Raw genomic sequence first — 72,089 nt, 5'->3', positions numbered from 1 at the left:
CTGTAGCTGGGGCTTAGAAAGTAAGAAATAAAACGTTTCCTGAAGGCAGCCCAAGTCATCCAAGAATCAGGTGGACGAGATTCATTCGTTGATTTCCACCAACTCCTAGCATCACCCTGAATAAAGAAACCTACGGTGTTTGCCCACTCATTTAGAGGACACTTCATAGCCTCTAAAATATCCTCCATTTTCTCTAACCATTGCTTAGCCTCCTCACTATTCCCCACAGATTTCAATTCAGTAACTCTATGACTTCTAGTAATTTCTAAATATGTCCGATTCGGTCTATGACCCGGAAGAGCATTCATTAAAGCATTAGTAAACTGCTAGATTCCCCCCATTATAGAAGTACGAGTTCATCGAGGCACATTCCCACCAGGATTAGCCATGATTCTGAAAAAGACAACGAGATTTAGAAAAATAAAAATTTACCAAATTGATGGAAAGAAACCCTAACCATGCTCTGATACCAATCTGACACGCCCCGACCATGATATTCCCTGAATACCAAGATAGACACGTGTTGGCCGACACCCAAGGGTGACGAAAGCCATTAATTGATTACAAGAGTAATGATTAGGAGAAAATATTCATGAATAAACATTAGAATTTAAGAGTAATAAACAAAGTTTAAAGAAGTGTCTAGAGTGCACAGAACACAAACTAATTCAAGATTTACAAAAAGGAAAGATCATTACAAGATATCACACAAGTGGGTGATAGATTGCTACTGGTAGGGGAATGCCTCGTACGTTGAGTCGTAGTCCTTGTTTCTAAGACCTGAATGGGGGCGCAAAATAAAGGTGAGTGGACCAAATTCATATATACAATAATAATAAAACAGTTATCAATGTACTAACCCCCACAGTTTATATAATGAAAACTACTAGTATAATAAGTGATGGATTTAATAAAAATCCTAGCATGCCAAAATATCTCAAAAGTCAAATCGCGGAATAATGTCGGAGAAATCAAAACAGTAAACGTCTAATAAATCGTCTCGTAAGCGCGGTGTGCTGCTAGAAATATCACTGAATAAATATAACTCCCGCCCAATGCTTGCTCCGTGGTCTCTGCGCCCGTAGCCAGAGATTACGAACTCCCGGCCCAATGGTTGCTCCATGTCCCTCAGCCCGTAGCTAGGGATTATTTCTCCCGGCCTATCTGCCAACACCAGATCCTCGCCCCAGGATGCATAGTGTCCTTTAGGTACGCACAAATAGTTACGTCTCTCATAAATAACCACTTCATAGTATAAAGTCATTCATCGTCTATACTATAAAGATGGGTTTCTAAAACATGTCCTAGCATCCTATTGTAATCCATCGGTTAGTCTACCAGTTCATGGTTTTTATAGAAAATACGATATATTAAAATATAGCTCAATATAGGCCAACAAATTAATTCCTCACCAAAAACACGAGACGAAAATCAATATCTTCAGTAAACAGGCTTAACATAAATCAAATCATAAACTCGTAGACATGCTAATCATTTATGCAATTAAATTATAAAATCATGTAATTTTAGAAGGGGTTCACTTACAAATATTCTTTACTAGAAAAGTTGTGCGGATAAGAATTAGGAATTTCCTCACTAGCAACTTCACCTAAGCACAAAAATGTAATAAATAAACAAAAGGATTTTCTAAAAGATTTGGGCTTGAACTAAATAAATTAAGAGATTTGGGTTAAATGGGTTAGGGTCTAATGGGTTTTAGAATCCTAAGGTTTTTGGGTTAAAAAGGCTTTAGGGTGAAGAAATGTGGTTTGGGCTTAAGCCCAAACACACACACACACACACACACGGGCTGCACAACACACACACCACACAAAGGCCGACCTTAAGGCCTCATAAAAGGGCTAGGCTTTAAGCCCTAATTAAAAGGAAATGGCCCAAGGCCCTTTGGGTCTTTAAAAACAAAATAAATAAATAAAAAAGGGATGCGAGCTGGGGTACTGGGTTGGCCCAAAACGGCTAAGGCCCGTGGGTGCTAATTGGCCTAAAAGGCCTGAGTTTGCCAAAGAAGAAGGCTGGAGCTGCTACAGCTCCGGTCACCTAAAAACGAGGGTTCTAGACCCCGATCTAAGTACGAACATGAAGAGCAAGATGAGGGGAAGAGATTGCTACCCTTAAATAACCGTGACACGGCCGGAGGTGACCTGAAATTCCCTTGAAGCTCACGGGTTCGTCGGAAAAATGGGTGTGCTTCCCCCGCGCCGTTCTCGTCTTCAAAACCTTGGAAAAACAATATAAATCTCATCACACAACTTCCAACAACATCAATGGCGAATTAAAAAGGGATCCTACCTTACCTAACGAGAGAAATAGGGAAAATCTCGCCGCAAAGTTTCTCTGGGTTCTTTCGTGTCCCACAGCAACGAAAGAGAAGGAGAGATGATAGGGTAATGATGGTGAAAGTGGTGCAGGTACAGGGTTGGTAATGGGTGTGGCTCATGGGAGAATGAGAGGGAGAGAGATGAGAAAGAGAGAGCTACGGGAAAGCTGAGAGACTGAAAGAGAGAGGTCTTAGGTTTGGGGGGACAAAAAGAGAGAAAAGGGAAGTGAGTTAGATTGTTGCCACGTGGCAGTTTGGGGTAAAAATAACATATAACACCAATAATTGGGGGTGGTTGTAACAATCTACCCCTTTAAAATAATTTCGTCCTCGAAATTGCGAAGTTACACAAAAAGAAAGGGATATTGATTCTTCATTGATTCTTCTGTTTCCCAAGTAGCTAGCTTCTTCAACTGCATGGTTCCTCCACAATACTTTTACCAAAGGAATAACTTTATTCTGCAACACTTTATTCTGTCTGTCAAGGATAGCCACTGGTTATTCTACATAGCTAGCATCCGGATTTACTTCCAATGGCTCTATCTGGATGATATGAGAGGGATTCGGTACATATTTCCGAAGCATGGAAACATGGAAAAAGTTATGGATCTGTGAAAACTCCGGTGGTAGCTACAACCTATAAGCAACTGCACCAATTCTCTCAATAATCTGATAGGGACCTACGAATCGAGGACTCAGCTTTCCGCGCTTACCAAAACGAACAACACCCTTCCAGGGAGACAACTCAAGAATACAAAGTCGCCCACTGTATACTCACGATCCTTGGAGTGTTTGTCTGTAATGCTTTTCTGTCGGTCTTGTGCTGCTTTCAAATTCGCCTTAATCAGTTGGATATTACCGTTGGTGGTATCCACAATATCTGGTCCTACCAATGGTAATATCCAACTGATTAAGGCGATTTTGAAAGCAGCACAAGACCGACAGAAAAACATTGCAGACAAACACTCTAATAATCGTGAGTACATAATGGGCGACTTTGTATTCTTGAAGTTGTCTCCCTGGAATGGTGTTGTTCATTTTGGTAAGTGAGGAAAGCTGAGTCCTCGATTCATAGGTCCCTATCAGATTATTGAGAGAATTGGTGCAGTTGCTTATAGGTTGGAGCTATCACTGGAGTTGTCACAGATCCATAACGTTTTCCATGTTTCCATGCTTCGGAAATATGTACCAGATCCCTCTCATATCATCCAGATAGAGTCATTGGAAGTAAATCTGGATGCTAGCTATGTAGAAGAACTAGTGGCTATTCTTGACAAACAGAATAAAGTAATGCGGAACAAAGTTATTCCTTTGGTAAAAGTACTGTGGAAGAACCATGCAGTCGAAGAAGCTACTTGGGAAATAGAGGAATCAATGCGGAATCAATATCCCTTTCTTTTTGTGTAACTTCGCAATTTTGAGGACAAAATTAAGGGGGGTATATTGTTACAACCACCCCCAATTATTGGTGTTATATGTTATTTTTACCCCTAACTGCCACATGGCAACAATCTAACTCACTTCCATTTTCTCTCTTTATGTCCCCCCCAAACCCGAGACCTCTCTCTTTCAGTCTCTTAGCTCTCCCGTAACTCTCTCTCTTATCTCTCTCCCTCTCATTCTCCCATGAGCCATACCCATTACCAACCCCGTACCTACACCACCTTCACCATCATTACCCTATCATCTCTCCCTCTCTTTCGTTGTTGCAGGACACGAAAGAACCCAGAGAAATTCTCCGGTGGGATTTTCCTTATTTCTCTGGTTAGGTAAGGTATGGTCCCTTTTTAATCCGCCATTGATGTTGTTGGAAGTTGTGTGATAAGATTTATATTGTTTTTCCAAGGTTTTGAAGACGGGAACGGCGCGGGGGAAGCACACCCATTTTTCCGGCGAACCCGTGAGCTTCGAGGGAATTTCCGGTCACTTCTGGCCGTGTCACGGTTATTTGAGGGTAGCAATCTCTTCCCCTCATCTTGCTATTCATGTTCGTACTTAGATCAGGGTCTAGAACCCTCGTTTTCAAGTGACCAGAGCTGTAGCAGCTCCAACCTTCTTCTTCGGCAAACCCAGGCCTTTCAGGCCGATTAGCACCCACGGGCCTTAGCCGTTTTGGGCCAACCCAATACCCCAGCTTGCATCCTTTTTGTTTTTATTTATTTTGTTTTTAAAGACCCAAAGGGCCTTGGGCCATTTCCTTTTAATTAGGGCCTAAAGCCCAGCCCTTTTATGAGGCCTTAGGGCCTACCTTTGTGTTGTGTGTGTGTTGTGCAGCCCATGTGTGTGTGTGTGCGCGCGCGCGTGTGTATTTAGTGTGTGTGTGTGTGTGTGCGTGTGTGTATATGCATGTCATGCATGCATGTGTGTGCTCTTATGTTGTGTGGTGTGTGTGTGTGTGTGTGTGTGTGCGCGCGCGTGTGTGTGTTTGGGCTTAAGCCCAAACCACATTTCTTCACCCTAAAGCCTTTTTAACCCAAAAACCTTAGGATTCTAAAACCCATTAGACCCTAACCCATTCAACCCAAATCCCTTAATTTATTTAGTTCAAGCCTAAATCTTTTAGAAAATAATTTTTTATATTTATTACATTTTTGTGCTTAGGTGAAGTTGCTAGTGAGGAAATTCCTAATCTTTATCTGCACAACTCTTCTACTAAGGAATATTTGTGAGTGGACCACTTCTAAAATTACATGATTTTATAATTTAATTGCATAAATGATTAGCATGCCTACGAGTTTATGATTTAATTTATGTTAAGCCTGCTTACTGAAGATATTGATTTTCGTCTCATATTTTTGGTGAGGAATTAATTTGTTGGCCTATATTGAGCTATATTTTAATATATCGTATTTTTTATAAAAACCATGAACTGATAGACTATCCGATGGATTATGATAGGATGATAGGACATATTTTAGAAACCCCTCTTTATAGTATAGACGATGGATGACTTTATACTATGAAGTGGTTATTTATGAGAGGCGTAACTATTTGTGCATACCTAGAGGACACTATGCTGCCTGGGGCGAGGATCTGGTGTTGGCAGATAGGCCGGGAGAAATAATCCCTAGCTACAGGCTGAGGGACACGGAGCAGGCATTGGGCCGGGAGTTGGTAATCTCTAGCTACGGGCGCAGAGACCACAAAGCAGGCATTGGGCCGGGAGTTATATTTATTCAGTCATATTTCTAGCAACACACCGCGCTTACGAGACGATCTATTAGATATTTACTATTTTGATTTCTGCGACGTTATTCCGTGATATGACTTTTGAGATATTTTGGCATGCTAGGATTTTTATTAAATCCATCACTTATTATGCTAGTAGTTTTCATTATATAAACTGTGGGGTTAGTACATTGATAACTGTTTTATTATTATTGTATATATGAATTTGGTCCACTCACCTTTGTTTTGCGCCTCCATTCAGGTCTTAAAAACGAGGACTACGACTCGATGTACGAGGTATTCCCCTACCAGTAGCAATCTATCACCCACTTGTATGATATCTTATAATGATCTTTCTTTTTTGTAAATCTTGAATTAGTTTGTGTTTTGTGCAATCTAGATACTTCCTTAAACTTTGTTTATTACTCTTAAATTTTAATGTTTATTCATGAATATTTTCTCCTAATCATTACTCTTATAATCAATTAATGACTTTTGTCACCCTTGGGTGTCGGTCAGTACGTGTCTATCCTGGTATTCGGAAAATATGAGGGTCGGGGCTTGTCAGTTAATCGCAGAAGACGCAGCAGAGATGTTTGCGGGAGGAGTGCTCGGGGCGAAAAACGATGAAAGCCGAGGTATGCAAGAGAGGAAAGCGGAAGGTCTTGCGCCGACGATTGTAAGATCGAGATAAAACGGTCGAAACCAAATTTGAGGGCTTTGACAAAACGTTGAGATATCTGGGTTTCCAAGGATCGGCTCCTCCTCTAAATATGGAGGCCCCAAACAAAATTCCTAGAACAACAAAAACCAAGGTTTCCTCTGTGGGTATGTTGTGAGAGAAGGAATGCAAGGTTAGAGAGCGAGGGAGGGCGAGATCGAGAGCAACAGAATAAAGAGATTTGTGAGAGAGTTTGCGAAGCAGAAAAGTGAAAGCTAAAGCAAACAACACAGTTAGAAAAAGAGAACCCAACGATGATCAACACGTAGATCAAATGGGCACTCCTTTTGGTTACAGAAACGAACTTTTGAATATTTTAGGAAGAGGCTGGACAAACCTGATTGAGTAAGTGATAATAAATTCCACAAGCAGTGAACAAAAAGACTGAATGTAAATTAAAGATGATTGTACTTAAGTTGGTAAGTTTGACATTATCACCTTGGGGGAAATCTTGCAAATCAAACCATTACAAAAACTAGAAAGCAATTGGGAAGCCAATCAGTTTTTAATCACTAGACATCCCAGCGACGCACAAACATAAATGGTAGATGGTACTGGCATTCAACACTGATCATAATCTAGTACACATAAATATAGTTTCAAATGGAAGTAGTACACATAAATATTAGTTTCACATGGAAATATGTCTTAGGTCCTGGAATCCAAAGCCAAGATGGTGCTGAGATTCATGGGGTACATGTACTTTTCATCCCCTGTCAAAATATTCTCAACGATCAGTCTGTTCCCCTTTTCGGACGGATGAAATGCATCCCAGAAAGCATATAGGTCGCGGTTCGGGCACAAATTGGAAGCTCTTGTGCACAGCCCCAAGCCATTGTAAGGTCCTTGCCCACAGCATGCAACCTTTGATGTAGTAAATCCTGGATAACAAAAATTAAACAAGCAACTTTATGTCACCAACACACAAAAAATGCATAGTAAGAGACAAAATGATTGGCGGGGTTGAAAATAAGCGTAGATTAGGAGATTCTTGAATAGGTTAATCTTTCGAACAAAACTTAATCCATGATCATAATATTAGGTCATGAACATAAAATTGATATAAACGTATATTGTACAATTAATTTACCAAATGCTTGAGGGTTCCTGATGAAGTCATTGCGGGTCTCCTGTACGTTGGCAGCAACAAAGACATCAGAACCGAGTTGGCTGTTGACTGATCTCAGCATCTGAATGAGTTGTGGGTTGTACAGAGCCGACGCTCGTTGCAGCTCCGCTGCGCATTCTCCATTCCTGCTTCTCATGGCCAATTCAGCAGGCACGCAGCCCATCGGTCCTGTCCCCGTCACCAAAACCCTTCGTGCTCCAAGATCATACATTTTCTGTAAGTTATGACACAAAGAATGATCAAACAACACATAATTAAAAGTCATTAACATGTGACATTGTCGCTTAGCTAGCAAGTTACTTTCGAACTTAGCCAAATTAGGAGTTGGTTACCAAGAGAATTTTTCGGAGCTCGGAAATGAGGTATTTGACATAGTCTGGCAGAGAAAACTGGCGAGATCTTGCGGAGAAAGGCACTAGGTAGTAGTTGTTGACAAAATCGTTGCCACCGACGGTGAGGAGGACGAGTGCTTGATTTACGAGCTGTTTGGTCCGTTGAGGTCCGATTTGGGCAGACAACCTTTGCTGGTATTGTTGGAAGTTTAGCAATTGCAATGGCATTCTGATTATATTTGCCTGAAAATTTCACACATATCCATCTATTACTATAACAACAACAACAAAGTCTTTTCCCACTAAGTGAGATCGGCTATATGAATCCTAGAATGTTATTGCGCTCAATTCTGTGTCACGCATGTCCATCCATTACCAGTTCAAAAAAATTTGTTGGTTGACAACTTTACCAAGGTAAAATTAATTTACTAGCATGTAGCACTTTTGTGCCCATAATGGGCACTAAAGTGCCAATCCCTCGCATGATCCTCTATTTGGTTTAAAAGAAAACTTACAAACTGAACCCCAGTGTCATTAAGAATTCCAATGCCAGCAGAGGCAAAGTTTGCACCAACTAGTAGCTTTTGCCCTGTGAGCTGTGGACTCAAGTATGGCAATGTAGGTTCTGCACCAAGCTTCTGACCTATACACACACACGCACGCACACACACATATTAGGTCAATTAAGTACATGCGAATAATGAGAAAAAACCCGAAAAATCGGTAAGAAAAAGAGAATGGAAGAAAGCCTAACTGATATAGTCAGGAATGGTGAGGCCATTGGAGAAACGGCCGGTGGGTCGACGGGTGGGATAGTCAATGCCGTAAGGAGGAGAGTCGGCACGAGCACTGGTGGCTAAGTAGTTATTGTTGCCATTGTCGACCAGTGAGTCTCCAAACACAAAAAAGGCACGAGCCTCAGCCCCACAACTCAACATTCCCAACGCCATGACCACACCAAAAATGGCCAATGAGCTAGCCATGGAATTGGCTTTTGACTTGTTGGGAGTAACCTAACGAAGAAAATAGAAAGGAGTTTGGACTAGATCTTTTCTTATGATTGGACAGAGATCACAGTGTTTGTGAGGAAATTTGAATTGATGAGAGGGGGGTTATATAGAGGTAGGGGTGTTTGACAATTGGAGCAAAATCTTAGGCCCACTTGTACAAAAGCAAAGCTATATTGTAGTTTGTGTTCAGGACAATGCCTTGTATGGTTGGCAATGCAAAAGAAAAATAAAAGCTAAGTTTGAAATTTCTGCTTCCTGTTCTAGTGATCAATTGAAGTGGCTTTTCGACCAAGATTTCGTAAATTTGGCCAGTATTATTTTGGCTTTAGGTTAATCTACTACCAAGTCAACTCAGAAATGAGAAAAATTTGGTGTAATTGTCAGTTGGGTCAGGCTCGTCAAAGTATGCCCTTGAATTGGAGAGAGACTACTACACGATCTGTTACTATAAAGATATTCAAAACCATCAATGCATTAGTGCGTACGTATAGAAAGTTAAAAATTCATTACAAAGCGTTATTGATTTAGAATCTACCATAGTAGCTGGTGTAGACAAGTCATGCTCCTACAACTAAGGGTAAATACACACTATTATATCCATAGCCTGACCAGTGTTTTCGACACGACCATATACCTGATGACACAACAGATTTTCTAGAAAAGCTAGAGGACGCTTGCATCAAATCTATCAGATGTATAATAGTTAAAACAACTTCAATTAAACTTGCATATACGCTATTCAAGTTTGTTCTCTAGCTCACCTTCAACCCCATTTTTACAGTTTTTGCTTTTCAAACCTTGTGTGCTAAAGGTCTAGTAGTGTTGGAAGGGATCAAATTAACCTCCTGCAGATAAATTGTTAAAGCTAATTGAAAATATGAGGAGTAATTCAACCTCTTATAACTCCTTACAATAAGGTTTCTCCTTTCACAGATGTGAGACTCTTTACATTCAAATCCTCACACGCCCTTTCAAGCCAAACACGTGAACAACAGGAATTGGTTGATGTGGAGCATGTGTGGCCGTTAGGCTTCACACGTGTAACAACCTACTCTGATACCTGAAGGAAAGTTGGGGTTCCACCTTAAACCAATTGGCAATGTTGGGAGTAGCCCAACTTCTTATAAGCTCTTGCAAGGTTTCTCTTTTCACCGACGTGAGACTATTTTACCTCCACATCCTCACATGCTCCCTTGCATGTGGCAACATTTTCAAGCCAAATGCTTGGCAACACGAATTGAGTAACGTGGAGTAAGTGTGGTATTTGGGCTTTACACGTGGGCCAACATGTTCTAGTACTAGGAAGAAAGTTGGAATTCCACCATAAAATCAATTTGACAATATAAAAAGTAACTCAACCTTTTATAAACCCTTGCAAAATTTCTAGTCTTACCGATGATAAAACATCAAATTAATATGACAGCAATTTCACATACAAGTAAACGGGACAGGTGGTGGTCAATTATTTGTGAAGAAATTTCCACGCTCTTGAATGACATTTCTTCTTAAAACTTTGCTTGTGACAATTACCATGCCAACTTCGCTATATATAAATGATAATTCAAATTTGGTGCCAGTAAATTAATGATTATGGCTATTGGCTTTTAGTCCTTTCCCAAAAGAAGTAGACCTTATGGTACGTACCCTTCTTAGCCATTGGTGCGTTACTTAAGGCTTAGTGGGTAGTCTAAAAACAAAATAGGCTTCTCCTCAAAGATAGCTTGCTTACTTAATGCTTGCGCTAAGGATTGACCATGCATCCTTGGTTATAATTTAATTAGAAGCCATAGAATATAAGAAGCACCTATGAATATAACTTAACAGATTTAACTTTTTCACTCCCAGCAGTTTTGCTAACCTATAAAAACTGGGCATGTGACCAAAACTAATTGTTACCATATAAATGGGTCAATTATTTAGTCAACATAGTTCGTAGATATTTGATTGCAAAACCAACTACTCTCACAGCTCCTAAATCCTCTGCTAATCATTCCCAATTTCAAATCATTATGGCCCTGAAAAAGTTGTTTAGAATAATTATTGGTGATTGGAATGTGATTGAAACCCTAGATTCAATACAAAAGTATAGCTGCAAGCCTACGTGCTTTAACATAATTTCTCTACAAAGGAAATTGAGGTTTTATCATAAAATCAGTTAGCAATATAAAGATTGAGAATAGTCCAACTCTCTAGCTATAAGGACATGCAAGCTTTAGTAAACTTCTGATATAAGATTTCTTCACATTCTCACACACCCTCTCACATGTGATGAATGTTCAAGTCTAACATGTAGGCATCACAGATTGGAGGACGTAAAGCACTTGTGTCGTTGGGCTTTACACGGTTCCACCAAAATACTATTAGTATTATGGGGAGTAGTCAAACTTTTTATATGTCCTTATAAGGTTTGGTCCTTTCTTGATGTAGGAGTTTTGCCTTTCACTGCATCCAGTTGAGTTGAGAAGGCGAAGAATTTGCATGAAGCAATATTTATTTCTCGTTCTTGTCATGCATATGTCACGGTGTATTGTACGTTTCTCTTGCCGAGAAGATACTTTATAACACAAACGCGTTCTACTACTTCTTAGAATTGTATTTGGGGCCCCAGAATTTACTCGTCAAAATTATTGGTAAGTCCAGAGCAACATGCATGAAATAATAGTCGAGCTGAGGGAGCCTTCATAATCCCAACTACTACACAACAACATCGTTCGTACGAAATAACTTTGCTGGGAACGGTTCAACTAACAAAAAGAAAAGCCTTAGCTTTCCCGAGGGTTGCAAGTTTTATTCAACTCTTTTTCTCTCAACCAACTTTTGAGGCTCTTTAATTTCCCCCAGTGCATGGCGCTCGAAACTCATGCCGGCCCTTGAAAGGAAACTTGCAGCGCAATTAAGAACAAAAAAAGATCAAAAGTGACAAGCACATTGAACTTAAGGTAAATACATTGAACTTAATTATAGGTTTCTTTTGTAGCAAGCACCGAGCGATATTGAAGGGGGGAAAAATCGAACATACAACATTGATGTATAGGTATATAACATACGCTCTTTAGCCCTAGTTTGGAGAAGGTATAGGTTATAAGCCATAATGTTAGAGAACATAAGCTAAATACAATGAACCTAATTGCACTTTAGTCTTCTTTTGTTACAAGCATCAAGCGATAATATGGAAGGGGAAATGTCGAACACACATCGATGTATAGGTAAATGTTCTTTAAGGGAAGGATCCTATACTTTTCAAAAAATGAGGATTAGTTGTCAAACCCACTCCACGTTGAACTTCAACTATCCAAATCGCCTATTTTGTAAGTCTCGATTTATAGATCATCCTTGCAAAAATTCAATTTAATCCAAAATCATTTGCCTATTTAATTATCACGATGAAATTTCATTGCTTCTCATGTTCGTTAATTTCTTTGAACTCAATTAGATGTCTCAAATATTTCTGGTTTGACTAATAATTTGCAAGAATGATATAAGAGGTGCAACTTGAAAAATAGATGGTTTAGATTGTTGAAGTTCGATATGGTGTGAGCCTTACAACTCACCCCATTATTAAAAAAAAATAAAGATCCCCTTAAAGCCTCCTACATATACTAATACATATTATATGGTGTGTAACACATTTGGAGGCCAAGTTAATGGAGGTGAAGAGATGCGTTCATATCAGACGTCAGGCTGACATCTGCCCTATACCAAATTTATTTCAGTGTTCATACGTCCATACTCCATAGCTGTGGAGTCGTCCCTTAATAAGTTTGTGATATTTAGAGAGTGATGCTATACTTCTTATATATTTTGTTGATTTATATCGTTTGATCTTTTTTATGTTATTTAATCTGACGGTTGAAAATTAAAAAGAATGTATGAGAGGTAAGAAACGATGTGTGAATACCATTACTCTACTTAAAATATCGTCCGTGATGTACCATTATACTAAATTATAACATGTGTACTTGTTCTTAACATTTGTTAAGTTTATTAGGGTTTGCTCCCAATAACAGGTTGTTTCTCAACCGATCTATTTTTTCAGGTAAAAATTTAATTTCTCTGCGACTGGCTTGATTGTTTCCTAAAATCAAGTTAGAAATCTAAGCCAAAAAACAGTTAGAAAAATTGAATAAAATTGAGCCTTAAAAAACGATAGCTATGGACTTCTTTAGGTGTGTTGAGCAGAAGATTTAGTACCAGTTTAGTACTGTTTAAATTTTTTAAAAGAGGGAATGAAAAAAAAGTTGGGCTCAATATTTTCCATCACAGCTGTGATTTCACAATTTAGGCCTATTGGGCAGTCATATAGTGCTTCACTTTAACATGTCGGCCCTTTAGTTTTGGGCCTTGAATGTTTGAGACTGTTGGAGTAAATCTGTTTTCGTCCTTAGAACTTGAGGTATTTGTTTTGTTTTTGTCGACTAGAAACTTTACTCTCGACAATTTATCGGGCGCGGGGGGAGGAGGTTTGAACTTAGAATCTATTTCAAATATTCAAAAGAGAATTTTTTGGGGGGAGGAGGAGGTTTGAACTTAGAATCTATTTCAAATATTCAAAAGAGAATTTTTATTAGACTAATAGTCAGTTGGTCATCTAAGATGAGACATGGTTGGTAACAAAATACGATGTTTGAATTTAAGGCTTACGACAAGAGAGTGAAGGAATAAAACAAAGACGAAGCTAATTAAGCTTGAAATTATTAAATACACACAAACCAATGAAAACAAAATTACAGTATTACACTAGCGTTTTCCAGGACATAAGGAAAATAATACTAAATGAGCAATACTAACGAAGACAAATTGAGGAAATTATGATAATCTTAAGTTAAAAAACAATCACACCCCTTGTAGTTCTAGTTATTTAACTAGTACGTACTTCTAGGTCTTAGTGTCCAAGGCCAAAATAGTGCTGAGGTTCATTGGATTCATGTACTTGTTGGACCCGGTAAGGATTTGCTGTACAATAATTCTGTTTGCCTTCTCAGAAGGATGGAAAGGATCCCAAAAAGCGTACAAATCTCTGTTTGGGCACAAGTTGGAGGCAAATGTGCAGAGTCCAATCCCATTGTAGGGTCCTTGGCCACAGCAAGCTATCTTTGAAGTAACAAATCCTGCAAAACAAACACCAGAAAACATTAATCTCGAGAGGGGGAGTCGGAACCCTAAACCCCAAACACATGCTAGACCTTGTGTGCAGATATGAATGCTCTCAACCAACTAAGTTATGAGCTCCTTCAAAGTTTTAGACATGCGGACCATAATGTTGTTAGATGTTATGCAACTTATTAAATCTACGCACCATAAGCTTGAGGATCGGAGACAAAATCCATGTGCATTTCATATGCATTTGCAGCAACAAATGCATCTGAGCCAAATTGGCTATTCAGGCTGTTGATCATATCGACTAGTTGTGGGTTGAACAAGGAGGCCGCTCGCTGCAGCTCCACTGCGCATTCGCCGTTTGTGCTGTGCTGAGCCAACTCTGCAGGAACACACCCTAGTGGCCCTGTGCCTGTCACCAAAACCTTACGAGCTCCTAATTCATACAGCCTCTGCATTTGAAAATATGAAGTAAAAACATCATATTGTAGAAAGCATGTAGAGTTTGAAACATATTGACCTAGCCAGTGACATAACAAGGAATTATTCATGTAAATTAGTGAAGGCAAAAATGTTCGAAAGTATGTAAGACAAGAGGAGGGACTTGTTATCTTACTTCTTTGGTCTATTTCTTAAGGGGTGTGATATCCACACACCCCATTTTACTTCTCACACACCCTTCTAATTTTCGACCGTCGGATCGGATAAATTGAAGAAGATCAACGGATATAAATTAATAAGGGTGTGTGAGAAGTAATTTGAGGTGTGTGGATAGCACACCCCTTTCTTAATAGTTTAAGTTAGCGCATTTAGAGTCTATTTGTCTAGCATGATATTAGAGCTCTAGGTTAGAGTTCAAAACCTCGAAACTTATTCCCCCACTTATTTGTTAATTTGTTAGGTGTGGTGTCGAACTATACTATCCTTGATGAAATGTGTTAACTTGGATTGTTAACAAGTAAACAACTTCTTTAAGCTAACGATGGTTTGTCTAATAAAAGTGAACATTCTGATGTATATTATTATTTTGTTCCCAGCAAGAGACTTGAATGCAGGCTGATAGTCGTCATAAGTGCTTTTGGGCAAAATACATTAATGAAAATGTCATATTGCTTGCTGATCACACCAACCAAACCAAACCTGTCCTCCAAATCTTCTGAATACTCCATGCTTACCCAATGGTCACATCACCCATTACTCCTCTTATCTATCCTAATTAACTTTCTTGTGACCATTTCTCTAGGTACATTCATATGGGAGTCATGTCTTTTATGTCACCAAATTAGTCACATCCCTTTAAATTTCTTATCAGAATTTAAGATTAAAACATGAAAATCACATACATTATTATTAAATCTTAATATCACATCCCATAGTGAGTGACTGTATTTTTAAATTACTTGGTAGTTGGAGAACATTTCTTATGCATACCATGTTACTTAAATAATGAAAAGGATAAGATGCTAAAGTAATAATAGCGAGTGCATAGTGCAACTATTAGCAGTAACAAAAACAATGACGGAAACATAATTGACGTACACTTTATAAAAGTCGTCATTGACATATATAGTTACCTCCAGAACTTTGCGGTACTCGGAGATAAGGTAGACAACATAGTCCGGGAGAGAGAATTGGCGAGATCTAGCAGAGAAGGGCAACAAGTAGTAGTTGTTGACAAAATCATTGCCTCCGAGGGTAATCAGATAAAGTGCTTCGTTGACAAGTCGTTGAGCCTGCTCAGGTCCAACTAAAGCACTCACTCTGGTCTGGTATTGCTGAAAGTATTCCAACTGTTTGTAGATTCGGATTATGTTGAGCTGCAAAATGTAGCATTTTTGGACATTGCTTAGATTAGAAGGTCTGCTTTTTAATTGTTTATGGTAATTTAAAAGTAAAAACGCAAAAAATAAAATGTAATTTGCATACTTTAATAGTTTAATCGTACAATATTACCATCAATTATATATAAAGAGTGGACTACTCCTTCTCTTACCAGAAACTTACCTCACACTTAGGATTACACTACGGCGGTATCCCAAATTAACCATGAACAGTCATGTACAAGATTTAACATTCTGCATGATAGTGTCATTAGTTTGGGATACCGTCATTGTGGTGGGCGCATGCTAGATAGAGACAACTAATATAATATGTTTAAAGAGGACGTACAAATTGGATTCCAGTGTCGTTGAGAATTCCAATCCCGGCAGAAGCAAAGTTGGCACCAACAAGTAGGATTTGTCCAGTGAGTTGTGGGCTCAAGTAGGGCAACGTGGGTTCTGAGCCAATTTGCTCACCTGAAAATATGAAAATAATGCAAAAATATGTTACAACAAATATATAATCACTAAGCTATAGCCAAATAAAATGTAACAAAAGACATATAATACAAAATGCACGTAAGAACCGTACTGATAAGATCTGGTATGTTAAGGCCATTCGAGAAACGACCGGTGGGTCGGTGAGTAGGATAATCTATGCCGTAAGGGTAGGAGTCGGCCCTGGCAGTGGTGGCCAAGTAGTCGTTGTTTCCGCTGTCCACCAACGAATCTCCAAACACGAAAAAAGCCCGTGCCTCTGCTTGACGGCCAGCACAAGCAGCAAGCAGACCTAGAACAACCCAAGAAACAAAAATGGTATGCATGGTGAAATAATTGCTCTAAGAAATCCCAGAACAGCTAACTCAAACGTGTACTTCGTTGTGTAAGCTCTGAACTCAAATTTATTCTACTTGGAAGTGAGTGAGCTTATTGCTTTATATACTCCTGCTTCAATTTGTTTGGCACCATATTAATGGCGTGCTCTACCTCCAGCGGATTAGAATCCAGGAGGACCACCATTTTAAACATGCAAATCTCTGGTAGCTCCGGTAGGTTAAATTAAATATTGGAGAATTATTTGAGCAGCCACTAGCATGTAGTAGTTATTCACTATTTAAGTACGATCTATATATAAAGTGCTACGTACACGACTTACTTTGCATTGCTTTCATTGTTAGGTTGGCTATTTTAGCATAGGTAACAATTTTAGCATGCAAATTACTGCAAATCAGATTAAAATTTTGGAATTTAGGTTGGTTTTTTTTTTTTTTACCTTTGAGTCAATTCCTGCTTGCTAGTTTTCCACCTATTTGTTACTGCTTCAATAAATTAGATTTTTCAGGAATTGCGAAGGTGCTACAATAAGTGACGGATTCAGGATTTAAGATTCGAATTTGGGTGCTTCTAGTGTTAAATATCCAAGTTTTTTAGATAGAAACATAGTGCGAGCTCGCAAAACAAATTTCAGTTTATTCACCGAGACATTTCGTTGAACACTTGATGACTAATATCAAGAAATTTATCTAGTTTTGTCCATGTAACCTGTCGAGATGTGTATAGCAAATATTACATCAAACACTAAGTAGGTACAAAGGAACTTGTACAAAACATTCAAAGGGTCATCGGAAGACCTTCACATGTATATTATTTGAACTTCGGATGGTCTTAAGACCACCTAAGTACTAGTGTGCATCCTCCTCTAAGTACAGTTTCCTATGTCATAAAATAAAATTCTGCAGCATATATAATGAGGATATCATTTTTTATCAAGCAATAATTGTAGTACGCCTTCAGTATTCTGTCATCCTGGAAGCTGTTGTATCATAAGCGAATTGCAAAGAAAATTTTGCGTGCAAGCAACGATATGTGTTTCCTCTTTTATTGTCATTACGTGACTATATATCTCGCTTTTTTTTATCTCTTGTCACGTAAGAGAGTTTTATCATAAGCCAACTGAAAAGCAGTCTTGGATGCAACCAATGATATATATATATATTTTTTTTATCTCTCTCATCACGTGACTAGTTATATCATGCTCTTTGTAACTCTCTATTCATGTGACCTATACGGTGATCCCCCAATCTAAGAGGAAATAACAATATTGAACTTCATTTTCTTCTTTATCATTCTGCAGTTTTGCTTTTATTGGTTTAAAAGCTGGACTCTTATAATAAGGTCAATGTCATAGCCATCTGACCTCCCTCATATCCTGCAACACCCTAATTAGTACGTTCATAAATATAGAACTTAAGGACGTCCATCACTCTCTAAATCTATTTATTTATCTAAGTATGTCTTGGCAGGTTTATATATCGCTATGTTAATGTAATTAGTTTTAGCAGCTAAATGAGTCAGCCCTATCTCATCCCAACTATTCGGGGGAAGTTTGATGCAGTTTTAAGCTTTGCCTTACATAGGAACATGATTCATATATTGGTTATAAGAGGGGGCAGAGAAAAGACGTAAAACAGATAAATAAGCCATGTGACCTAAATAAATAAGGTGGGGTTTGATCTATCTACTTCCAAGAGGTGCTTCATATATCATCGTAATGTACATTAAACTAACTGTGAAAATTTTAGGTATATGATCCCTTTTTTAAGACAAATAGAGGAACTCTCTGAAGCACACTAACAACACAACATTTGCAACGAGTTATGTGGAATTAGATTACCAAACAATGGGAAGATGTCCCTTTACAAAGAAAATGATTTGGGATTATTCAACACATCACATCTGATTAAGATTTGTGGAATAAGAGCCAGTTATTTCATCGTTCGACACAATTAAGACCTTGCTAGATTGTTAGTGATCAAGTTTTTTCAGAAGTCAAATGTGAAGATTGATGCTGATGGAATATAAATGTTGTTTACATGTATCTCTTAGCAGTAACATCAACAGTTCAACATGCATGTACTAGTTTGTCGTTTAAGTGTCACTTAACAGTCGCAGCAAAAGGAGCAACCATTTTGTTTTTTAAGTGCAAAGCAAAGCTGCAAATTGTAAAAGCACTTATCTGTCATCAGCTTCTTCAGAACTCACACACAATCCTTTGGTCGACTGAAACCTCCTCTTACGAATGTGCTTCATTACTGCTTAATGAAAACTCAGATCATAGGCTAGAGCCGTAGTAGAGATTATATCTGCAGCCATGCAAACTTGAGTTCAATAAATTGATGAGGTTAAAATTTCACAGCAACTGGGTAACAAAAGTAAGGCTTCTAACTTTCTAAGTGCAAGCTACAAATCATCATAACCCATATTTGGGCTTAGCCAACTTGATTATAGCAGAGTGCTTCCTCAGTATCCAAGTTCGAATTTCAAGTCTCGTAGTTAGATGAATATTTAGTGTAAAATATCGCTTTGTATATAGAAAACACAAATCACAATAAATTTCTGGTTACAACTGATAATCAAAAACTTTTGAAAGTCATAACAGAATTGTTTAGCCGAGTAAATGAAAACAAATTCATGAATAATTTGGTAAGCTTCTATGTGATACTATATATTATAAAATAAAATTTGCTACAATATTGTCCCCAGCTTCCTCTGCGACAAACCCTTCACGTGCATGGCTTAATTACACAAGCAGCCAACTGGCCAGGTTCCACAGATTCCCAAAGCACTATAACTATAAACCAATCTTTTCAGGCCCATAAATTCCCAACAAGGACAAAGGTAAGAGTATAAAATTCATATCGTTGTAAATAATTAATTTTCTAGATCCCAAGATGCAGTATAAATTCATATTGTAAAATAAATTTGTTGATATTATTTGCCAGTTTTCAGTACTTCATATTCTTGGGATAACTTTTCCAGTAACTCCTTAAATTGATGGCTAGATCGTGGGAACGTATATTTTGTTAACCTATATCAGATGAAGATCTTGATGTAAAAGGAAGAACAGTTTCGGTACAGAGAAGAAGAAGGAAGAATATGTAACTTTGTATATATATTCTTATTGAGCAAGTAATAGAAGGTAGAGTTGTTATTTATACAAACCAATCTCAACTAACTAAATAACACAACTCCTAATTTTATGACAAGTGTCACAATCTAACTCATACTCTAACATTCCCCTCAATTTCATGCTTTGATGAACTAAGCATGAGATTGTTACAATGAGTTTGAAAAAAAGGAGCACTCAACCCTTTGGTAAGTATATCTGCAAATTGTTCTTTTGAAGATACAAACTGCACAAATAACCGTTGTTTGGCCACTCTTTCCCTAATAAAGTGCACATCTATTTCAGTATGCTTTGTTTTTTTATGTTGAACTGGATTGAATGAGAGGGCAATAACTGACATGTTTTCACAAAATAACATTGGAGCTGAAGTTACAGGAACTTGCATAAACACAAGAAGCTGCTTAATCCAATCAATTTATGTAGAAGTGGTTGACAATGCATGATACTCAGCTTCAGTTGATGACTTGGAAACAGTTTGTTGTTTCTTGGAAGACCAGGAAATGGGATTAGAACCAAGAAACACTACCAAACAAGTGGTTGACCTTCTATCATTGGGATCTCCTGCCCAATCAACATCATTGAATGCTTTTAAATTTAAATCTCCTCTGGTGTAGGTAATTTCCAAGTGCATAGTACCTTTTAAGTATCTCAAAATTCTATTCACAACAGTAAAGTGTGCAACCATTGAATTTTGCATAAACTTGTAGACCTAATGCACAGAGGTTGCAATATCAAGTCTGCTAAAGGTTAAATATTGCAATGCCCCAACAATGCTTATGTACAAAGTTGGATTCCTATAAGGCTGACTATCATCTTCAAGCAATCTATTATAGGTAAACAAGGAGTATCACATGATTTGGACTTAACCATTTCTATTTTAGACAATAGATCCTGCACATATTTGGTTTGTGACAAGAATAAACCATTTTTGGTCCTGAAATCTGAATACCCAGAAATTAGTGCAATGGACCTAAGTACTTTATCTCAAATTCAGCTGTGAGAGCTTGACTAAATTCTTGAATTGCACTAGTTGCATTGCCTGTAATGATAATATCATCAACATACAATAGAAGAACCACAATAGCAGAATCCACTTGTGTCACAAAGAGAGAGGAATCAGAGTATGTTCTTAAACCCCAGTTTAGGTAGAAATGTAGTGAATCTCTCATTCCAAGCTCCGTGAGCTTGTTTTAAACCATATAATGATTTTTGAAGTTTGCAGACCAATGTAGAATGATTTGGATCCACAAACCTAGGTGGTTGAGCCATATATACCTCTTCTTGAAGAATGCCATGTAGAAATGCATTCTTGACATCTAATTGTCTCAGATTCCAACCAAAATGCGCTGCAAAGGCCACTACAAGTCTAACTGTAGTTGGTTTAACTACATGACTAAAAGTCTCCCCATAATCCAGCCTTGGTTTTTGACTGAATCTTTCAGCCACTAACCTGGCTCTGATACCATGTTAACCTATATCAGATGAAGATCCTGATGTATGTAAAAGGAAAAACAATTTTAGTATAGAGAGAAGAAGAAGAAGGAATAATATGTAGCTTTGTACATTTTTTAATGAGCAAGTAATACAAGTAGAGTTGTTATCTATACAAACAATCTCAACTAACTAACACAACTCTTAATCTTATGACAAGTATCACAATCTTACTCAATCTAACTCATACTCTAACATATTTATGTTCTTGGTGACGTTCTTTCTTTTTCTAGATATAAGCAATAGTGGGGAGGGTGATTTGATTATTGAACACAAAATCTCGCGTGTGAGGTTAAACATTATTTACCACTTGAGTTACACAAGTTCTTTGTGGTTTTGTTTGACATGTTAAGGAAACAATGTTTTCTGTTTGCACCAAGTTGTCAAAAATTCAATTGCCTAGTTGAATAATTAGCCTTTGAAAAAATATTATTATTAAGGAGATGAGGAATAATTCGATACTATTACAATAATTTTAGAAGGAGAGAGTTTCGAATCTAAAACGCATTGGTAGAAACTCAACACCCTATTACTAGGATATTGGACATTTGGAGTACGTGCAGTTGCATAATTAGCCTTTTTAGTATGTTTAGTTGGGAAAGAAGTGTTTGACTTCAGGTTTTTGGTCGAGGATTTTGATCATAAAGGAAAAACAAGTTAACTAGGGTTGCGCAAATGATTGTTGCTTTAACACTAAACACGCAAGAATTAAGTAGAAAAGAAAACATTTGGCTGTACATTAATTAATGATAGGCTTTTTAGCCAAAATGATCCCTGAGATTTGCATAACTCCTCACTTTGGTCCCTGAGATTTTAAATCAATATAAGTGGTCCCTGAGATTGTCCACCATCCATCATTTTGGTCATTCCATTAAAAACTCCGTTAAGTGTCCCGGAGCTCTGGGCCTGAAGTTTGGGCAATTTTCAAAACTTCGTAACTCAATTGTTTATCAACCAAATTCGACTCATAATATATCAAAATGAAAATAGGAAAGTATAGAATAAGATTATACCTATTTGGAAGCCCAATGGTTGCCAGATATGGTCAGAAAATAGCCTCAACGTTGACTAGTCAAAAGGAAAACTGGAAAACTCGCCGGAAACTGGGTAAACTATAAACGTTCATAACGTTTTCAATACTTAATGAAATCAAGTGATTAAAAAAACAAAAATCATACTTCTCAATGAGACGAAAAGAATGGTATCTTTTTCTACGGCTAAATTGCCGTGGTTTGGCCGAAAAATAGCTCGAAAGTGGCTAACTCGAGACCAAGACAGCCACTTTCGAGCCGTTTTCCGGCTAAACCACGTAGATTTAGCCAATGAAAAAGGTACCATTCTCTTATTATCGTCAAAAAGTTTGATTTTCATTTTTTAATCACTTGATTTTGTTGAGTATTGAATAAGTTATGAATGTTTAAAATTTACCCAGTTTCCAGTGAGTTTTCCAGTTTTCCCTCGGACCAGTCAACTTTGAGACTATTTTCCAACCAACTCCGGCAATCAATGGGCTTCCAAATGGGTATAATCTTATTTTACACTTTTCTATCTTCATTTTGATTATTATCGGTCGAATTTGGTTAATAAACGATTGAGTTACGAAGTTTTGAAAATTACCCAAACTTCTGGCCAAGAGCTTTGGGACACTTAATGGAGTTTTTAATGGAATTACCAAAATGATGGATGATGGACAATCTTAGGGACCACTTCTATTGATTTGAAATCTCAGGGACTAAAGTGAGGAGTTATGCAAATCTCAGGGACCATTTTAGCTAAAAAGCCTTAATGATATAGGGAAAACTATTACTGAGATATGTGAATTGCAACTTTGATAAGCCATCAGCCTGCTGCACTTCAATCAACTAATAAAAGCTATCGGCTTCTTAGCCAAAATGATTTATGAGATTTGCATAATTTCTTATTTAGTTCTGATATTGAAAATAGATAGAAGTGATCCTTAAATTTGTCCACCATAAATTATTTTGTTCCGGGAAAAATCTGTCAATATAAGTGGAGGGGTTAGTTTCACAAATGTACCCTTAAAAAGTTGGTCAGTGGTTGTTCACGAGACAATTTATATTGACAAGTTTTTTATGGAATGACCAAAATGATTTACGGTGGACAAATTCATGGACTTCCTCTATTGATTTTCATTGTCAGGGATGAAAGTGGGAAATTATGTCAATCTCAGACACTATTTTAGCTAAAAAGCCAAAGAAATTTGATGGAATATTGGGTTTTCAGTTTGATTTTGAGTGGGCATGTAGGTTGGCTATTTGAGGGTAATGCAAGGAAAATCATCTATTTAAATCATATATTTTTTTTGTAACTCTTATGTTGTGGTTGTTGATGATTAGATTATTACTTCAGTGTTGATTAACGTACTTATTTTCTATTAATAACACATCACATAGTTTGTAAATATGATCTAAAAATTGATCTACTTAGCACTACTCATTTGATAATAAGTGCCATTACACACCCAATTTCTAGGGCTACCAAGGTTCTCCTCTTCCTTCTTGTTTTCGGCAAATTATATAAAAATTTAGGGCCGGATGTTAGGGCTCGTTTAGCAACATTTTGCAAAACTATTCTGAAATAATTGTTTTGTAAAATAAAAACAACAATTTTTTTATTTTATTACTTTTATGTTTGAGAATGAATGTGTGTTAGTTTTATCCGATAATGATTTTTTTTCCCTATAAAAAAACATTGAAGATGTGAAATCTAGTACAAAGAAAACACTGGGAAGGCAAGTAGTCTCCACGATGGGACTCAAACTCATCTACCCCCTTGAAATGAGTCGAACCACCATGATCTAGAAGATACGGTACAGAGATCTATGTCCATCTCTGTTTACACACTGAAACTATTTTGGTCACTCTAAGTGTTATTATAGCCTAAAACTCAATAGTCCTACGGATCTACGCTAATAATAGTTCATATGAGAGAATCAAGAGAAATGAGTTTTATAACATATTGTCCAAGATAAAATGGATAAACTTAGCATCTTTGGGGCTTATAGCTTAACTTCGATGTATAACTTTTGCATGTACATGACCATATGAATAAATTCTTTTAATTACTTAAGCTACAAGTCTATATCACTCCGCCTTTTTTCAGACATGGGTTTGGTCAAAAACTATAAACAATTGTTAGTCCCACACTATTTACAACTTTCCTAGCCTGAGAAGTGCTGTTTGAATGGGCGTTGTACTCATCCTTTTTGGGCACAAATTATTTACACCTTGTAACCATAGGCAAACCGAACCTCAAGCGAAGATTAGTCCCACCCTTTGGATGTGGGACAAGTCGTGGTCTTGACAAAAAAAAAAAAAAAAAAAAAAAAAAAAAAACCCCAAATATCGTTCATATAAAAATAAAATAAAATATTCATGTATCGGGCCTTAGCGAATAGCGTCTTTTTAGCCTCCAAAAGTTTCTCTGTTTCTCTGAAATGGGCTCCACAGCCTCATTCGATCCAAGCCCAAAGTGGCCCATTAACCACTCTGACGTCACTCCCTCCAACTCTGACGACATTCACATCAGCGAAACCATCTGTTCCACCCTCTCATCACACACCCGCTAAAACCCCGACACCAACTGAACTCGCAAAGAACAAACCTTCTGCATTCCCAACCGGATCCTCCATTCGGATCTCCCTGCCCGTTTTCCGATGGCGACTCCGACCGGGTCTCTCCTCTCCATCGCCGGGTCGGTCTCCACCAACTCCACCAAGAAACGGGTTCGGATCTTCCGTGATGAAATTCCCGCCGTTCTCAGCGGCTCCGGTTAGTGATAAGCTTGGTTCTCGATTTCAATTTCACTGTAATTCCAGTCATTTCTGAAAAATTTAAACTTCTTGCCTACGTCCTCGCATGCATACGTGAAATTCATGAAATTTGTGTGTGTATATATAAAATGTGTGTGTGTATATATAAAATGTGTGTGTAGTGAAGGAAAATAGAACACCAAAATAACGTATTGCTAATTGAATTTAGTATGTGGAAATTTGAAGTAAACTCGATTTTGGTGAACTGTTGAAGCTAATGTACTATTGTTAATTATTGGTGTAATGAGTAAATTTGTTAGGCAATGGCTGTGCTTGCACGGTTTTGTTTTGTTAAAATTGTTGCTTGATGAAATTTACCGTGTTTTTACGCAAATGTGTGTTTGCTTTACAGAATTAGCTAAAGATACAGATGTGGAAAACTAACAAAGCTGATGAATATCTTCGAGCAGTGAGGACATTATTATGTATTAGGTGGTTAATTCATTTTGAATAACGAAGCTGAAGAAGATTTAAGTATTTACATTAGTTTACAGGAATGCTAAATGGAAAGTTTTACTCTTTATGTCAATTCTGATTATGAAAAGTTAAATTTATTTGCTTTTCGCCCCATCTTTTTGTATACTGATCTCCTGTGTGACTGGTTATGCACATAACGTTTTCCAATACTGGGCAGTGGGCACCTAGATAATTTTGTACTGGGATTAGAGTGAGCTTACTTTAATGCATAATCCTTTGGGGTTTTGCTATGAGCTGATTATCCAAGCACATTCTATTTCTAAAGTTACTTGCCATTTTGAATTCTACAGAAATAGGTACCGAGGCAGTATTGCCGTTGATAGATATAATATTTAAAACATTGTACATTTACGATGATCGTGGGTCAAGGAAAGCTGTTGATGACATCATTACAAAAGGTTTACAAGAGGTTTCCTTCATGAAAAGTTTTGCGGCAGCCCTTGTTCAGGTCATGGAAAAACAAGCGAGGCTGCAATCACATGTTGGCTGTGATAGACTTCTTCAGTGGTCATGCCTTCTATTGAGTAAGAGTGAGTTTGCCACAGTCTCGAAGAATGCTATGTGTAGAGTTGCCACAGTGCAGGCATTGTTACTTAATCTTGTTATGCAAAGGTCTTTCCATGAGCGAAGGGCTTGCAAGAAGACATTTTGTCACTTATTTTCTCAGGTTTAGCCCGTTGAACCTTCTCTTTAAGAATAAATATCCTTCCAAAACTTCACATTTTTTTTTTGCTCATAACATTTCATATTTTTTGTTTCATGTTCAGTCACCGGACATCTACAAAATGTATATAGAGGAACTCAAAGATGCCCGTATCCCATACAAAGATAGTTCTGAATTAATATGGTTGTTATTAGAGTACTCAAGTACCTCAAGCAAATCATATTCTTTGTTTGAACAATGCAAGGTGAGAGATTTGGTATTTCATGATCATGTATTGAAGGGGCTAGCCCTATTTATCTTTAAGTTCATATTCATGTGGCATTATGTGCCAAAGCTTTTAACCCATCCTTTGCTTTTCACAGCCAACATTTTTGGATATATATCTCAAGGCAATCTTAAATGCAAGAGAAAAGCCAGCAAGGGGCCTAAGTGAAGCTTTTCATCCACTTTTTAAACATATGGATTTTCAAAATATTGTGCTTCCATCTGCTGTTAAAATGCTGAAACGGAACCCTGAGATTGTATTGGAGTCGGTTGGGATTCTGTTGAAATCAGTCAACCTTGATTTAAGCAAGTATGCCGTCAAAAAATTTTCAGTGGTATTGCCTCAGGCTCGGCATGCGGACGAAGGCAGAAGGGTTGTAGCACTGGCAGTTATACGATGCTTGAGCCAAAAGTCTAGTAATCCAGATGCCTTAGAAGCAATGTTCAATGTTGTCAAATCTGTAATTGGAGGTTGGTTCCTGATTATTTTATTACTTTGGAAGTTTTGAAATGAATGGAACAGAAGGGAAAGTAGTGATGAAGAGGGAATAGACTGAGAAAGAAATTATTCACTGAAGGGAACACAATCTCGTTGTTAATGAATTTATCAGTGTATCCTTTTAGTTTCTTATTTTTCTTCTGTAGGTGTATGGGTAAGGAAGGGACTTTTTTAAAATTTGGTGGAAGTTTGTTTCACTTCTCTCTTTCCTCTCTCACTAATTAGGAACAGAGAGTGGGGTTAGGAGGTAAGTCCATATCTGCCCAGTCAGATTAATATTCAAATTAGGGAAAAGACAAGTCCCCACCATATTTCCTTTACATTTCCTTGTTTGAGCACACTGTTAAGCGGTTTCAAATATTCTTCATTATGTTTAAGTTGGTTTTTAAAGTCTGCTGGTGTTATCTTTAATTAACATTTCCATTTAAACAGGCTCAGAGGGAAGACTTACACTTCCATATCAGAGGATTGGCATGATCAACACACTGCAAGAAATGTGTAAATCATACTAATGCTCCAGATGGGAAACACCTTAACAGCCTGTCACAAACCTTATGCAGTTTCCTTCTAACTTGTTACAAGGATGATGGTAAGAAATGAACTTGTAGTCTTATATTATTTTGTCTTTAAAACTATTTTATCAACAATTTTCTCCTACTTTTTTTCTTGGTATTAAAATGTGTTTACTTTATCCTTTTTGGATTTAGATCGTCACTTAGCTTTCTAATTGCTTGTCCTATTCATTTTTGTTTATGTTTAATCTTTGTGGCCAAAGTTTTGGGTGTTCATTGCTGACCAATGTTCTTATTTCCAGGAAATGAGGAGGTGAAACTTGCAATTTTGTCAGCTCTGGGTTCATGGGCAGCAAGATCCGCAGATGCTGTTCAATCAAATTTAGTCTTGTATTCTCTTCTGGTATTAAGGAGAAAGAAGCTCTCAGAAGAGGGCATCTTCGTTGTCTACGAACCATACGGATGCTGTTTTCCGGGTTAGCTGGTTGATTAAGTTGTATTTGGGTGTGCTTTGGTTCACTTGATCTTGACCAAGCTATTTCTTTCATCCTTTGGTGACATTTTAATTTTTTTTACTCTAGATATCATCATTACTTGAACCTCTCATCCAACCTGTCAAAACTGGTTTTACCAAAGCAGCTCGGCGTTTGGATGGTATATATATGCCTTGCTATTAGTTGGGAAGATTGCTGCCATTGACATCAAAGCAGGTATGGCTTTTATTTTGGCATTTTTCTCATAGAGTGTTTTTTGACCAATATAATTTTTAAATTTTTTTTATTTATATATCCGAACATGATGCCTCTTCCATCCCTTTTCCCTTTACTTTTCTCTGTTTACCCTCAGAGGAGATTGTTGTGAAGGACAAGATCTGGTCTTTGATATCTCAAAATGAGCCTTCAATTGTACCAATATCCATGGTAGTTATTCAAGGGCTCATTGGTTTTCAGAAACTATATATATATATATATATATATATATATATATATTTTTTTTTTTTCTATTTTTTGTCATTCCCTGATATAGGGTTTGTATTGTGCCACAGGCTTCAAAATTGTCGACCGAGGATTGCATGGCATGTGTTGATCTGCTTGAAGTGATGCTGGTGGAACATCTGCAGAGGTTATTATTAATTCACATTGCAATATACGACTCATTAGTTTCCTATGTTGAAAATTTGTTATGATCTTTTATTTGGCATTTTTTTTTCCTTCAACTTGGCAGGGTACAGGACTCTTTTTCAGTCAGATTAATTTCACAGGTAAATGAGCAAGTGACACTGCTTTGTTTTCTCTGGAAAGAATTTTGTTTCGTTATGAGTAATTATCAATGTGTTGCAGTTAATGATCTTTTTCATATGCCACCCATGCTGGGAAGTTCGAAGAATAAATTATGACGCAACCAGAAGGATAGTTTCTGCTGCTCCGCAATTGACTGAACCTCTTTTAGTTGAATTCATGAATTTCACGTCTGTAGTTGCGGGGAAACTTTGTCTTTCAAAGTTAAGGTACAACTCTTTTTTATATATGCCACTAATCCCTTTTAATTCTTCTCATTGGGGTGGGTGCAGGCAGAATAAGCATCTTGAACCTTGACCATCATTGTTTAGTTCGGTTTGTTGTTCTTATGGTTCTGTAGCTTTAGTTGATGCTGTTGGTTCTTCCTTTCAATCATATTTAAATATACTATTAATAACAATATTAAATACAAGTGTTTGTGGTGGTTTAAGTGTATTGATTTGTCCATTTAAGTACCCATCTCTGCACATAGTTTCTCATATCCTCTCTGATATGGTGGCCGGGATTTAATTTTCTATCTATTATAGTGAAACAGATAATTCATTGGACACTCAAGTACCATTCCTCCCGTCGGTTGAGGTTTTAGTGAAGGCTTTAATTGTCATATCATCAGTAGCTCTACCTGCAGCTCCAAGTGCAGCGACACGAGTTTTGTTCTGTGCTCATCATCCATACTTGGTTGGAACTGCAAGGAGAGATGCAGTTTGGAAGGTAAATCTTTCTCTTGGTCTTTTGTTATTTGAAAAAAAAAGTGATTTTCATTATGTTACTTGGTTTAGCAGGTTTTTCTGTTTCTCATTTTTAATCTGAAAGTCCCCATCTCATATAATATAATCTTGACCCAAAAAAAATAATAAGACAATTGTTTCTTCCTCTTTTAAAAAAAAATAAAAAATTGAAATGAAAAGACGAGAACAGATTTAAGAAGCAAGTATGTCTTGGATGGCGAGGTACATGTCAACCAACACTCCTGCTGAAAACATGTCAATTAAGAAAACCAAGTACTTGAAGATTACTTCTCTTCCATGCAAGGCTCATAAAGTTTTTAAAACTTATTTGGGAACTGCATCCATTGAGTTTTTGCCTATGTTTTGACAATAAGTCATGAGAGTTAGGTTTTCTTTCCCTCTTTTACTGGTAAAAAATATCTGTTAATATAGAGTTGTGTGCCTTCCTATGCTAATTTTCATCTATTGTGGCATAGTGAAATTTCCCATCGCATTTTTGAGCTGATTGGTTTGGTTCTTTTGGTGTTCAGAGGCTTCAAAGATGTATGCATGCATGTGGTTTTGACATCATTAGCAACATTTTGGCTGATGTGGAGAATTTGTTCAAGGTAAACCAACAAGTTCTTTTGGAGTTTTTTTTGTTTATTTTAGTTGATGGATTTAATCTTCTTTCATTACGAATCATGAGATAGATAATTTATTTGTTAAAATGTAATATTGTTTGTTGGTAGGTGGTAATACCATCTGTTTAAAGCAAAGAGAGATCAGTAGACTGCTAAAGTACTTTTACCTTTCACAGGGTGGATGCCAGGTCGCCAACCATTATAAGTCTTAGAACCATATATATATTTAGCATGCCTTTAAATTACAAATATCTGTTAATCGAAATGGTTTGGGATTTTGATATGGTCCTGATAGAAACCAACCTGTAAGTGTGTCGTCCTAAGTAGTCCATTGTCTGCCTTCCTTTACTCCCAAAAGTTGGTTTTTTCCTTTCCAACTAAACTACTCATCCCTAAAACTGCGACACATTGCACTATGCAAACTAATAGGCTAGTTCAGTGTTGTTTAGCGTAAATAGGACTATCATCCAAGAACTTCTGAAGTCTGTTTTGTAAAATTTCTCCCGTTAGGTTTTTCTAAAGTATAGCTTAGTCTTGTTTAGGTCATTGGCTAAGTATAGATAGGTGTTTTATCGATTCACAACATCTCAAGGTTGTATTTTTGTCTTGAAGTTTGTGACTAAACCCTTAGTGGCTATCATCCGCAGGGACTACTGGTACCAATGTTGTTGTCCAGCACTAATCCGTATGAACAGCAAGCAGCAGTTTCCTCGTTATTCAGTTTGATGTCTTTTGCACCTGGAGAAACCTATATGGAGTTTGAAAAGGTTTATTGCCTATATATGTCGTTTTGATGGATGTTAATGTGTTTGGTTCACCAAGATCATGTTAATGAATTCTTACTTGAACTCATTCTCTTTGGCAGCACCTGAAAAATCTTCCATATCGTTTTTCACATGATACACTTTCAGAGAATGATATTCGGGTAAGTTCTTCAGGCATTTATCCTGATATTCCAGCAGTTATATAATTCTTGATGTGCATTGGGTTCAGAAGTTTATTAATTTAGTAAGAAACAAAATCCATTTTGACAAGTTAGATGGTTTCATGTGTTCTGAATTGTAATGTTTGTTTATTCAATTTCTATGCAATGAGCAAATTACACGGGTTTTTCTTCTTGTTATGACCAGGAGAGATCTTCTCATGAGTTGAGCTTTGTCCATACACACGTGACGGTGCATGTTGAAACTATAAAAATTCCACTTCTGTTATTGTATATCTTGCATCAATTCATGATACCGAATTTCATCCTTTGATTTTTTTGGGTCAGATGCCTAAACTCAGATATTGTTTTAACTTATCAATGAGATTCACCAAGTGTTAACTGTTAAGCCACAAAACCACTCCTCTAATACCTTCCTTGTATTATGTCTTAATCATTGAAGCTAACCTAACCAGACCAGTGAAACTGAAATAAACAACACTAGCGAAACCTTTATTTATTGGTGCCTTCATGTTCTCCTCTGTTCTAGATGTCCTTCTTTGTTGTAGATGTTTGCAAATATAGGGTTGTATTTGTTGTATTTGCTATTAGGCTTTGTTTTGCATGATATGTTGGGCAATTATGCATATTTTGGGTCTTGGTAAAATGTCAGTAACTTGGTCGTTGACCTTGCCTGATAACTCTGCTCCATTTTTTTTTTCTTTTTGTTAGAATTTTTTTGGTTTCTTATTGTCCATCGGCTTTTAAGTTAGTAATTTCACCAACTTTTACTAACATCTACTGTGTTACACTTTGTAATTTACTTAAACTATGTCAATTTACTTTGTTTTGTAGTTTAGTCAATTTACTTAAACTATGTCAAGTTACACTTCGTAATTTACTTAAACTATGTCAAATTTGTTTCCACTTGTAATGTTTCAGATTTTTCATACCCCTGAAGGCTTGCTTTCCAGTGAGCAAGGTGTCTACATTGCAGAGTCTGTCGCTGCTACGAACATGAAACAAGCAAAGGGCCGTTTTCGGATGTATGAAGACCTAGATGACATGGTACCAAACAGTTTCTTTTATTTATTCATGTCTACTTTTTTTCGAAAGTAACTCTTAATTTTTATGGTGTCGCATTTGTATTTATTCACAGGACCATGGTGGTTCTAATCATTCTGCAAAAGCTGAGCAAACCAATAATTCTGTGGGTAAAAGGGAAACTGGGAAGTCTGCAAAGAAACCTGGTGAATTGTTGTTGCCTCTGTTTTTTAACTGGAATTTTTTTTTTATGTTTTTATTTTATTTATTTATTCAGTAGCGTTACAATATTTCGATTTGCCAGATAAAGGAAAGACTGCAAAGGAGGAAGCGCGTGAGGTACAACTTAGGGAGGAGGCATCCATACGTGAGAAGGTCCGAGAAATACAGACAAATCTGTCTTCCATACTTGCAGCTCTTGGGGAAATGGCAATTGCTAATCCTATTTTCGCGCACAGTCAGATTCCTTCCTTGGTATGCTTCTAAGAGCCAGAATATGTGAAATCTTTGTTAGTCTTTAAGTAGTTCATTGAAATATCCTTTTGTTTCTACTTTTCATAGAATATAATTGGGCTTGCTGATTTGCTCCTATCTCAGTGGTGTATGATCTTCGGCCTTCCTTAATATTGTCAATAGGAAACATTTTATAATGTCAGGAATTTGATGATTTATTTCTGCTTCCGTCTCTTATTTTATTGCCTATATCCCTTTATTTTCCATTTGTTATGAACTTTGTTAACATATTTCAGACCTGAATTATGTGTGTAATATATTGTGTTAATAGGTTTTTGACCTGTTATCTAATATCAGGTTAACTATGTTGATCCATTGCTAAGGTCACCGATAGTCAGTGACGTGGCATATGAAACTGTGGTGAAACTCTCTAGATGTACTGCTCCACCTCTTTGTAATTGGGCTCTTGACATTGCTACGGCTTTGCGCTTAGTTGGGACTGAAGAAGTTCGTCTTGTGTTGGATATGGTTTCATCGGTTGGTGAAGGGGAAGCCAATGAAAGACCATCTTTGAGTCTTTTTGAGCGAATAATTAATGGCCTTTCTGTATCTTGTAAATCAGGACCTCTTCCTGTAGATTCTTTTACCGTTGTGTTCCCTGTAAGTTTTCCTGCTTTCCCATTTAACTGATTCAACAATACTGTGCTTCTCTCTGGCTAATCCCTTTTGATGTTTATGTTGTCAGATACTGGAGCGAATTCTGTTATGCTCTAAGAAGACGGGACTTCACAGTGATGTGCTTCAGATTCTGTATCTGCACATGGACCCCCTATTACCCCTTCCAAGGGTTCGAATGATTTCAGTTACGGAATTTTCCTTCAGCAAAAATTCTCCTTTTCCAGTAATTTCATAGTATCCTTATTTGTTTTTCTTCTCTAATTCACTTCTTTTTACAGGTTCTTTATCATGCTCTTGGTGTTGTTCCAGCTTATCAAGCCTCTGTTGGACCTGCGTTGAACGAGTTGTGTTTGGGCCTGCGACCAGATGAAGTGGCAGCAGTATGTTATTTCTATTTTTACTTTAATTTTTTTCTTTGATGTGCGTTGATGATACTCATCCTTCATGATGTCTCTCTTCAGGCTCTGTACGGGGTTTATGCAAAAGATGTTCATGTTAGAATGGCCTGCCTTAGTGCTGTCAAATGTATTCCTGCTGTTGCCAGTTGGTCTCTTCCTCAGAATGTTGAAGTCGCTACAGGCATTTGGGTTGCTTTACATGACCCAGAAAAGGTTTGGTGTACCAATTCTTTTTCAAAAGTTAAGAGTGTATATGTTGACTAATGGATAAGGGTCCCATCTTATGGCCAAAGTTTAAGATGGAGATTTATCTGTATTTTAGTTTACAGTTATAAACTTTTCTCCTTCACTAATATAAAATATTCTATTGCCATGTGAACATGTTTCTGGTCTCATTTGTTTTCTTTATGCTTTTGCTTTAGTCTGTTGCAGAAGCAGCAGAGGATTTATGGGATCGGTATGGGCATGACTTTGGGACTGACCATTCAGGCCTTTTCAAAGCACTTTCCCATATCAATTATAATGTCCATTTTGCTGCTGCGGAGGCATTAGCAGCTGCTTTGGATGAATGTCCCGATTCTATACAGGTTTGTCTGACTTTGAACTATCAAACCTGCATTGACCTTCTTATACCTGTCTCTCAAGTAGTAATGTTATAATAATTTCTGTAATGCAGGAGTCTCTTTCTACTTTATTTTCTCTGTATATCCATGATGCTGGTTTGACTGAGGAGAATGTTGATGCTGGTTGGCTGGGTCGACAAGGTGTAGCCTTGGCATTACATTCTTCTGCTGATGTACTCAGAACAAAAGACCTTCCTGTTGTTATGACATTTCTTATTTCAACAGCACTGGTAAGATTTACATCACCGTTGTTTCAAAAGCATGAACAATGCATTCAATTGAAAAGAGATATTGTATAGTCCTTGTCAGAAAGGAGACATGGTTGACTTTAATCAGTTTGCCATTGCTTCTCAATATGCAGGGTGATCCTAATGCCGATGTTAGGGGAAGAATGATCAATGCTGGTTTTATGATTATTGATAAGCATGGCAGGGATAATGTTTCCTTGCTATTTCCCATCTTTGAGAACTACTTGAACAAAAAGGTTTTTCTCATTTCCTAACTAGTGATGGTTGCAAAATTATTGGAGTTTTTATTTCAGGTCATGTCTGTTTTTGTGTTAAATGGCTGGAACTGTTGTTTCCATGCCAAACATTTGGCAAAGGTGCTGTCTTTACTGTTTCTTTTTTTTTTATTTCATCCCTTCCCTTCCTTTTTCTTTTGTGAGATAACCAGTGACCACGGCTTTCTGGAATTCACAGTTTAGCGTTTGTCTGTACTCTGGAACAGGATGATCCAAAAGTTCATGTTGTTGTCGAGAAGTTGTTGGATGTGCTAAAGACTCCATCAGAAGCTGTTCAACGGGCTGAATCTGCATGCCTGTGTCCACTGATGCAGTCAAAGCAAGTATGACACGACTCAAGTGTATCTACAATAGTTTTCCTCTTTGATCAAGTTTTGTTTTTTCCATTGTCTTATGACATTGTTTATGTTGATAGATACAGTATTGACGTTAAGAGGAAAGCTAATCCTATTCTTTTCTCTGTACAAGGATGATGGACCAGCTCTTGTCTCGAGGCTTTTGAATAAACTGATGAAGAGTGACAAATATGGGGAACGCCGTGGAGCTGCTTTTGGGCTTGCTGGAGTGGTCAAGGGATTTGGTATTTCTTGCTTGAAGAAATATGGGATTGTAGCTCGACTACAAGAAGGACTTGTAGATAGGTTGGATTTCTAACCCTGGTTTAAGAAGTTGACCGGCATTTCTATATATGTTGTAGACAATTATATTTTGTGAGTTTTGTATAGTGATGTTTCCAAACATATACTAATTAGTCATTGAATGATTGATAGATATCATCACTGTGTCGTTGGACTACTTTTAGGCTAGTATATTCTGTGGGGACAAATAATTGTTGATTCTGAGGTTGTGGAGTTTTCACTCCTCTTCTCATCGGTTATGAATCTTTTGAAACTTGTGTTGCAACTTCTAGAATAGAAGGGTCTTGGCATTATGAGTCATTTATTGTTGCAAGATTGCTAGATTCCTCAAAACTTTTGTTTCTTATGCATTTTATTGTTTCTATTTTGTTATTATTTTGGAGATGCAGCTTTTCATTTTTGTATTTCCTTTCCATTACAGGAATTCAGCCAAATGTCGTGAAGGAGCTTTGCTCGGATTTGAGTGTCTCTGTGAATCACTCGGAAGACTATTTGAACCGTAAGTGATAGGTTATGATCAAGGAAGTTTTCTTTATGGACTTTAATATTCACCTGAACTCTCCCTCTATCTGTCCTCCTGTCATCTTTCTGATGCAGGTATGTAATTAAAATGTTGCCACTACTGTTGGTTTCATTCTCGGATCAAGTTGTTGCAGTTCTAGAAGGTGCTGAGTGTTCAGCTCGTGCAATGATGTCTCAACTCAGTGCTCAAGGAGTTAAACTGGTTCTTCCATCTCTTTTGAAGGTAATTATCTTATACCTTACCCATTTATTTATAAACTTATTGGGAAATTTTCTTAATCGTCAAATTTGTCATTTTAGTCTCTGACCATAATGTATAAATACATTATTTTGATAGGGTCTTGAAGATAAAGCTTGGCGAACAAAACAAAGTAGTGTCCTGCTGCTTGGGGCTATGGCCTATTGTGCTCCTCAACAGCTGTCTCAGTGTCTCCCGAAGATTGTTCCAAAATTGACTGAGGTTTGTCTTTATATGGACATGAGTTTATGTGGCACTTTTAGAATATGTGTATTGTTGTCGTATACTTTATTCTTAACCTTTTTATTGCACTTGCAGGTTTAACAGATACACATCCTAAAGTCCAGTCAGCAGGACAAACGGCAGTTCAACAGGTTTTTAAATTTTGCAATGAGTTACCTATTTATACTTTATAATCATTGTTAATGCATTTTGTTTTTGTTCTATTTTTAGGTTGGGAGTGTAATAAAGAATCCTGAAATAGCTTCCCTTGTTCCTACTCTTCTACTGGGTCTTTCAGATCCAAATGACCATACAAAGTACTCTCTTGATATTCTCTTACAGGTAAGGATTTGAATGGTGAACTCTGCTACTTTATTTTAACTTTGTTTCCCTCATTTATTTATTTGAACGTTTTGAATTCTTTGCAGACCACTTTTATTAATACAATTGATGCTCCTTCACTGGCACTGTTGGTGCCAATAGTACATAGAGGGCTACGGGAAAGGAGTGCTGAGACTAAAAAGAAAGCAGCACAAATAGTTGGCAACATGTGCTCATTGGTTACTGAACCTAAGGATATGATTCCATATATTGGCTTACTTCTTCCTGAAGTGAAAAAGGTACCATTTTTCAAGAGTGGTATGTTTGACTCTTCTATATAACTGTTTTCTAAGTACTTGTATGCCCCAAAACTAGTTTCTTGTGGATCCAATACCAGAAGTTCCGTCAGTTGCAGCAAGGGCCCTTGGATCCCTTATAAGGGGAATGGCCGAAGATCATTTCCCAGATCTCGTTCCCTGGTTGTTTGATACACTTAAATCTGATAATAGTAATGTTGAGTGCTCTGGAGCAGCTCAAGGGTTGAGCGAGGTCAGTATTACTCTTTAAACTAAGAAATTCTTTCTTTATTTTTTTGTCTGAGCATGATTAAACTTCTGTTGCATATCATATTAATTGTTACTTTGAAAAGGGAAATATAATTGCATGCTCGAAAAGCTGGGAACATGGTCATATTTATATCTGGTATTACATTTATTAGAAATATGCTATACTTTGATTGTAGCTTTTTGTATATTGAAAGTAAGAGTGAGTTCTTTTGCACTGCTTGGTAACTTAAATGTTCATTGGTTTCCTTTCACTCAAATCCCAGTAAGTTTTAGATAATGCTTTCACTGTAATGTTAATGATTAGAAGCCAATTATTTATGCTGTGAATTATAATGTCATAACTTAGTCCATTTATTTCATCCAATGTATGCTTTATTTTTATCTGATAATTAAATGACTCTCCGCCCATTTTACTTTCAAGGTATTTAGCGGAAATATCCTTATTGAAACTTAAATAAAAAAAATAGGTCACAGTATATATATACTTGTAAGCTGGAAAACATGTTATCCATAGTGTCAATATGGTGGGCATTTGACAATGATGATTCTTTATGCAGACGTGTATTTATTTTTTCCGTATATACCTGCTATAATTATTTCCTTGCTTTGCTGAGAGACATTTGATCCAATCCAGGTGTTAGCTGCACTTGGAACTGAGTACTTTGAGCTTGCACTTCCTGATATTATCCGAAACTGTTCTCATCAAAAAGCGTCTGTCCGTGATGGATATTTAACATTATTTAAGGTGAAGACAGTATGTTTTAAACATTCTAACCACTACTGCAAGTATTTGTTTTACCAGCTCTGTTTAATGGTCATGTATTGTTTGGGAATTGATTGTAGTATTTACCAAGGTCATTGGGCGTCCAATTCCAGAACTATTTACAGCAGGTGCTGCCTGCTATTTTAGATGGTAAGTACAGTGTGTGGAGTTTTGGTATTCTGTAAAATATGGTATCATATATCACAATAGGACTCTGGTGCTCTATTTAAACTTAATGGGAGCTTATACTCTTACAGGTCTTGCCGATGAAAATGAGTGTACGTGAAGCAGCACTAGGTGCTGGGCATATCCTGGTTGAGCATTACGCAACAACGTAAGCACTTCCCTGGTTGATCATTGTGATAGCTCTCTAATGAATTGTTTGTCAGAGTCTTGGATATTTGTTCTAGTCTAGAAAAGTATTGAATAACAAGGTAATTGTGGTCCATTGGAGGCCCATTGAACCTATATGCTACAAGACAGGAGGTTGATCTCTCTTGTCCAGTGAACATCTAATCCTGGTGAAGGTGGGGGTTCAATCTTGTGGTTGTTGGACAGTGCCATGGGTTTTGCCAGTTAAAGCTACTTTGCTCTTTAATGACCTTGATGGCAACCAAAAATGAACTTTTCTTAGGAAATTTTACCAAATTGTGCTCAATTTAATTATCATTCCCAAGTCTAGATGTTGTGCAACATTGAATATCTTACCCTTTTGGGAATAATTGGATTATAAATGGTCATTCATATTGCATTCTGGGCTGAGTGCTCATACTTGAGTGGGATGTTCCATAATTTGGGATGCTTCCCTGACGTATAATGTTGTCATGATGGTTTCATCTGATGGGTTTCATTTTGTTTTTCTGTTTTTCTTTTACGTCCAGGTCTTTACCTTTGCTCCTTCCTGTTGTTGAAGATGGTATCTTTAACGATAGTTGACGGATTCGGCAAAGCTCTGTGGAATTATTGGGTGATCTCTTATTTAGGGTAATTAAGTCTTCACCCTGTTTCCCTTTTGTGTGTGTGTGTGTGTGAAGTTTCTAAGTCTTTGGTTGCTGAGATAATCTCTTCAAATCCAGGTTGCTGGAACTTCTGGGAAAGCTTTACTTGAGGGTGGCAGTGATGATGAAGGTGCTAGTACTGAAGCACAGGGTCGGGCTATCATTGAGGTTTTGGGAAGGCAAAAGCGTGATGAAGGTCTTGCTGCATTATATACGGTTCGAACAGATGTCAGCTTATCAGTTCGTCAGGTAGGGAGAGTTTAGCACGGGTTCAATCTTTTGTTTTATTTTCGGAGCATACCTAACTTTTAAGTTAAAATTACCTTTTTTCAGGCTGCTCTGCATGTATGGAAAACTATTGTGGCAAATACTCCAAAGACTCTAAAGGAAATAATGCCAGTTTTAATGAATACTCTAATTGCCTCTCTTGCTTCATCGTCCTCTGAAAGGCGGCAGGTTGCTGGGCGATCACTGGGTGAGCTTGTCAGGAAACTTGGTGAAAGAGTACTTCCATGGATCATCCCAATTTTATCCCAAGGGCTAAAGGACTCTGACGTCGGCAAAAGACAAGTGAGAGTTCCTTTTTTATTTTGTTTGTTATGATGCTGCAACTGTGTTATTTACTGAGCATTCCCATTATCATTTAGTCTCACCCCTGAAAAGGGGTTTGTTTTGGAATTGAACATGGATGTATTTTTGTAGTTGTCTAAGCACATAGAGACTAAAGTATCATTTGGGTTAGTGCCCAACCAGTGCATCAGTTTGATTCGTGTGCTAACAGATTTCTAACTCTCTTGTGATATCAGGGAGTATGCATTGGTCTGAGTGAAGTAATGGCCGGTGCTGGTAAAAATCAGTTGTTGAGTTTCATGGATGAGCTCATGCCAACCATTCGAACCGCTCTTTCGGACAGGTTTTGTCTTCTCTTATGATATTTATGAATTTCCAAATCTTTGTCTAGAATTATTTTTCTTTCCTTCAAAATGCGGCCTTACATTTTAATTGTTAACAGCATGCCCGAGGTTCCTGAGGCTGCTGGGCTAGCATTTAACACTCTTTAAGGTTCGTTGTCTAGTTTATTATATATTTTGATTTTAAGACGGTCATCTTTGAATAAAGTTAAAATATGAGTCACAATGTAGAATGCTGGAATGCAAGCAATCGATGAAATTGTTCCCACTCTTTTGCGTGCTTTGGAGGATGATCAAACTTCTGATACTGCTCTTGATGGCCTCAAACAAATCTTAAGGTGAAATATCCACTTACATTTTACGTCTCTCATTAGCCCTCTCTTACTCGAAGAACTTTTGGTGTGCTAAGTTGCTGTATTTTTTGTTTTAGTGTCAGGATTTCTGCTGTTTTGCCCCACATCTTACCCAAGCTGGTCCAGCTGCCACTTACGTATGTATTTCTTTCTCAAATTACTTTTTTATAATCCTTTATTGATATTTGAAATAACAATGTCCTTGTGGGTGCTTCTTGTTTAAAATTAATTCCATATGTTGTGTATTCTATATGTTTTCCCGTGAATGGCCTAGCCTATTAACTGGAACATGTTGTGTTTATGACCTTGCAGGGAGGGCCAATTGTCATACCTGGGTTTTGTTTACCAAAAGCACTTCAACCATTGCTTCCAATATTTCACCAAGTATGTTTGCTATTCTTTTCCTTGGATGCTCAAGTCAAATGAAAGGCGGTAAATTATTGTCTTGTTGTATGTTACCAACAGTACATCATTAGAGCTAGTTTGTAATGGTTTGGAAATGCACTTCATTTCTATATTTTAATTGTGGAAGTAAAAGGGAGAATCCTTGAGAGGCTGCTTCATGGGCTTTGGTCCAGCTGTTGTTTCAGCAGTTATGGACTTCTAGTCCATTGTGCTTGTTTTGTTTGCTCTTGTTGTGATAAAGTTGTGTTTCTATCGTACTGCAAAAGAAAAAGAAGCTTCACATTGCTTTTTGGGCATGTCATTTTAAGCTATTACCTGTACTGCCTTTAGGGTTTAACAAGTGGATCTGCTGAACTAAGAGAGCAAGCAGCATTGGGTCTCGGTGAACTGATCGAAGTGACTAGTGAACAGGCACTGAAAGAGTTTGTCGTCCCAATCACAGGGTACGTATGATTAAAGAATGGTAGATAAACTTTGTTCCCTAAATTTGATGTCTCATCTTGACCTCATTGATGTCAATGTATAAAATTGTGTCTTGATGTCTTGATTAATGGAATGATTTTGTTTGCTTATTACTCAAGTTTTGTAGAGGCTGTAAAAATAATGAAATGCGTGTTTATATTAATATTTACAATCAATTTTTCTTTGTCTCTGGACATTGGGCTCCTCAGTAATCAAACACATTGTAATTTTACCTTGTATGAAAGAACTTGAGTCTTTACCTGAGGAAATAACTTGAGTCTTTACCTGAGGAAATAATCTCTGGGAGGCAAACTTTTGAAATATTCATGGTCTTTATTGTATTACTAGCTTCGTAAATTGTAGATTCAGTTAACATTGTTTGGCTTTAATGACCTAGGCCAGTATTGTAATGTAACTGAGACTGATATATGTGGGATGCTAACTTTCCATAAATCTGACTGGCTACTATTGGATTGCAACTGCAGGCCTCTTATCCAGATAATAGGTGACCGGTTCCCTTGGCAAGTGAAGAGTGCTATTTTATCTACCTTGACAATCATGATAAGAAAGGGTGGAATGGTGCTGAAACCTTTTCTTCCTCAGCTTCAGACAACATTTGTAAAGTGTCTACAGGATAGCACAAGGTTGGCTTATAGTACAATCATCTAGTAATGTTTTGCTAATGTGCTTTTTGGTTCACGGGTACTTGGTTTGGGTTGTCCTTTAAATGGTGCGTGTCTTGGTAGTGATGTCTCAGCTAATGGCCCGGATGTGAAAATAGCTATAATCATAATGGTTTCAGTTCAACTGCTTGTGTTTCAAATTTCATATATTTCTACAGTGGGCACAAGTAGTTCAGCTTGTTTTCTCCATATATTCTGCTCATTAGATACTTTTCAAGTGCAGAATCGTTCGTTCAAGTGCTGCCCTTGCACTCGGAAAGCTTAGTGCTCTCAGTACCCGGGTCGACCCTTTAGTTGGAGACGTCCTATCCAGTTTGCAGGTAATTGTTAGTTAGGATCTTCTTTCTTGTACTTAAATTTCAAATCTTGATTGAACAAATATCTCATTTCACTGTCAGGCTCTGGATAGTGGGGTTCGGGAGGCAAGTTTGTCTGCTCTTGAAGGTGTCCTAAAGCATGCCGGAAAAAGTGTGAGCAGTGCTGTTAGAACTCGTCTCTACTTGCAACTTAGGGACTTGATTCATCATGAAGATGACCAGGTTCGGATATCTGCTGCAAGCATTTTGGGGATCACATCCCAGGTATGTCATGGATAATTCTGGATTTTAGCAATTACGGATTCTAGATTGATTTTTGACTTAATCTTGAAGTTCAAGATTCTGTACCCGCTCTCTTTTAAAATGGTTTTCTTTATTGTTGACCTAACTTTTCACTACTGATATTCAGTACCTAGAAGATGATCAACTCACTGAGCTGCTTCAGGAACTCTCTGATTTTCCACCATCTCTTAGCTTGTCTGCCAGGCATGGCTATGTACTCACAATATCATCCATGCTCAGGCACAACCCTTCCACTATTTGTTTGTCTCCAGAGTTTCCGTCTATCTTGGACCGGCTTAAGGGCACCTTGATTGATGAGAAGGTATTTAATCTTGATATTTGCGTTTATTTTTTATTTTATTTTATTGATTTATGCTTTACAAAGTAGTGATTCTTTTCTTCAAACAGTTCCCACTGCGTGAAACTTCAACCAAGGCATTTGGGAGACTTATGATTCATAAGCTCCGAAGTGATCCTTCTAATACGTCACTTCATTTGGAAATTATATCATCCTTAGTGTCAGCTTTGCGCAATGATTCTAGTGAAGTTAGAAGAAAGGCATTATCTGCTATAAAACGAGTTTCTAAGGTATGTGCTTTTGGAATTTCATGTTGAAATTATGGAACTGCGCATCCTTAATTTATGCACGGTAAATTGTATTACAGGAAAATGCTTCGGTTATTTTGGCTCGTATCAATATTATTGTACCGGCTCTTGCTGAATGCTTGAAAGATGGAAGTACTCCCGCGAGACTCGCAGCAGAAAGATGTGCTCTGCATGCTTTCCAATTGTCAAAGGGTACTTTTTTCTGCTTAACTTGCACTGTTTTACTGCAACTATCACGGTGTTTCTGCAAAAAGGTTGCAGCTGTAACCGTTTCTGGAAAAATGTGTTTGTCAAAGCTTCCCGAAAATAGGTACATACAATACTTCAAGATATAATAATATATGAGATATAAAAGAAAATAATTATACGATGATGGATTTTACTAGTCCGTGCTCTGGTTTTAGTCATTGGTTTGAACTGCTTATTACATCTGGGAATTGCAGCGATGATAGTGAAGACGGTGAGGACACGGTAAGTGGCTGAAAATTTGGTTCTTTTCCGAGGCGATATTTTGTTTTCCGCTACTTGAGTGGAGAGGTAGAGAAAATCCATATGTTTGGGATGCCTACAGACGTATTCATGCCACCTTTCAATCACAGAAATGCGGATGCACAAAGATCAAATCATAGAGGCTTCTTTACCCATTTTTTGTAACCTGGGTATTATTACAAGTACAATGTATACTCGAGGATCGTGTATAGAACGAGGGCGATGCGTGTCGGCTTGTCCATTTTTGTAAGCTACATTTTGTCTTTCATGTGTTTCATCTTCCTAGTATGCCACTCGCGATCTCTCATCAAAATATACACAAAACGCCCCTTTATAGTGAAGTTCTGCCGCAGAAGGATTTTACCAACGAAACTTTCCTCACTATGTCGTCGCTATAGGCCCTTAATTTGTCGCTGAAAGTAGTCCATGCTGTAGGATAAGACAAACAAATTGCATATCAGAAAATTTTGTAAACCAATTACTAAACCAATAACATGCACATTTTGCTTAAAGACATTATTTAGTTCAAGCATCTTTAGGGCTATGGTTGGGTGATGGACTTCCAAATTTTTCAGGGATTCAACTCAAGTGAGGAAGAAATACATTGCAAAGTACTAGAAATAAGGGATTAGAAATGCACTGCATGACCATTACGAAGATATATACGAGAGATATCAAATAATTCATGATCATAGAGTGTATTTCCAATCGCTCCTATCAATATTTTGTGGTACATTCTTTACCAACTTGGCTGAATCTCTTAGAATTTGGATGTCTTTTCACCCCTTTGTATCTCTATCGATCACTTATTCACTTTGGTTCGTTCCATTCCATACCAAGTGTCTTTACATGGGTGACAAACATAAGGTCTTTTTCTTCCTTTCCACTTATGGGTTGGTAGATGTTTGGGAAAAAGAAAGCAAAGCAAGTTCTAACTAATATTATGATTGGTATCTCTTTCTTAACCAAGGGGTTATGCCACCTTTTAAGTTTCATGGTTATCTTTCCTTAGCCGTTAAAACTTCCCTCAGGACCCTCACCCCATGAGTGATTGCAAAGTTCAGATTGTTCCAACCACAACAGAGAGAGAGAGAGAGAGAGAGAGAGAGAGAGAGAGAGAGAGAGAGAGAGAGAGAGGGGGGTGTTATCTTGGTAAATATCAACAAACTTACATTGTTGGGTGATACTGTTTACAGCCAGGGTCTTCCATTCAAGCCTTCTTGGCTTAGAAGCAAGCCTATGGTGCAAAGACTGAAATGCCCTTTTATCAGTGAGCTGCATGTGCATGAGCGTTTCATATATCATATGAGTTCAGAGTTGTTTCTGGTAGCATTGTGGACTGACTGTTGAGACATGCTAATTGGAATAGAATTCTTTCCCTTCCAAATCTCTATTTCGACGGTCACGATTAAACCATATTAACATTTGGGTGTTCACTTTTTTTTATATATATAGAGAGAAAAAGAGGAAAGTGAAAGAGGAGAGGATTTGAAGGAGAGAGAATCATATTATATACCAAATTATTTATTAGTGCTTAGATCAAAGGGACCCTCCCAATTCTGTGTGGTCATTGTCCAATTAACTCACTTGGCGTTTTAGTACGTACTAGTATCATTTCAGAATTTAATTACACTTGCGAATTTACCCTTCCTTCCAGTTAATTTATTTGGCTTGAATGAAACACAAAATAATAATTTTTTTTAAATTGAAAAAATGCCCTCAGTATTGTCTGTGGGAAATTAGAATCCCACGTTTTAAATGTTTTTAAAATATTGAGCATGTTAAATGGAAACTATCTGAATAATCAAAGAAACCTACATTCTCAACTGGACTAGTAAATTAATACCCTTCATGAGGTTTGAGTTAGGTGGAAAAAAAATATTCTGGGAAAGTTAATATTGGTAAATATGATTTTCTTCCTTTTTGTCATGTATTTCAAATACCAAGCAGCTCCAAATATGTACCAGTCCTATATATCAACTTATTTCCTACTTTGTTAAAAAAGAAAAAGAAAATATTTCTGACTGAAATACGTACGTATATACGTAGCTACCTGTCTTATTTATCATTTTCCATGCATGCATGCATGTCTTTAACTTTGTCGGGATTATTATTTACAGTGAACATATATATATACAAGAGTAGCTAGGGTCTACTCTGCATTTTTTTCTGCACTTCCCATGCTCCAAGGTAAATTGATCGATTCAAACTCATTGGTGTTGGACCACTCTCACTTTGATTACCACAAGGCATATATACCATGCTATTGAATTTTGAGAAAAAAAATGCTCTGTATATACCACCAACTTATATGAACCCAAAGGACCTTTTCTCTTTCGGCATATTTCGATTTATCTCTATGTTGAGTTTTTCTTTAATTTTGTAAAAAATAATAGAGTTGTGCATGAAAAATAAAGGGTGAATGAAACTAGTTTAGTGTCCTAATTTTAGGGTGGATCTACTATTCTTTTCAACTAACCGAAACACTTTTTCGCTTATTATGTCCTTCATATTTTTAAGTATCAAGGATTTACATGGAACAAGTTCACCGTACATATGTCATGATTCAATGATGCATTGTCATGTGTAAGTTTTTCTCCACTATTATTAGACTTGAATACTATAGTAGTGATGACCCATTGCATATAAGTTGTTCTTGATAGCGAGCAAAATCACTTCCCAAACAAAAAACCTTACGAGATGCTATAGTAAAATATCATGAGATGTTGTGGAGGGTATTTAAGCAAAGAGTGCATTTTTGCTCACTACTCTATTTATTACCGTTAGATGAGTTTGAAAATTGAGATTTGTGCTTATCCACTACACGAACCTCGAAATTCAATTTCATATAACGGTGATAACTAGGGTGGTGAGCATACAACACACTAAATGGTGGTGAGCAAAAATGCTCCCAATGAAAAATTTAAAAGTTAAGAGTCAAATCCAGATTTGTGGAGTTAAGAAGATTGACAACCAAAATTTTTCTGTATTAATGAGGAGCAAAGAAGCAGCATTCGAGATTCGAGAATAGAAGGTTACCCATTTATTATGTTAAACACATCTAATATTTTCATATTATTCAATCCATTACTTTATTTACTAAAATTTTGACATTATTTCTGAAATGTATACACACATGGAGAATGGTGCGTTTGTAGCATAGATCAAGGGACACATTGTTCCGATCGATCGAGTACGTTGAATTTTGAATAGTCCTTTCTTTGGGTTTCGTTTTCCTCACCTCAAAGTTCAAACCCTAGACATATTCATTTATTGTTGTAACAACTAATTGGATGCTTGCTGGTTTCTACGTATTTATAACTTTGACGTTATTATTATATATGTTGACAGAAAATGTATGATACAATCCATGTAAGGTTATCTTCAAGAGTAATGCTCGAGAGATTAAATTTGTAGATTAAATTAACAAACCAAATGAGGTATCACCAATTCAAAAAGGAGCATTTTTGCTCACCACTCAATTTATCACCGTTAGATGAGTTTGAATTTTGAGATTTGTGTAGTTGATAAGCACAAATCTCAAAAATTCAAACTTATCTAATGGTAATAAATAGGATGGTGAGCATACACCACATAAATGGTGGTGAGAAAAAATGCACTCAATTGAAAATGAGCACGTTTATCAACGATTAAGTAATAATTCAATCACCAACTTCCATGTCATTTAGTTTATAAAATTTAGTCTCCTAAGCATTACTCTATCTTCAATGGAAAACTTATTAATTGATTTGTCCTTGGAAATTACTATATATTTAGTCTCATTTTACCATTTGAAACAAGTTTGGTAACATCTCACATCGCCTAAGGGAGTGGATCATGTAAGCCTTATATGTACATGCCCATCTCTTCCTAATACGAGGCCTTTTGGGAGCTCACTAGCTTCGGGTTCCATCGGAACTCCGAAGTTAAGCGAGTTCGCGCGAAAGCAATCCCATGATGGATGACCCACTGGGAAGTTCTCATGTGAGTTCCCAGAAACAAAACCATGAAGGCGTGGTCGGGGCCCAAAGCGGACAATATCGTGCTATGGCGGAGTCGAGCCCAGGATGTGGTGGGGGCCCGGGCCGGGATGTGACAATTTGGTATCTGAGCTAATCCCTAGCCGGAAGTGTGGCGACAAGGACGTTGAGCCCCATGGATCTTGTAAGTCTTATATGTACATGCTCATCTCTTCCTAGCACGATGCCTTTTGGGAACTCACTTAAGTGAGTTCGTGCGAGAGCAATACCATAATGGGTGACCCACTAGGAAGTTCTCGTGTGAGTTCCCAGAAACAAAACCGTGAGAGCATGGTCGGGGCCCAAAGCGGACAATATCATGCTACGACGGAGTCAAGCTTGGGATGTGGTGGGGCCCCGGGCCGGGATGTGACAAGTTTTGTCTTACTTTGTCCCCTAAAACTGTTATTTTCATATCATTTAGTCTCAATTTACCCCATTTCCGTTCATTCAGTAAAACAAAGGTTAAATTAAAAGGTTAGAATTAGGATAGTTACATGGTTGGATTCCTTCCAACATAATGTGTGTGTGTGTGTTGTAAATGGTAACATATCATATTCACATTCGGATATACCTACATTTAGGTGAGAAAAGGTGACCGGGCATGCAATGCCATGTGCTAGAAGCAAAGAATACGCCAAATGAGTGTTACTTGGTTGGAAGACTTATATAAGAAGGTACATACAGAAACAAATTAAAAAAAATACTTGCACATAAAAAATAATATATGGAGAGTCTGAGAAGTAAAGAAAGATAAAGATCTAGAGAAGTTAGAAGAATTGGAAGGTTTGCGGTTTCAAGTAAATATTAATGGGAAAGTGTATTGGGGCAGATACACATTGAAGGAGTGCAATAAAAGGTGGTGGAAGTTTCAGTTGGGGGTATTGGGTAGGTTTCCCTTTTTATTTTCATTTTTAATGCTTTTCTAGCCTGTCCACTGCCCACTGCCCTCCCCTCTCCTTAAATTTCTTTACCCTCAACTTGTATACATCGTTTCGTGTATGCTACGAGATCCTGTTAAGAAGCTGCTGATAGAGGTTTATAAAATTTAAAAAAGAAAAGGCAGCAGTGATTCCAATATATATGAAACCAATGTTGCAGGCAATGATGATCTTGATGTTGAAGCTCTAAAGGGTCTCTCTCTCTGCGCTGTGCTCTGAGCTTAATTATCCTTCACCCACCTCCCCTTTCTCTCCATTAATTTTGTAAGTGTAGAGAGAGAGAGAGAGAGGACCCTCTTGGTTGCAAATTGCATCAAGTCCCTTTCCTTGAAGTTTTGTGGTTTGTGTGTGTGGGTGTTTGGTGCAAGTAATATATCAAGCAAAATAGTCAGATTTTGTTGTGTTGTTTGTTTTACCAGTAATGTCAAGTGCTTCTGCTTCTTCTAGCACCTGCTTCTAGCTTTTTCTTTCCATTGTCTCTCATCTCTGCCACTGAATGAGATAATAGCATGGGGACTACTACTACTCTCGGTGGAAGGAACAAGAGAGAAAAGCACTTGTCACCGGTTCTTCTTCTGAAGCACTTTTTTCTCATCAGCATATTTTTCCAAAATTTTTCACTTTCTGTGGAAGCTGCTTATTCTGGAAAGCTGAAATACACAAGGCATAATAAGCAAGTTAGCAGCTTGAGACTGGAAAGGATTGAGAAGCACTTGAACAAGATCAACAAGCCAGCTGTTATGACCATTCAAGTATGTGGATTTTTATGACTTTTTTCACAATTTGTAATAATTATTAAATCAAATTATTTAGCTTATAATTATTTGGTACTTTCATATGTATATACATTAATTTTCCTTTCAATTTTTGCAGAGTCCAGATGGAGATATCATAGATTGCGTTCATAAAAGAAAACAGCCAGCTTTGGATCACCCTCTTTTAAAGAATCACAAGATCCAGGTACAAAAAAAGCTTAAAAAGTTTTCCTTTCTCACTCCCCAACAATTTATTGAATTTGTAGATTTACATTTAATTTTTGTAACATTTTTAAAGATGGGGTTTTGAATATTTATTCCTCTCTCTCTATACACACACACACACACATCACTCTACCCTCGTTAAAAATATAATTAGTCACATTAGTGCTGCATTCCTTTTGTACTTGCGTTTGAATTCTTTTTTGTAATTTAGATATATTTAGTGTAAAAAGATTTGTACCTAAATTTGAGTTTTCCTACATGTAGTTTAGATGATTAGTGAAAAAACAGTTCGTTAGGTCAATTAAATGGTGTCGCAGAATAAATCATGAGCTCGGGTATAAATCATGAGCTAGGGTTTGGTGTTGATGCATTATTCATTTGTTGTGTAATCATATTTATGTACGTGTAACTGCAGAGGAAGGCACCAGAAAGGCCAAAAGCAGTAGTAACAAAGAAGATGAAGCAAAATAATGATGACGAATTAGATGGGATCAAGGATAATAATAATGTGATTAATGCCACTGCTAATCAAGGAGGAGGAGGAGTGATTAAGGGTGCATGGGTACTGCAGCAAATGTGGCATAGAAATGGGACAAGATGTCCGAGAGGAACGGTTCCTATACGGCGGAGCACAATGGATGATGTGCTGAGGGCTAAGTCTTTGTTTGACTTTGGAAAGAAACAGCATCGTACCAGTTTTAATATTAATAATAAGAATATTACTGCTGATCTTGCTTCCAGACGCGTCGATGCCCCCGATGTGGTCAGTGGGAATGGCCATGAGGTAAACCCTAATGATTTCCCCCTCCAAATTAAGCCTCCATTTATTCATCAAATCATGCGTGTCCATGTGTATGTGTTCTATTATATATAATATATTATATCATCCTAATCATCGCTTTGATATGATACCAAGTGTAATTTCCGCAAATGTGAGCTATAATAATTGATCAGGGTAGTGTGCTCAATCATTTTACTAAAGTTTGAAACTATTTCATAGAAGAGAATAATTTAGGTATTTTTTTATAAAAAGAACAATATATTTTCCAACTGCATGATCATCTTCATCGCATCATCTTCTTGGAAACATGTGTTTTTTTTTCTTTTTTCTTTGCAAGTAAGTTGGATTTTAGTTAACAAGTTAAGGAATTAGATATGATGCATAGTAATCGAGAACATTAAATGGATGACACAATTTGTTAGCTATACATAGATATTTTAAATTTTTTGTCATGTTAGTTGATTTCTTGTATAAATTGTTGAAAATTAAATGTGTACAAGTTGTTGAAAATTAAATATGTATGGACCATGAAGTATGATACTTTGACAATATAAATTAAGTTATCGAAAAGCCAATCTATGTTAGATATAAAGATTATATGTTACAATTATCTAACAATTATTATATTTTATGTAGAATATACTTTTTGATAAACTAATCAAAAAATTCAGTATGAAAACTAATTACGTATTCTAAATTGAGTTTTATTTATTTATTTTTAAGGATAACCTTTATTAAAAAGCAAAGTCTCCGGAGCATCCCGTACAAACAGACTCAATGTCTAAGAGAAAGGCATTCCTAGTACAATTAGGAACTATATTTATATAAGGATCATAACGTTGGAGAATCAAATTTTTAAGCCAAATGATATGTCATCAATAGAAAATAAGCACGTTAATCAACACTTAATAATAATTCAATCATTCACTACCCACATCATTTAGTTTAAAAATTTAGTCTTCATAGCATTAATTACCCTTTATCCAAACATGATCAGAAGCGATGTCAATTTACAAACAAACAATTTAGTGTAAAAATGACATAGAAAATACAGATTTTCTAATTCCAAGTAAATGGTCATTAATTGATTATTTAACTGAGATTATGTTGTATGATTGAAAATTATGTAGCATGCAATCGCGTACACTGGAATATCCCAAGAGTTGTATGGCGCTAGGGCGACAATCAATGTTTGGACCCCTTCGATCGAACAAGTAAACGAGTTCAGTCTCTCACAGATTTGGGTTCTTTCCGGGTCGTTCGACGGCACAGATCTCAATAGCATAGAAGCTGGATGGCAGGTAGGTTCTTCTTCCATTTTATTTATTATATTTTTATTACTTATTTGTACACTTAATTAGGTCTAATTACTAAATCACCTCTAATTAAGAGGATTAATTTTTTTAATACTACTATTATCTACTTTGAATATGGTATTAGTTGAATTTCGATTTCCTGAAGCCTTGATTGTTCCACTAGTCAGGTCAGTCCGGAGCTCTATGGTGACAGCAGACCTAGATTGTTCACTTACTGGACGGTCAGATTCTATGCCTTTCTCTCTTACAAATTAGGTGCATATATTTGCCATGATTATTTTCCTAAAAAATAAAATGATTAGTGATTTTCCATACTCAAATCTTTGTGTAAATCATAATTTGTCATGCATACAAAAGCTTTTCTTTGTGTAATTTTAATAAAGTATTTATTACTATATGTCAAACTGTAAATACTTATTACGTACTAAGAAATTACTTGTTACACTTTAATCACATTGCACAAGTGATAAGCCTTTTATATATATTCATCAAATTAATTTGAGTACTAAACAACATGGTTGACAGACAATTACTTATGAATATTTTGATAGTAATTTCAGGAAGGCCGGAATCACTTTTGGGAAGAAGCAGTTTTTATATAAATCATTTTAACCGATATTTATTTTAGAAACACTTGTCATGGAGAAGTATATGGAGGTGCCTCTCTTCACAAAGGAGCCCTTAATAAAAATGATTGGGCGGCCACACCTCTCCTCTACCATAATATTGTAGAGATCTCTCTACATAGAAAACTATGTTGAGTAGGTTTTTGTTATTTAAAGAATAAATAAAAGATTTTATGACAACTTTTTTTTTTTGTGACACCTATGTTGAGTAGGAGAGATTCTTCAATGTGCCGGGAACCCAACCCAGTACATCAACTATAATAATAAAGATGGTTGGCCACTTGGAAAAGAATAATATTTCAACCAATTGTTTGATAACACTTGGTGTACCGAGTAGTATTTCTGGCATATTGAAAAATCGTTGAGTAGGTAGTAATGTGAAAGTCTTCATTTAGGACATTATTGGGAAATGAAGAAATTGGTTCTAACACACATTTTTCCAATTTCATTCAATAACACCCTATTCTAGAGGTAGCTAGAGTAGAATTTTATCAAGTCTAGTTAAAAAGTACTACACATTTTTTGTGCAAATTCTAGTTCTAGGGCATGGGTTTAGAGCTTTGAAAATCTATATGCATGCATGTTAGTCAACAATAAAGATAAAGATATTTGGATATTGCTCTTTGTATCATTTGGCAATATGGGCTCCATTTAATTCTTTAATATTGTTAAGAGGCTTCAATGTCAATGAATATTCATATATTAATTTGTTTAATTATTCGATAACTTGAGTATACTTCAAAGAATACGAAGAAGTAATATCGTCTAATCTTCTATTTTATTTATTTAATAAAAAATACAGACAGATTCATATCAAGCGACTGGGTGCTACAATCTTTTGTGTTCCGGATTTATCCAAACAAACAGCAGGATAGCCATTGGAGCTGCCATTTCCCCAGTCTCATCCTATGCCAGCAACCAATACGATGTCACCATTCTCATATGGAAGGTAATTCAAATCATCCAATATTAACATACAAATTAATTAAGGTGGAGGAACAATTTGGTTAATGAATGCATGTGTACGTTTAATTATAGGATCCAAAGCTAGGAAATTGGTGGATGGGATTTGGAGACAATACCCTGGTAGGGTACTGGCCAGCAGAGCTATTTACACACTTGGCGGACAAGGCAACTATGGTGGAATGGGGCGGCGAGATTGTGAACTCGAGGGTCAATGGCGAGCACACCGCCACCCAAATGGGTTCGGGTCATTTCGCTGAAGACGGTTTTGGGAAAGCAAGCTATTTTCGAAACCTAGAGATTGTGGACTCGGACAACAGCCTCAGCTCGGTCCGGGATGTGTCAACTTTGGCTGAAAACACCAATTGCTACAACATCAAGAGCTCCTACAACAACGAATGGGGCACTCACTTCTACTATGGTGGCCCTGGGAGAAATGCACAGTGCCCTTGATGACATCATCATCACCATCACCAATGATATATTTGAGTACCATATTATTAATTGAGTAATTGATCTAGTTTAGTTAATTAATTGCTATAAATATAAGCAAATTCTTTTTAATATTATGTAATTATAGATGTGCTCTTTCCACTCTTGTTTCTGCTATTCCGGGCCACAGTTTTCATTTTGCTAGGAAGGAAGCTAAAGTTAGATAGGGTTGTGTATTATTAGCTAAATAAGGCAAACTAAGAATTGCACAAACAAGCATGGAAATAGCGAACTTTGTTTAGAATTCATTTTGTTTTTATGCTCTGGTAGAACTTTCCCCACCGTTTTCTTCACGCCAAAAAGAAAAACAGTTGCTTATGAGTTTCTTCTTTCACCGTTGACGATATGTGACGAATTTTCTACGTAACTGTGGGCGACTTAGCCACATCGAAAATTATTCCTCCGCATATTTTTATTCTCGACGGAATAGTTTTTATTTAACTAAATGAGCTCTAATTAAATCTTTAGTGCTCTTTTTGTGATATAATGTGTAGGAGAACAAGCCTCCACCAGTGACTCAGTAAGTACAATTAAGCGCAAACCGAACCCAAATTAAACACACGGACGCTGAAGATCAGAGCTTATTCAAAGACAAATCACATGGCATATGGAAAGACAAAGTACTATCTAGTGGTTAAGCTACTCAACGAAAATACAGAGGAAATTAATTAACCATAAGCAACCACCGTGAATGACTTGACGACGACTTCCCTAGACGCTGCATGCGGCAATCGTACGTCCCAATTCCACTCCCTTAATCGTTAGGCAGTCCCAGGACGAGTGTTGATCAAGCTTTCCACAATTAATAAAAGAAGTAGAGACACCTTATTTGATGCCCGCAACACCACCCCTTACGGAAGAAAAAAAAACACTACTTTGTAGCCCTCGCCAACACTAGTTACATGGGACTTGAGTCGATGGAGAGACCAGCAAAATGCACTATAATGGGAACCCGCAGCACCACCGCAAAATAACAGCCTTTTCTTCTTCTTTTTCTTCAAGTCGAAGTCGACTCTGAGAGTCTTGAACAGCCTTTACTTCTTTCTTCTCACCTGTGCATACATTTGTTTGAGAAAGTTAATGCGCAGATAAGTTAATAACATACACACACATATATGTAATCAAGCTATGTGGTACACAACCAAAGGCCCTTTATGACTAGTCTGTATTAAATTCTGGATGGACTTCATTCAAATCATCAAATACTTACTACAACTGCATGCTGAATTCATGTTCAATTACATTTGATTTATTCTAGCTAGGCTAATTTGTCAGTTAATTAGGAGGATAACAAAGCCCTGCATATGCATGCCATACTTGAAATTAATACTCCCCAACTAAGCGAATTCTGTGGAGAATTCTACCCAGGTCAGGTAAGGTAACCGATCAAATGGACAAATTAAATGTCTAGTTGTATTCCTATTCACTTGTAAGTAAGAGGACTTAAAATTAAACTTCATAAATGGAGAGTGCATAACCAATTTATTTCACCACACCTCTTACTGTAAATTTATCATTGTATAAAAAGGATTTAAAAAAAAATTAGGGTAAAAACTCAGTTAAAAATACTAAAGATGATCAAGAGCATATTTGTTTATTATTATTATTATTGTCTAGCAGAAAGATAACGTTGTGAGTTAAAAAGTTAGTTGTTAGGGGTCAAGAGCACATTTGTTAATTTTTTTTTTTAATAAAGTGATAACGTTAGTGTGTTAAATAGTTAGTTGTTAGGGGGTAGAGAATTGGTGAGAATCGACTTGAGCCATATTACATAGAGGATGATTGTTTTCTACCACTGTGTTAAAACGTCATTTGCTTTGTTAATTATTACTTGGCAGTCAAGTTAATTACTTGCTTTTTGGCCTTCTCTTTTACTTGTTTTTGCTTAGTTACTAATTAGTATTGCAGTGTCAGTCAAAATTAAATTGACTCAAAAACATTCACCCCTACTTACAGTACGACAAGGAAAAATTCCCACACGTTTAGGAAAACTACCACCAGTGCCACCCTTTAGGAAATAGTTCGTGCTTCTTTTACTTGATCAACAAGGACTGTTTATTTTCTTATAAAAACCATACACCTAAGAACTAGAACTAGTGATCTTTGAGTTCCGATAACATGGGTGTTGGATTTTTAGATCGCCAGGCCCGCTCCACTCTAATGACACCAATACTGTCCCCAACTTTACCACCTGCCTAATCCGTCAGGTGTAAGATTTTACCACAAAAAATCTCGGTATTAGTTAGAATAGGGTAATCTTATTTAAACCCATTGGGTTTCTTTGAACCCACCGATATGGGACATTTAACAATGGGATGATGTGTGAAAGCTTAAAGTTGAGTCTTTCAACAAACTTCTGGCGGAGGTGAAAGCAGTCGCAAGAGACCGAGACGAAGAACTTGACTTGCTCCAAAAGAGAGTTGTGATTGATTTGGTTGAATTTGAAAGAAAAGCCGCCAAGAAATTCAGAAAAACCTGCTTCTGTTTCTTATCATCAGAAAGACAGGAAGCTTGATTACAGAAGCAGCAGCCGAAGGAAAGATGAATACGAATACTATAAGGATTGTGATGAGGTTCTTGAAGAGCAACCTAGCATGTCGATGATGAAGAAGAAGAAGCAGAAGCCGGCCAAGAAAGTGGCGAGCACAAAACCATCCGCTCCATCAATTCCCTCTCCAATACCGGAGTTGCCTAATGAATTCAAGGAAAAGATTGCATCCTTGCATGGTTACCAAGTGCAATTGGTGATCCAGAAGCAACTTTTCAAGACTGATTTGAGCAGTGGTCACGATCGTCTCTCGATGCCAGTGAATCAAGTGATTAATAAGAACTTTCTCGGCGAAGATGATAAAAGATTGAACGACAATGGATTGGTATATGTGAAAGTGATAGATCCATGCTTAAAGGTGCATGATGATTTAGGGTTGACCAAGTGGAAAGCTCGCAACAACGATAATTTTTCCTATTCCTTAAACAGGGGTTGGAAGTCAATTTCTAGGGATGAGGGGGTTGGGTTTAAGATAGGGGATACGATTCAGGTTTGGTTTTTTCGAGTTAACGATCTCAATCTTGCCAACAAAGACTCTATCCACTTTGCAGTGGTTAGGCTTAAAAAAAGATGTTAATGCTTTTACTAGCAGCTCTATTGATAGGCAGGAAGCTGCTGAATCGTCGATGACAGAGAAAAATGAGGAGTGGAAAAAAGATACAAACGGTTGTAGTAATAGTAGTAGTGTGAGTGCCAGCCAGGAAGTAATTGAATCATCCGCGACCATGAAGCCATTGGAGTCTGGAGCCACCAGACAACATGTCAGTATCAAGTTCCGAAACGTAACACTTGCAAAATTGAGACTGCTGTTTCTGTTTTGCAGATCCTTTAAATTTTACTGAACGGAAGAGTTTTTTGTTCATATATTTATGGAAGATTAGATGGTTATATGTGATTATTCTTATGTCTTCTTTCTTCCGTATGCGACCATTGACAAATGTTTTGTTGAATTGTGGCCAAGTGGCCATCACCTTTCCTAATAAACAAACCAAAAGAAAAAAAAAAAAAAAAGGACAACATGATTATGTTTCCTTGTTTTGTGGCTTGTTTTGTGGCTTTTTCAAAGCCATAAGTATTTGGTTTCGGAGAAGAAAAATGTTGTAGAAGAGTGCACCATTTTTCTGTTTTAGTAGCCCATCTTTGAGAGAGGAAAGAGAGCTGCAGAGAGCAGAAAATTGAGAGCAGAAAGAGAAGAAAGAAAGGTGATTTCTTTCTTTGTTGGTACTCACTCAATCAAAGTTGTATTTGTGTATTAGCTTTGAGCTTTGTATAAAGAGGAAATTATTCACTATATTTCCCTCTCTATTTGTTTCTTTGGTGAGTGAGAGTTATTGGGTGTATTGGGTTATTTGGGTTGTGAGATTGCCAACACTTTGTAAACTCCCATTTGGTTGATAGTGGATTACATGGGTGAGCTCCTACTGCTTCGATGACGTACTCCAGTTACACTGACTATTAAGGAACCTCGTTAAAATCTTGGTGTCTTTAATATTTTGTTCTTGCATTTTCATTTGATAAATTTCCTGTGGGTTAGCTTGAGTTGGTTCCAACGGGTTTGGTGCTATCCTAGCACAACAATTGGTATCAGAGCACTGGTTGCTCTTGGGTATTGTCTAGTTGCCAAAGATGTCAGACGGGCAAGATGAAAATCCTTTTGGAAGCAGCTCCGGGTTTGCAAGAACTACGGTGCAAAATGCAAAGTTCGAAGTGGAAAAGTTTGATGGCACAAACAACTTCGGGATGTGGCAATGTGAGGTCGAAGATGTGTTGGCTCAACAAGATCTACTTACCGCTTTGGGAGAGAAGCCAGAAGCTATGTCGAAGCCGGAATGGGAGAAATTAAATTTGTGGGCTTGCTCTTCAATTCGGTTGTGCCTTGCAAAAACTCAGAAGTATTTTGTGATGCGGGAGACGGTAACAAGTGTGTTGTGGCAAAAATTGGAAGACAAGTATATGACGAAGAGTGCAGAGAACCGGCTACACTTGAAGAAAAAGCTCTACCGTTTTCAATACAAAGAAGGTACAAAAATGATTAGACACCTTGATGCTTTTAATAAGTTGATTGCCGACTTGTTAAATTTAGATGAGGATATTAAGGATGAAGATAAGGCCTTAATATTGTTGAATTTCTTGCCGGACTCTTATGAGCATTTTGTTACCACTATTATGCATGGTAAATAAACTGTGAAATTTGAAGATATGTCAAATGCCTTGATGAATTATGAAATGAGGCATAGAGATAAAAATCATGATAGTACCTCTGAAGCTTTATTTGTTAGAGGTAGATCATCGGAGAGGAGGTCATCTTCTAGCAGGAAAAAATCACAGTCTCGACCTAGAGGAAACTCTAAAGGTAGAAAACCTTTGGAAATGAATGAATGTGCCTTTTGTCGTAATAAGGGTCATTGGAAGAAAGATTGTCCTAAATTGAAGACCAAAGGCAAAGAAAGTTCTGAAGCTAATGTTGCTGAGGTTGAAACAGATTTTTCTGATTTTGCTTTAACCACTTCCTCATCATTTGATTGTGCTACTAAGTGGGTGTTGGATACGGGTTGTACTCATCATATGACTCCTCACAAGGATTGGTTTTCAAGCTTGAAAGAGTTTGATGGTGGCGTTGTGTTCATAGGAGATGACAATCCTTGCACAACAAAAGGGATTGGTACAGTTCGTTTGAAGTTGCATGATGGCATGGTTAAAGAGTTGTCAGGTGTTCGTTATGTACCGAATTTGAAGAAAAATCTTATTTCTTTGGGTACTTTGGAATCCAAGGGCTTCAGGTTTCATTTAGATGGACAGACATTGAAAGTTACTTATGGTGCACTTGTTGTGATGAAAGCTCCTAGATGTGGCCATTTGTATTTATTGCAGGGAAGCACTGTGACAGGTGAAGCATCTGTAGTATCTGAAAATATGGGCACATCTAATTCAGATACTACTAGATTGTGGCATATGAGATTAGGCCATGCCGGTGAGAAAGCTCTACAAGGGCTTATGAAACAAGGCCTTCTAAAAGGTGCCACGACTTGTAAGCTTGATTTCTGCGAGCATTGTGTCTTGGGGAAGCAAACTAGAATGAAGTTTGGTACTGCTGTACATCAGACGAAGGGCATTCTTGATTATGTGCATTCAGATGTTTGAGGTCCTACAAAGACTCCCTCTTTGAGTGGTAGACATTGGTTCGTGACCTTTGTTGATGATTATTCAAGAAGGTCTTGGGTCTACACTATGAAGCATAAGAGTGGGGTGTTAAGCATTTTCTTGGGTTGGAAGAAAATGGTTGAGAACCAGACTGGGAGAAAGATTAAGATTTTGAGATCGGATAATGGTGGTGAATACACATCCGATCCTTTCTTTAAAGTTTGCAAAGAGGAAGGAATTGTGAGACATTTCAGTGTTCGGGGAACTCCACAACAAAATGGAGTTGCAGAAAGATTGAATCGAACCTTGCTTGAGAAGGTTAGATGTATGTTGTCTCAATCAGGTTTAAGCACGTCATTTTGGGCAGAAGCAGTTAATTATACATGTCACATCATCAACCGGTTACCCTCAGCTGTTGTTCAGTGTAAGACACCAATAGAGGTATGGACTGGAAAACCTTCTTCTGATTATGATCATATTCGTATTTTTGGTTCACCTGCTTATTTTCATGTAACTGAAAATAAACTTGATCCTAGAGCCAAAAAGGCTATCTTTCTTGGTTTTAGTAGTGGTGTCAAAGGTTACAGGTTGTGGTGCCCAGAGATGAAGAAACTTGTAATCAGTAGAGATGTGACATTTGATGAAGAAAGTATGTACAAAGTCTCTGAGAAGAATGTGAAAGATGTCCAACAAGTGGAGCTCGAGAAAGTTGCCTCTGGTACTTCAAATCCTATTTCCGCTGATGTTGAAGTCACTACAAGTGAAGAAGTTGGAGACCATGAGGATGTTGAAAAATTTGAACTTGAAGATTCTATTCAAGTTGAAGAGCAAGTTTCACCTCAAGAGTCTATTGCCAAGAACAGAGGAAATAGACAAATTACCAAGCTAGCTCGGTATAGTGACTATGTTGCTTTTGCTCTTCCTATTATCACTGAAGAGATTCCATCCAATTTTGAGGAAGCTATTGAGAGTGAGGAGAAGAAAATGTGGTGCAATGCCATGGGTGATGAGATGAATTCTCTCTTGAATAACAAGACTTGGGAGTTAGCTAAATTGCCTAAGGGCAAGAAAGCTATTGGTTGCAAATGGGTGTATGCCAAGAAGGAAGATGCTGATGAGAAAAGCAATGTGAGATTCAAAGCAAGATTAGTTGCTAAAGGGTATGCACAAAAGGAGGGCATTGACTACAATGAAATCTTTTCTCCGGTTGTGAAACACTCCTCAATTCGCATTATGTTAGCTCTTGTTGCACATTATGATCTTGAGCTTGTGCAACTTGATGTGAAGACGGCTTTCCTACATGGTGATTTGAATGAAGAGATTTATATGTGTCAACCGGATGGGTATATAGTGAAAGGGAAGGAGAATTTGTTTTGCAAATTGAAGAAATCACTTTATGGCTTGAAGCAATCTCCAAGGCAATGGTATTTGAGGTTTGATAAATTTATGAGAGGCCAAAATTATTCTAGAAGTCAATATGATCATTGTGTGTACTTCAAGAAGTTGCAAATGAGTCTTTCATTTATTTGTTGATATATGTTGATGATATGTTGATTGCCTTAAAGAATATTGAAGAGATTGAAAAATTGAAGAAACAAATGAAGAATGAGTTTGAGATGAAGGATCTTGGTGAAGCAAATAAGATCCTTGGCATGGAGATCACTAAAGATAGAGAGAAGGGTTTGGTCAGTTTGAATCAAAGACAATACCTTGAGAAGTTGATTCGGAAGTTTGGAGTTCATGATTCAACCAAACCGGTTAGTACCCCTTTGGCTCTTCATTTTAAATTGAGTTCTCTACAATGTCCTAAAAATGATAAAGAGAAGCTGCAAATGAAAAATATACCATATGCAAATTTGGTTGGTAGTTTGATGTATGCAATGGTATGCTCTAGACCGGATATTGCTCATGCAGTTGGCATGGTGAGTCGATATATGCATAATCCAGGTAAAGAGCATTGGCAAGCAGCTAAGTGGATATTGAGGTATCTCCATGGTACTCGAGATGTTGGTTTATGCTTTGAGAGAGATGACTCTGGTATTGGTCATTTTGCAGTTGGTTATGTTGATTCAGATTATGCAGGTGATCTGGATGGAAGGAAGTCTACTACAGGCTATGTGTTTACTATGGCTAAAGGGCCAGTTTGTTGGAGGTCCATTTTGCAGTCATCTGTTGCCTTGTCTACTACAGAGGCTGAATATATGGCAGTTGCTGAAGCTATAAAGGAGGCCATTTGGATACATGGGCTGATTAGAGATTTGGGGGTTGATCAGAAGCAGGTGGAGGTACATTGTAATAGTCAGAGTGCCATTTATTTGGCTAAATATCAGGTTCATCATGCGAGGACCAAGCACATAGATGTGCGTTATCACTTTGTTCGTGAAATTGTTGGTGAAGGGGAAATCATTCTCCAGAAGATTCCAACTAAAGACAACCCCGCTGATATGTTGACTAAGGTTGTTGGTGTAGCCAAGTTTGTTCACTGTTTGAACTTGGCTCACATTATGCCTATATAAAGAAGGCGTTGAGCAGTAGGAGTTTTGGAGCATTTGGCTCGGCATGAATTTTTCTCTTGCTAGTGTTTGGGAGTGATTTTTGGGTCAATTGTGTTGGTTGGCTTATCATGGCGTTTTCGGAACTTGGCCAAGGTGGAGATTGTTGAATTGTGGCCAAGTGGCCATCACCTTTCCTAATAAACAAACCAAAAGAAAAAAAAAAGGGAAAGGACAACATGATTATGTTTCCTTGTTTTGTGGCTTGTTTTGTGGCTTTTTCAAAGCCATAAGTATTTGGTTTTGGAGAAGAAAAATGTTGTAGAAGAGTGCACCATTTTTCTGTTTTAGTAGCCCATCTTTGAGAGAGGAAAGAGAGCTGCAGAGAGCAAAAAACTGAGAGCAGAAAGAGAAGAAAGAAAGGTGATTTCTTTCTTTGTTGGTACTCACTCAATCAAAGTTGTATTTGTGTATTAGCTTTGAGCTTTGTATAGAGAGGAAATTATTCACTATATTTCTCTCTCTATTTGTTTCTTTGGTGAGTGAGAGTTATTGGGTGTATTGGGTTATTTGGGTTGTGAGATTGCCAACACTTTGTAAACTCCCATTTGGTTGATAGTGGATTACATGGGTGAGCTCCTACTGCTCCGAGGACGTACTCCAGTTACACTGACTGTTGAGGAACCTCGTTAAAATCTTGGTGTCTTTAATATTTTATTCTTGCATTTTCATTTGATAAATTTCCTGTGGGTTAGCTTGAGTTGGTTCCAACGGGTTTGGTGCTATCCTAGCACAACATGTTTTTCTGCACACGGTCGTTGGACGTATCACGTACTGAAGATGGACCGACGGAATTCACATACTTTTAAGGAATGAAATTTTTCTTGTTATAAGAGGTTTAATTTTGAGGACAAATAGTCTCTGTCATGTCAGTAGAGCTAGACAAACAGTGAACCATTCAACCGTAGATGCTTGAGATCAATGAAACTAGAACCTGCGAAGATCGATAAAGTTAGAATCTTTGTTATCACTTGCACATTACGGGCTAGTTTAATTTAAGGCCATGTTAATTAACAGCAAGCTAACTCTTATGCATGTATTAATTAATTTGCGTTGTAATGAAATCTTTTGCAGTTACACGCCCTGTGGTTATTAGCATTGATCGTTTGTCAGATGTTTCAATGGAAGAACCAAGTTTTTCTGTTCAGCAATTCAAACCGTATATGAAATGGCATTTCCTCTGGTAGTGATGTGCTGCAGGCTGCGATCTATATATCACGGCCCCCATCTACTTCATCAATGATTCATGGCTTTGGAGGATCGCAGTGAGCTTCTGTCGCAGGCTTCCCACCCCTCCTATCATTGCGACTTAATTTATAATATCAGAGGGAATATTTTAAGAAGGAAAGTGGTGTGATTGAGCGTTTGGAATATGAATTGTGGTATGATTGTGCGTGTACTTGCTGCTAGTTGCCAGTTATGGAATAACGGCAATATATATAACATTGTTGGTTTATATGCAAGACGTATATAAGTAGGTTAAGTCTTTGATCATCATATATAAGTAGTATTTGTTTATCTCAATAATTTGTTGAAGCATTTATGTTGCAATTTAATCTTATGCGCTTATGCACCCTGTGGTTCTTGGATTATAAAGATTAATTAATTCTGCCTAATAGTTGAGTTCCTGTGCGATGTCTATATATTATACTCGAAGATTCTTGGTTTCGCCCGGTAACGATTAGTTTATGTCACTACGTAGCCATTTGAAGTGCTTCTTTGCTTATATTATGATAAGAAGGAAGGTGGTGATTGTGTGTTTTCAAAAAATTTCCTCTATTTTGACAATCAGCATATCATTATTTCATTCATGCGATTATGAAATATAGTCCCAAGACAAAAGGGGTAGAGAAAAACCTAGAGAAAATTTGAATGAGACCAAAAAAGATATGTAGCACTTTGAGCTAACAAAAGACTTGGCGCAAAATTCAGGTCAATAACGTTCTAAGATTCATACAATCGATACCACTTAATGAGATAAAGCTTTGTTGTTTTTTTGTAATAAAGAAAATTCGTCAACTTCTGGTAGTCACTGAAGTACTACTGCTGAAATAAAGACTTATATTTGGATACAAGTGAATTCAAACTGTGATTCTATGCTGAAAAGACGATATACATCTCTGAAATGAATTCCCTAAATTAGTTAACTGCAAAGAGAAATAAATACAAACGTTTTCGGACCCCTCGGGCCGTGGACCATGGTGGTAGTGTTTGGCATTGGCAGCATTGTTCTTCCCAAATATAAGTCTCATCTCGGAATTTAATTGCATCCATTATTTGCTGGTGTTTTGCTAAAGTTAAATCCCTTGAAAAATTAGGTTCTTGCATTTGACTTCGTTTGGATCCCAAATTCGTACGGACTCATACTGGACAGGAAAAAGAACAAATTTTGGGAATAATGTACGTAAGAAATCCCAATATCTTATAGCATCTCCACCAGTTGGTTGGAGGGCAATGACAATTGGATGGCAACGATATTAAAATTATTCTTACTTTTCACTCTAAACAGTAATTGCTTTTTTGCAAATCCAGTAATTTGGAAGGAGGAACCGCAAGTACAAAAATGTGATTACTATTCACAAATATATTTTTAAATTAAAAAAAATTATTTATGTTTTTACTATATAGTTGGGTATTTGTAGAAAAAAATTGAGTTTTTTGTTTGGAACTTTTAGTCATTTTTTTGAATATTTTACTTTAGAATAATATTGACCGTTAGATAAAGATGCAAGTGACAGAATAAAATATACAAATTCAATAATATATTTATAACCTTTTGTCCACCAAATTAAAATTTGAAAGTCCAACTAAAAAACATCGAGTAGGATTCTCTCATCTTCTATTTCCATCTCCTTCTCTCTTCTCACGCTTTATTTTTTGTTTTATTGTCTCTATGAAAAAATCAATATAAGATGTTGACGTGGTTTAACTGTAACTGTGGAACCAAAAATAATCACAAGGCGACGCGTGGATTTTTTGGTAAAAGAGGATAAAAATACCCTTGAGGCATACCGAGATTCCTATGGGCGAGCAGCGGACAATCATCCTCAACCAAGTCAAAAATGCTCCAAAAAAGGTAATCAATTCCAATTTATCTCATCCATCCTCATTATAGGTAATTACTTCATAACCTATAAATTATCCCATAAAAATAGAGATTAATTGGCTAATTAATGAATTAATTCCTAATTAATGAATTAATCACCAAATTAATCACCCATTATACCCCAAAAATCACACCAAGGGCCGGCCATTCCCATCCAAAAAGAGCCTATTATATTCTCTACCTTTTCCACCATTTTCCCTTTTTAATTATTTGGTAACTCCTAATTAAACCTAAATTAAACCCAAAAAACCTAGCCACCTCTATCCCTATAAATATACTCTCATTCTCACCAAAAAACAAATTCCAACACTTTTGGCAAAAATCCTAAAATTCTCTAAACACTCTTTTTCTATAAATTCTAACTTTGGCATCGGAGGTTCTTCGGCCAAAGCCCCCCATTCATCGTAGGCGTGTGAGGCTCTTGGCCTTAACCTAAGGTGTTAATTGTTTTGTAGGTGCAAAATTGTCCAAGATCAAGGAGGAAGAAATTTGCATCCACAGTAACCATTCAAGTAGAAAAAGAGGGAAGGGAAGAGAGATTAGGAGCGGAGATAATCATCCTCCAAAAAATATAACAGTAATGTTGCTCTGTTTGGCTCATTTGTCCTTCACGTGGGTGGGACCACGGTTGTTTGCTGGTGCAATTGGGGGCGCCTACCTTTGTAATAATTGGCAGGGCAGCTGCCATGCCACCTACCCTCCTACCAATTGCTCTTTCAAATTTTCACTGTTGGAACTAATTTTTATGGGCAGAAAGCAGTTTCACCCAATTACCAAGGCAATTGGGAACTGGTGGAGATGCTCTTAATAATGTTTACCAAAATTCAGTAATTAGCTGTTTTAATTTCAATCGACATGAAATAAGAATAGAAAAGTTTATTTTAGTATATCATAATTATTGTTCTTTTAGGTTGAGGAATACTTATTCTTTTGCTTGTTCACCAAGGAATGGGTTATGCCTATATCTCCAAGAATCCCTTTGAAATTTTTATTCAAGTAACATTACTCGGTTCTCCTCCTTTCAGTTCTTTGTTTCGGAAATTAATCAATTAAGAACTGGTGTTTTCTTAAGTTCCAAGGAACTAAAGAACAAGACGGAGGTGGCGATGGTCTGTGAAGATAGGGAAAAGATCCACAAGTGGAGTTTTGAGTTTTTTAACAGAATTTTAGAAGAGATTAAACTAGTAGCAAGAGACCGGAACAAAGAAATTGATTTGCTGACGAAAGAGAGTTGATGGATTTTATTTAGTTTGAAAACAAATCAAAGAAAACAAAATTGATCAATCATGAAAGTTGCTTCTACTAGGGTTTACGAGCGTTAGAAAAGCAAAAATAGTGGTTTTAGAGGCATCAAAGATCAAGATGAATATAAGAAGTATTATGAAGAGAAAGTAAATGAGTTGATGAAGAAGAGGGAGAGAAAAACGACAGAGAGAGTGAACATGCGACCGTCTTTATCGAGTCCCTCTTTCCAGCTCGACTTGCTTATAGAATTCAAGAACATGATTCACTATTTGCGTGGTTCTTAGGAGAAATTGGTAGTACAGAAGAATATTTTTGCTACTGATTTGAACACTTATCACGACCGTTTCTCGATGCGAGAGAACCGAGTGGTTGATAAGAAATTTCTCTATGAACAATACAACCAAGAATTAAAACTTAGTGGATCACTGGAAGTGAAAGTAATTGATCATAGTTTGAAGGTGCATGATAAATTAGGGTTTACCAAGTGGAGGGGGAAAAGAAAGAGTAATGGTAGTGTTGATAGCAGGAAAGGTATTAAATTGTCTATTACCAACGATGAGGAGGAGAAAACTATTGTTAATGGTAGCATTGATACCAGGAAGTTATTGAAACGTCAATGACTAGGAACAACCAGGAAGCTTTTGAATCATTCATGACCAAAAACCAGTCAAAGTTTGGAGCCTTGGAACATGTCGGTAATCTCAAGTTTAGGATCAAAGTTAACATCACTTGCAAATATTAATAAGATTGTTGCTTCTGTATGTATAGATCATCAAATGGATGGAGGGTTTGATCATATTTTTGAGGAAAATTGTTGTTTGTAAATCTTAAGAATGATTTTTCTAATTGCTATATATATTGATGGATGTTTTCCAGTCAAGATATTACTGATGACGAAACAATAGATTTCATATGCTTAAGGCCATGTTTTAGCATCAAGTACGTCTTAACAAGATTCATAAGTTTTACCTAAGGGTTGGTTTGGGATTGTGGTGCTTTAAAAAAAATAAAAAAATAAAAAATAAAAAGCTTATTGAAAAATCTGGAACATCAAATGTGTTTTGTAAAACAAAAAAAAAATGTTTTTTTTTTAAAAGAATTGTCGTAAATGACAGTAGAAAAGCAAAAGTAAGGTCTACCATGCTTCTAAAAAAGTTTTTTTTCTTTTTGAAAGCATAGTAATCAATGCCCATTTAATGAAAATTTTCAAATAGCAAGTATACCCTCACATATTTTACAAAATTACAATCATTGCCCCTACATTATTTTCTTTGACAATTATTATATCACATTAAATACCATATCTTTTTCAGTCATTTAACATATTTACACCAATTTATATAAAAGTTTACCAAACACTCAGACACTATTTTTTTGTTAAAATCATTTTTACAAAAAAAGTTTATTACAGTTGTTTATTCTTACAGCACAGCAAAATCAATTTTTTTTTTGGGTGTGCTATTCACACACCTATTTTTACTTCTCACACACCCCTTGTTAATTTATGTCTGTTGATCTTCTTCAATCCATCCGATCCGATAGCCGAAAACCAAAAAGGTGTGAGAGAAGTAAAAAGGGGTGTGTGGATATCACACCCCTTTTTTTTTTTAAAGCACAGTAAAACGCTTTGTTTTGGTAGATAAAAGGCAAAGTACTGGTATATGCTTCAAATGGCTACTGTGGTAAATGGCAAAGTGATGATTGGTTCATCTCTTGGAATTATAAGTACTCACAAAGTCTTCCTATTCCATTGTAATTAAGCATCTAATCATTAAAGATAAAATTCTGAGAATGTTGAAACTTGCATTGAGAATTTGACAGACAAAGTTGCCCAATCGGACATTTGATCACAGTCCAGAGAGTTGTCTATAGCAGGCACGAATTTGGGAATCAATTCCTCTAATAGTTAAAGATAAAATGCTGCAGCCATGCCGTATACTAACGTTCATTGTATGCAGCATTCATATGTATGTATGGTATATGCCTCCATATTTATCTCCTTACAAAGGAGAAAACTTAATTGAACAGGGCTGTCTGACCGGCTTGATTGTCAGATACTCTTGCAAAAGACTGACATCATTAGATATTATCCGACTTCACTTAGGTACACACCAAATAGAATGCATATAGTTTATCCTCCTTGAACAGCACGCACGCGCACATACATATATTTCTTATTATCATATTGAATAAATAAAATTAAAACAATACTAAGAATTAAGCGGAGATGTTTGAGAAATTAAAAAAGTATTTTTATCATTAATTGAAAATATCTACATATAAAATATCATAATTATTTAATCATAAAAAATAAATAAAAGAGTAAATTACGTGTTACATTCTCAGATTTAGATTCTAGTTTAATTAAGCTGTACTATGATATTTAAATCGTAGAATTAAGGATTCCAAACTACCAAAAGAAAACAAGCAAGTCAACGTGTAGCTAGAAACCATTGTGATCTCGAAGAGCCAAGTTCTTTGGCCATTCAATGCGAACCGTGACGTGTATCTTGAAAATACCATTACGAATATCTATATTTCTGACTTCTGAGACTTAGAAAAAAAAAATCAAAGATATTATTTTACTAATTAGTGTCATTATTCATGTTAATTACAAATACTTGGTCAAATAAGTACGTAAAAACAAATAGAGTAATGTTAGGAAGACTAAATTTACAAATTAAATAATGTGTCATCAATAAGAATGAACACATTTATCAACGCTTAAGTAATAAACCAATCATTAACTTCCATGTCATTTAGTTTTCAAAATTTAGTCTTCAAATTTAGTCTTCTTAGCATTACTCAAACAAATATAGTGAAGGGTTAGTACTTAATTATGGATCTACCAATGATATAACTCTAACAAGTAACATGCCCACATGACGCATCAACACTTTGATGCTAAACGTTCAATACAACAACAACAAAATCTTTTCTCACTAAATGAGGTCTAAACGTTCAATAATTTCCAAAAATACTTACAAACACTGGATTAATGACATACTATTAGTATTATAATCTCGTTTGGCCAGACACCGCAACGGGTATTGAAGTGAAAGTGATTGCTAGCTAGATTCACTTTTTAGATGTCCATGGCCTAGAAACCCCTTTGATATGCATTTGAAAATCAAGTGCACATTGGTGAGATCCCATTTCCTTGTCAATTTGGAGATGGTTTAATCATTCATATATATGAATAAAAGAATTAATGATTTATGAGAATGTTACTTATTATCATAATTGTTAATTTGTATGACATATATAAATGGCTAATATTCTCCAATTAATTAAATTTTTACAGATGACCTTTATAAAGAAAATGAATGATCCCGACTTATATATCCGTATTATATGGTGAAATGATGCCATGTTAATGAGGAAGGAGGACTTTTCTTCTCGAAAATGAAGTATTGTTCGTAAATATATATATATATATATATATATATATATAGCTTCATAAAAAAAATACAAAAATGGGAACCTCCCAAGAGCTTGCGAAATCAAACTTTGTCATCTTAATTTACTATCATATATTACTTGGTGAGAGACATATATAGAACTTGGAAATGCATAGTGCATAATGCATGCATGTTATGCACTAACAGTAACAGTAATGAAACATAAACACACTATATATGCGACCATTACACATTTTAGGTTGCTAAGTAGAAATTTATCACGCATGAACGATTGATTTTAGCACAATTATGTAGTGTAGATGTATTACGGAGTCACTTATGCAGGACTGGCATCATTAACAGGCTCAACCCTCCTCATCATAAACTCAGGTTTAATGGATGGATCATCTTCATCATGGTAAACATAAGCAAATCCACCATGCCTTGTCATATCCATCCCTTGAGTCTCATCCTCGCTTGAGATCCTCAATAACTTCAACTTATGAAGCCCATAGAACAGCGGGCCCATGGTAGCACTGACCCACCCTGCCACCACCAAAATCTGCACAATTTGCGCCGCCAACAGCCTCCCACCACCACCCATAAACAACCCATACGGCCGCCCTGACCTGCCGGAGTACACCTCATTCACATATTTTTCTGTTGCAAACAACCCTGTGAATATCAGCCCCCAAGCTCCACATCCACCATGCAACTGAGCAGCCTCCAATGGATCATCGTATTTTAGCTTCTCCGCCACCTTGTTGCATCCTATCAAAACCCATGCGGCCACGAACCCGCACACGATTGCCGCCCACGGTTCCACCACCGAGCACCCGGATGTGATCGCGGCAAAACCACCCAACAGACCGTTACAAACGTCGAGCACGTTCCAATGACCCACCAGTAATCGCTTGCTGAACAAGGTAGTGAGAGCGGCTGTGCAGCCAGCCAATGTCGTTGTGACAGCTGTCCTACCAATGGCACTCCATTGACCGTAGTAAGTACCACCATCGCCGTAACTCTTCAAAATCGTGAGAAATGAACCGGGGTTGAACCCGTACCACCCGAACCAAAGCAAGAACGTACCGAGAACCACTAGGGATGCGCTGTGACCCCGCAAGGCCACAGATCGGCCAGTTCGATCAAATCTGCCAATTCTCGGGCCTTCGATCACGGCGCCCCATAAACCGGCTATGCCTCCAACCATGTGGACCACACCCGAACCGGCAAAATCAATTGAACCGGAACCAAAGAGTAAGTTATCGTGCCGGGTTGGACTGGCCCATCCATCAGCGGACCAAAACCAATGAGACACGACGGGGTAGACAAAACCGGTTAGGAAAGAAGAGTAAATGAGGTAAGCGACGAATTGCGTTCTCTCAGCGATAGAGCCGCTGGTGATGCCAGCGGCGGCGATGGCAAAAGCCCATTGGTAGAGGAAGAAGCTGTAGTCGCCTCCGGATACAGAGGGGAAGTCTCGGAGGCCAAAGAAGTGTCGGCCGATGAAGGCGTTGGAGGGAGCGCCGAAGGCAAAGGCAAAGCCGAAGAGGTAATAGGAGAGGGCACCGGCAGCGGCATCAAGGACGTTGGTGAGCATGATATTCATGGTATTCTTGGCACGAACGGAGCCGGCGCATAGCATGGCGAAGCCGAGCTGCATGGCGAAGACAAGGTAAGCGGAGAAGAGGAGGTAAGTGTTGTCGATTGCGTAGGTGGTGTCACTGAATTTGGTGGAGATTGTGTTAAAGCGACCGCAGAGGAATTCGGAGAGGGCAGTGGCATTGAGGGCGGTGGTGGCGGTGGCGAGAAGTGGGGCTAAGTCGGAGGCTGTGCAGGTCAGAGTGGCCATGATATGTTTTGTGAGTTTCGTCTCTGAGAGAGGAGTGAAGAAGTGAAGACTTGAATTTCTGCTTTATATAGAGAGAAAATCGACTGTGTGGACATGCACTAATGCAACTGTGCTATTATGGTGGGCAAGAATATAAGAAAAAGAAAATCAGTGTGGACCAAAATTGATGAAATGGAAAAACACTTTATTTTTCAATTTTAAATTGAAGAGATTCTAAATTACAACAAAGAAAAATTAGTGTGTAGAACCTATGATGTTATATAATGTCACCCCCTTGACCTAAATATATACGGTCTCTAAATCCCCTACCCCAACACACACACACACACTATATCATTCTAAAATGTGTTAGTACTTGTTTTCTATCAATGATAGAGTCTTGTATATGATGTGTCCTTTAAAGCCAATGAAGGAGTAATTAAGCAAATTCGGTTGAATGTAATAACATGTTAGGGTTTCTCCCCTTGGAGCTTCATGCACGTGAAGGGGCAACGGCCGGTACAGATGAATGAGTTTGCACGGTATTTGGTACGTAAAGTACTCCTCCTTCATGTTTGGTACTGCTAGTGAAGAGATTTTTTAGTGTATCAGAAATACAGTTCAGTACATTAAATGTTATAATATAATTTGATGGAAATTTGAAAAATAAAAACTTCTCTCCACTTTTACTATAACAATGTACCGGGTCGTGTTTCCGATATAATAAAAAAATCTCTCCTGCTAGTGCTAGGTGTTTTTT

General features: G+C 37.1%; 5 protein-coding genes, 1 long non-coding RNA gene and 1 pseudogene across 7 annotated transcripts in view; 3 read left to right on the top strand and 4 right to left on the bottom strand.

The window, feature by feature from the left end:
• The window catches only part of LOC139195108 (uncharacterized), a 426-nt gene extending 118 nt beyond the window's left edge, over positions 1-308 (bottom strand). Inside the window, exon 1 of the mRNA XM_070820303.1 lies at positions 1-308. This exon is cut by the window's left edge and continues 118 nt beyond it. Coding sequence (XP_070676404.1) covers positions 1-308 — 308 coding nt within the window.
• Positions 309-6,632: 6,324 nt separating this feature from the next.
• Positions 6,633-9,116, bottom strand: LOC103408674 (GDSL esterase/lipase LTL1-like). Its single transcript, XM_008347506.4, has 5 exons — positions 8,443-9,116; positions 8,204-8,331; positions 7,689-7,931; positions 7,318-7,570; positions 6,633-7,108 (listed from the first exon to the last, which is right to left on the bottom strand). The coding sequence occupies exons 1-5, from the start codon at positions 8,669-8,671 to the stop codon at positions 6,876-6,878; spliced, it is 1,086 nt and encodes a 361-aa protein (XP_008345728.2). The 5' UTR covers positions 8,672-9,116; the 3' UTR covers positions 6,633-6,875.
• Positions 9,117-13,357: 4,241 nt separating this feature from the next.
• Positions 13,358-16,703, bottom strand: LOC103434228 (GDSL esterase/lipase At5g33370-like). Its single transcript, XM_008372547.4, has 5 exons — positions 16,208-16,703; positions 15,965-16,092; positions 15,370-15,612; positions 13,995-14,247; positions 13,358-13,806 (listed from the first exon to the last, which is right to left on the bottom strand). Exons 1-5 carry the CDS (start codon positions 16,437-16,439, stop codon positions 13,574-13,576), a joined length of 1,089 nt encoding a protein of 362 aa, XP_008370769.3. The 5' UTR covers positions 16,440-16,703; the 3' UTR covers positions 13,358-13,573.
• On the top strand, positions 14,225-14,851 carry LOC139194938 (uncharacterized). Its single transcript, XR_011579733.1, has 2 exons — positions 14,225-14,434; positions 14,590-14,851. It is a non-coding gene; the product is annotated as an uncharacterized lncRNA (long non-coding RNA).
• Positions 16,704-24,649: 7,946 nt separating the features above from the next.
• LOC108172539 (protein ILITYHIA-like) lies at positions 24,650-43,680 on the top strand (annotated as a pseudogene).
• A 4,427-nt stretch (positions 43,681-48,107) lies between these two features.
• Positions 48,108-53,753, top strand: LOC114824463 (protein neprosin). 2 transcript variants are annotated; one of them, XM_070820081.1, is made up of 8 exons: positions 48,124-48,611; positions 48,767-49,099; positions 49,221-49,307; positions 49,743-50,111; positions 51,239-51,409; positions 51,592-51,645; positions 52,853-52,999; positions 53,089-53,753. In XM_070820081.1, the coding sequence occupies exons 2-8, from the start codon at positions 48,857-48,859 to the stop codon at positions 53,464-53,466; spliced, it is 1,449 nt and encodes a 482-aa protein (XP_070676182.1). In that variant the 5' UTR covers positions 48,124-48,611; positions 48,767-48,856; the 3' UTR covers positions 53,467-53,753. The 2 variants fall into 2 exon arrangements, with proteins under 2 accessions (XP_028957420.2, XP_070676182.1); XM_029101587.2 differs by having other exon boundaries at positions 48,108-49,099.
• A 15,853-nt stretch (positions 53,754-69,606) lies between these two features.
• On the bottom strand, positions 69,607-71,518 carry LOC103414323 (ammonium transporter 1 member 2-like). The gene has a single exon (XM_008352720.4). The coding sequence runs from the start codon at positions 71,348-71,350 to the stop codon at positions 69,836-69,838; it is 1,515 nt and encodes a 504-aa protein (XP_008350942.3). The 5' UTR covers positions 71,351-71,518; the 3' UTR covers positions 69,607-69,835.
• Positions 71,519-72,089: the final 571 nt, after the last annotated feature.

This window comes from Malus domestica, chromosome 04 (genome assembly GCF_042453785.1).
Source record: "Malus domestica chromosome 04, GDT2T_hap1".
In the NCBI taxonomy this organism is placed as follows: Eukaryota; Viridiplantae; Streptophyta; class Magnoliopsida; order Rosales; family Rosaceae; genus Malus; species Malus domestica.
This window is presented reverse-complemented; position numbering and strand designations above follow the sequence as displayed.

Coding starts and splice junctions, on each gene's coding strand:
- LOC103408674 (XM_008347506.4), bottom strand. CDS start 8,671: ATGGCTAGCTCATTGGCCATTTTTGGTGTGGTCATGGCGTTGGGAATG. Junction 8,332..8,442: donor CACCATTCCTGACTATATCA/GTTAGGCTTTCT, acceptor GTGTGTGTATAG/GTCAGAAGCTTGGTGCAGAA. Junction 7,571..7,688: donor AGCTCCGAAAAATTCTCTTG/GTAACCAACTCC, acceptor CATAACTTACAG/AAAATGTATGATCTTGGAGC.
- LOC103434228 (XM_008372547.4), bottom strand. CDS start 16,439: ATGCATACCATTTTTGTTTCTTGGGTTGTTCTAGGTCTGCTTGCTGCT. Junction 16,093..16,207: donor TAACATACCAGATCTTATCA/GTACGGTTCTTA, acceptor TCATATTTTCAG/GTGAGCAAATTGGCTCAGAA. Junction 14,248..15,369: donor AGTACCGCAAAGTTCTGGAG/GTAACTATATAT, acceptor TTTCAAATGCAG/AGGCTGTATGAATTAGGAGC.
- LOC114824463 (XM_029101587.2), top strand. CDS start 48,857: ATGGGGACTACTACTACTCTCGGTGGAAGGAACAAGAGAGAAAAGCAC. Junction 49,100..49,220: donor CAGCTGTTATGACCATTCAA/GTATGTGGATTT, acceptor CAATTTTTGCAG/AGTCCAGATGGAGATATCAT. Junction 51,646..52,852: donor GATTGTTCACTTACTGGACG/GTCAGATTCTAT, acceptor TAAAAAATACAG/ACAGATTCATATCAAGCGAC.
- LOC103414323 (XM_008352720.4), bottom strand. CDS start 71,350: ATGGCCACTCTGACCTGCACAGCCTCCGACTTAGCCCCACTTCTCGCC.